General features: G+C 51.9%; 3 long non-coding RNA genes across 5 annotated transcripts; all 3 read left to right on the top strand.

Annotated features, from left to right (window-relative positions):
- Nucleotides 1-9,512: 9,512 nt before the first annotated feature.
- Nucleotides 9,513-22,341, top strand: LOC139437420 (uncharacterized). The gene is made up of 3 exons (XR_011647220.1): nt 9,513-13,367; nt 14,615-19,345; nt 19,491-22,341. It is a non-coding gene; the product is annotated as an uncharacterized lncRNA (long non-coding RNA).
- A 10-nt stretch (nt 22,342-22,351) lies between these two features.
- Nucleotides 22,352-36,128, top strand: LOC101434787 (uncharacterized). Of its 2 annotated transcripts, XR_011647221.1 has the most exons (6): nt 22,352-23,658; nt 24,939-25,049; nt 25,329-29,155; nt 29,263-29,385; nt 33,297-33,416; nt 35,347-36,123. It is a non-coding gene; the product is annotated as an uncharacterized lncRNA (long non-coding RNA). The 2 variants fall into 2 exon arrangements; XR_009183040.2 differs by having other exon boundaries at nt 33,297-36,128.
- A 28,499-nt stretch (nt 36,129-64,627) lies between these two features.
- Nucleotides 64,628-66,357, top strand: LOC131275616 (uncharacterized). Of its 2 annotated transcripts, XR_009183042.1 has the most exons (3): nt 64,628-64,779; nt 65,196-65,354; nt 65,708-66,357. It is a non-coding gene; the product is annotated as an uncharacterized lncRNA (long non-coding RNA). The 2 variants fall into 2 exon arrangements; XR_009183041.1 differs by lacking the exon at nt 64,628-64,779 and having other exon boundaries at nt 65,106-65,354.
- Nucleotides 66,358-70,748: the final 4,391 nt, after the last annotated feature.

Below are 70,748 nucleotides of genomic sequence, written 5' to 3' on the forward strand. Positions count from 1 at the left end.
GAATATCTTTTTCTACAAATCCTGCCATTGTCCCACGTCTGGCATCATGTCACTGCGATGCATTTGTGTGTGTGTGTTTTGAAGACATGCTTATGTTCTCCGTGAACATGTACAGGAAGCCTTGTAACCCGGCTTTGGGAGCTTTTCAGTTTCGGGTGTCCTGGGAGCCTCGGAAGATGGCAGCAGCTGGGTGTTGATGCCTCTTGCCCCTTCCGTTCACCCCCCACCGCAGACACCCAGCTTGAGGACAAGCCACAGGGTGGGGCGAGGCCTGTGCGCCCCCTCTCTGCGGGTCTGGGAGCGGGAGGAGTCCCGCCTTTCCTGGAGGCTCAGGCCAGGCCCCGGCTCCCCAGGGCTCCTTCTGCGCCCCGGGGCCTCTCGCCAGCTCTGGCCTTGGCATTGCTCGGGTAGGAACCTGGGAGGGTGGGGCTTCTTCCTGGGAGAAGGCCAGCGCGGGCCTCCAGGGCTTCCCGCAGCCACGGAGCAGTTGTTTCCCGGGGCCTGGCTGCACTTCCGGTGTTGAGCTGGATCTCAGGCCCGTGCGAGCCTGAGTCACGGGAAGCCGAGCCAGCTGGCCAGGGCAGGCCTCCAAGGCCTCCTGGGGGCATCTCTCGGGGGGCTTTTGAAGTGCAAGAGAAAAGCGGGGTCCCGGCCACGTTCCGGGGGCCTTGTGCGCAGGTCCTGTGGGTCCTACCGAGCCTGCAGTTCCCCTCTGCATCCAGCTGTCCCCACATCCAGGCACAGCCTGATCTAGGGGCGCAGGGGCGAGCCGATGGGGTGGGGTCCCTACCTGAGCCCCCTGAGCCCAGGCTGCGGCAGTGGCGAGCCATTGCAGTCCCCTGAGGGGTCTTGCACACTCCCACCTGCCCTCCCGCTGGCCCTATCCTTCTCTCTCGGGCCTCAGCTATCCCTCCCCCAGGTCACAGCAACAACTGTCTCCTGGACTCTTGCAAAAAAGGCCCCTTCCCTGGTTTTTGGTTGGTTTTCTCATTCGATCCTTTTACCAGCTCTGAGGCAGGTATCATAAGCCCACTCTATAGATGAGGAAACCGAGTCCCAGAGCGGTTAAGCGGTGCCCAGGGGCACCCAGGTGGCGAGAAGCAGCAGGCAGGGATGGTCTCGCTCTCTCCAGCTTGCAGGAGGGGGCAGTGAGGGGGCCAAAGCCCTGATGGGGATGGTGCCTGAGCCAGGGCCGGCAGGGAGGGCCCAGGAAGCACAAGGCGGCCTGGCCTCGGCCTTTCGTGTGCCCTGAGAACTCCTGCGGCCACCTGTCACAATGCCCCTTGACCTAGGTCTCTCCCCAGGAACAAGTCCCTGCTACCATAGTCCCAGCACCAGCTCAGTGCATGACACACAGAGGGCAAAGGAAGTGTCTGTTCAGTGAATAACTGACCTTCTTTCAAGCTCCATCTTCTCATCTAGAAAATGGGGCGAGCTCAGCGGGATACTCCGTGGACTGGGTACATCATCAGTGCTCGGAGAAACGGTGATTAGAGGGGCCTTACCGGACTCACTTTTCCTGCACCCATCCCCCACCCCAAGTTACTATTGGAGAAACCATCCCTCCTCTGGGGTCCCTGGACCCCCACCCACCCTCTCCCCGCCTTCCCAGCCTCTGTTCCAACACTGCCTTCCCGGTTTCTAGAATTAGAAGGAACAGGAGCCATTGGGCCTGTGGGTCAAAGACCTGTGCAGCGGCTGCAAGCCAAGATCCCCCACCCAGCAGGGGGCAGCGGAGGCAGCAGGAGAGGAGGGGGCTGCCTGTCTCCCTCCCCTGGCCGGGGTCCCCAGGGTGCCATCAGGAGGGCCCCTGGTTGGGCGATGTGTTTTCTGCGTGTGACACGCAGCGGCCAACAGAGGACAGCAGATACATTTTTTATGATCCTGGGAGCCTCAGTCCGGTCACGTTCACTGCAGAGAGGCTGGGCTGTCCAGGGGGGCAGGTCATGTCTCAGTTATTTTAGATCCTCTTTGGAAAAGAGGAAAAGCTTCTGAGATGATCTGGGGGTCCCTGGGCAAGGGGTGTGGGCGGGGCAGTTATCACGGAGGGACTGAGCTGGGGGGATGTCCCCATTACTACAGGAACTGGAAAGCAGCTTATGGGGTGGGGAGATAGTAGTGCCAGAGGCCATAGCTTTGCCCTGGGGTGGGGGTGGGCAGCACACCCCTCGGCCTCCTCCCGGCCCCCCAATTTCCAGCACCAGTCAGGTTTTGAAAGCAGCGGCCAAGTGACAACGGATTGGGGCAGGGGAAGCACAACTTTATATTTTGGGCGTAAGGTAGGTTGGCATTTTGAAGAGTTCTTGGGAACAGATGATGTCCCTTCATTGGGGGTGGGGTATCGAGGGGGCTCCTGTCATCCAAAAACGACTTTAAGAGGCTGCCAAAGTGTGCAAGAGAAGTGGGGGCCGGTGTCGGGGCGGCTCCTACTTCAACTGTGTATTGGGGACCGGGGAGGGGTGGCGGTGACAAATTGCACGAAGGGCTGAAAGCGCCCGCTGACAGTAGTACCACGAGGTGTTCCCGAAAAGGGGTGGGAAGTGGGGGGTGGATCTGAGGGCGGATCTGCATCAAAAGTGGATGTGGCCCTATTTCAAGCACCCCCGTGCCTCCCCAGCTCAGGGATCCCGGGATGCCTCGAGCGCCTTTAGGGGAATCCGGCCCGTGCGCCCCGCCCCCATCCCCTCCAGGAAAGAGGCCCAGCCTCGGCTCCCTCCTCCGGGCAATGGGAATACGGGCCGCGGGGACGCGCGCGCTCCCTCCCCCCACCCCGCACCTCCAGTTTGGAGAACCCCAGGAGCTGCCCCCACAGGTCGAGGCTGACGCGCCGCCGCATTTCGAGGAATGCCCCCATCCGCTGCCTGTATTTGGCCAGGGTTTCTAGGAAGGCGCCCCCCCACCCCGCCCGCCGGCCCCCGCCCCCACCCGGGCGGGCGTGCTCCGCTTCCAGGCTCTCGCCCTCGCTCCCGGGCCGGGGAGGAGCCGCCCCGCAGCCTGGGCCGCCGCCGCCGCCGCCTCCCCGGCGCGGCCAACCCCGGGCTGGCCCAGCCCCCGCCCCGGGCCGGCCATAGGGCGCGGAGGGGGGGCGGGGGCCGGGGGGGCGGGGGCCGGGGGGGCCGGGGGCGCGGCTTTGTGGCGGCCGCGGACCGCGGAGGCCGGGTGCAGCCCCGTCGGCTCCGCGCTCTCTGCAGAAAGGGATTTTCTCCGCACTCCCCCCCTCCGCCCATCACTTGGATCTTGTCTGGGGAGGGGTGGCTTTTTTTTTTTTCTGGAAGTACTCCCCCCCCTCCCCTCCCCGCCCAAGGTGAAGGCTTTGAGGCTGGGCTCCAATCGAGGCGGAGGCTGCAGGGCCGCGGGCCGCGGGCCGCCCCCCGCCCCGCGCACGCCTCCCGGGAGCCCTGGAAGGCGTAGCCCCGGGGAGTCCCCTGCACCCCCGGAGGAGGCAGCGGCGGTGAGTCTTCCCCATTTTTCCTGCCTGGCACCCGTCCCCCCGGGCCGGGACAGGGGCCGCGGCAGGTGGGTGCCCAGGCCCCGGGGAGCGGGGGGAGGGGTGGGTGGGGACGCGAGCCGGGAGTGGCGGCGGAGGCAGCGCGCGGCTCTCCCGGGACCCCCGCGCGAGCCGCTGGGCTGGGCCACCTCCCCCCGGCCCCCTCCCTCGCTCCCGAGAGGGGCGTGTTAGCCGCGGAGGTGGGGTGCGGGCGAGGCAGCCCCCCACCTCCGTTCGGCTCGGGGTTGGACCTGAACGAGGCTCGCGGTCACCCCGCCCCCACCCCGGAAAGCCGGGTCGGGAAACTGTCTCGCGGCGTGACCCCCGTCTCCGCGCCGTGCGGGCAGCAGGCCGCCCGCGCACGCCCGCTGGGCCCGCCGCGCCCGGCGCCTCCACGTGCGCCCGCGGCCCGGCGGGCGGGGGTGAGGAGGTCGGCGGGAGCCTCGGGGGGCCAGGCCTCGGGTCGTCGGGAAAAGCAGGGGCGCACAGTCCCCAGCGAGTTACCACCTCTCCCGGATAAAGTTAGCGGCCCCCTCCCCCCTGGGGAGCAGGCGGCCCTGGCACGGTGGCTTTTGGCTTTCGCTCACCGGGAGTTCAAAACCTGGGTTCCGGCGTGCGACTCGGGGTGTCAGGGCCCGGAACGATGCCAGGTTGCTCTGGCAAAAGTTGGGGGGGGGGGCGGAGAAGAAGAAGGGAAAAGATGAAGAAAAAGGCATTTTGATTTGGGAGGGGGGAGCGGGGCTTCTCGCGTCTCCTTCCATCCCCACCAACGGGAGCTTGGAATGCGCCGCTCAGATCCTTTGAGGACACATCCATATTTATAGTTTATTTTGAGGAGAAGTTGTGAAAAAGAGAGAGGGTTTAAATGGAGGGGGGGGGGCAGTATGTGGGAGAAGGGGGGCCCTTCCAGAGCCCAAGGCTAATTGAGCTATTAAAATGGAAATAATTGCCCCCAATCTCGGCAAGCAGCAAATTTGACTTTAATGAGAGACAATTAAGGACACAAATAACTAAACTTTAGCTGGAGACGAAGTGGGGGTCTTGGGACTGTGAGAGGCGCCCCGCTTTGGGCTTTCCTGACGGTCGCTGGAGGCACCCGGGGCCTGCATCCTGGAAGGCAAATACGCCCCCCTCCTACGGTCGTTTCGGTGAGACGGACCGTCACCCCGCAGGAAAACTCAGGAATGATTCCTTTAATTATCCAGGCTTCTCCAAAATCCCACCCCGAAGGCAGCCTGGCCTCCTGCGGTGAGCTGCGGGGTGAGACGCGCCTTGGGAAAGGAGTCTCTGATGGCTGTGGTCCCAGAATCGGGGTTTTGAGGGCGAGATGAGTTTTATGTTTTATCCAACTGGCCCACAAAGTCCCGCTTTTGGGGTCATTCTAAACAGCAGAGGACTCTGGCGCCACCGGCCCCTGGAGGGTGAGGACAGAGAGCTGACACCCCCAGGCTACACAGCTAAAAACCAGCTTGGGGGGAAAGCAGAGGTTTACTACTCTCCGTAAAAGTGAAAGGGCTGTGAAAGGCCATTTGGGGGAATATTCTAGTACCGGGGTGCTTGCTGAACTGCTGTGTTTTCGAGGGCTTCTCTCCTAGGAAGGCTAAAAAGAAATGTGGGAAGGCAAAAGTGCAATTCTTTTGCACTGGTGTTAGATGTTTTAGTGAGCAGGATTTGACGGCAATGAGCGGCACATGTGTAGTTGTGGCGTTTGAAATCCCCCAAATAAAACACCACTGAAATCATGAATCGCAATTTCATTAGATTTGTCCTTACCTCTTGTCAAAGGGGCAACCCTTCTGTGGGCTTCCACCTGGAAGCTCAGTATTCTTTGCAGTTCTTTGCTTTCTGGCTATTTCTTTTTTTAATTTATTTTCTTTAAAGAAAATCTGGGCAATACGTTTGCAGAGAAGTAGGTCTCTAAGGCAAGGGCAGTGGGAGTACAAATGCCCATCCCAGAATATTAATATAAGTTGTATTAATTTACATGCACACGCACACACCAGCACTCTGCTTATAACCTATATAGACATCCACACACCCTAAATTATTTGAAAACCTGGATTTAAATCAAGCGTTCACAACAAAGGAAAAAAAAATCATGTTCACATCAGGGAATAGAAAAGTGAGCTGTACCTGAAAAACTTTTGAACACAAAGTCCTTGATATAAGATTCACTGTTCGATAGACATGGCACATGTACATGCAGGTGACATTTGTACTCCGGGGCCTTGGCAAAAACAGCTCTTTACTTCCAAAGTTCTTTCTCTTTGTTATGGGGCACAGTGAAACAGCACAATTTTCAGCAAACCACGATTCCAAAGTGGCTCGTTGATAGGAAATTATGTTGTGAACTGTGTCTGTCCTTTGTTGAATTGTCACCCCCCTCATTGCCCCAGAGAGAGCTGACTGTCAAATCATATTTGCTTTGCTAAATAAGGATATCTCACCAAATTAGCCTTTAAGGATACTACTACAAATAGCGTGTTATACGTGGATTAACGAGGCCGGAACACTGGATGTTGCGCCAAGATACTGAGCTGTAACTGCAGTGATGAAGCTGAATGTTAAAATTCCTGAATTAAGTGTGGAAAATCAGACAAAATTTAGTGCTAAATGTGAAACGATTTCTGCTTTCATGCAAGCATTTGTAACAGCACAGTCGTTGCTTACATGCAGCCCTCTGAAACGGTGCATGTAATTATGAATACATTTAGCAAACTTTTCCCCCTCCGAGTCTGGAAACAGGCAAAGTAGTATGGTGAAGAGAGTATAAATCAGTACTTTGCAGTGAGAAGTCTTCATTAATTCAGCAAAGAATCACAGCTTCTTTTCATATTCTTACCACCACCCTCCCTCCGCCCCAACCAATAAGAAAAAAATTCAACGTGGAACTGCTGAATACACCGAATACATTTTGGCTTTTCTCCTTTTGCCTCTCCGTGTGAAATTTCATTAAGCAGTTGCTATTTTTCCCCCAAAGAAGTGTGGATTTAGGAAGAAAAAAAAAACAACTTTGAATTTCATTCTTAGCAATACATAAACCATAGCTAATCTCATAGGAAAATAAAAGTGTCAACAGAAAAGCCTGAGATATAGCTGGGGGTAAAATATTTAGAGGTGGTGCTGTGGCGAAAAAAAATATTTCCTTAAAAATATGCATTTATGAGTCAAACCAATGAAAGTTGGAAAAGTCCCTACAAGGGAACATTCCCTCTGCTGCTTCCTTACCAGCTCCCGACCTTGCATTAAGAACTGAAAGAAAATTCTTGCCAGATAAACTTATAGCTTCCTAATAATAGAGCAACTCAGCCTCCTTTTCATTTGGATTATAGAGTAAATACGGCTATTTTAGGCATGTGGATACAAATTCATCTTAGGAAAAGTAAGGCAAACTAGATACTTAGAACCACTTGCCAGAGAATGAGGCACACACATAAAACATTGTTGGTCAGAGTTACTTTAAACTGGAATTTTTTTCCTTGCCCAGATTCCTAAACTCAGGGAAACGCAAAGTCCTTTTTTGCTTCTTATATTTGGAATGAACACCCACAAACATAATTGAAACAACCATTGGCTTTTCAGGACCAGTAGCCAGAATTTTTGGGGAAAGGGGTGAAAGTTGAAGAAACCAAATTTAGACGGAACGGACCATCGGGGCTCGTCACCCTCTCAGCCCACCAGCCCTTCCCGTGGTCTCTTCAAAGTAGAAAGTAGCGTTCTGAAGCTGCTTTCTCAAAACTTCCCAATTGTAGGGGGACGTGGGTACATGTTTACAAAGCTTTCCAAAAAAGTTTCTGATTTTACATCGTTTCCCTTAAATAAAACATCTGAACGTAAGGAACCACAAGGCAAACTGTCTGTGTCCCTGGATGGCTGCGCTTAAAGGGAGACACACCTAGAAAATGAAAACTCCTGATGCCGGCTGGTGTCACAAGAAAGCCATTTAAAAAATGCACTGGGAAGGCAGGAGGGCGGGGGGCAAATCTAGGCACAGGCAGGATGTAGTGGCTTTCGCTGTTCAGTGTGGTGTGACCATTTTCTCAGAAAAGTACAGAAAACGAGACTCGCTTGTTGGAATTGGGCAGGAGCTCGGTGCCTGGGCTGGTTGGCACCTCTGCCCAAGATGGCCTGGACCGCTGCCAGCCGAGGCCTGAACGTGGCCTTGCAGCTTATCCCTGGAGCCCAATCAAGCCCCAGGCAGGTGTCTGGGAGGGGCGGGGGGCAGGGGGCTCTCTTCTCCCGGGACCCAGCCTCCAGCAGTTCTTGGCTGGAAAGTGGGTGCTTGGCTTCTGAGGACAGTCTCCCCCAGAGATTCTGCAGCATTTAACAGCCCAGTTACCACATAGGCTTCTGGTGGGGACCGAACCCCACTTGGCTGAGCTCCGGCTCCTAAATGCTCGAAGGGAAACAGACCAGGATGTTCTCTGGGCGTGGAACAAACACAGCTCTGGGATTTCAGAAGCGGGTCTGGCCTAAAAGCAGCCCTCTCGGCTCCCCCGGCCGCAGGACTCCGGAGCCTGGCGTCCTTCAGGGCTGGGCAGCCCTCCCAGCTACCCGGGAGTTGCCGGGCAGCGTCGGGGTGCAGCCCGGAGGGGCAGGAGGGGGCTTTGGAGGCTGACCGGAGGGCCCGGAGGGAAGGGCCAGCTTCCGAGCCACCCTGGGGATCAGCAGAGAAGGAAAGGCACGGGGAGGAGCCTGCAGCCTGCCGCGCTCAGGGTCAGTATGTACCCGCTGCTGGGTGCCAGGGACGCCGTGCCCAGCCCTGAGTCAGCCAGCCCTGCGGGACTCCCATTTGGCCCCTGTCACAGGACTTGGGGCCACCCAAAGGCCTCGTGGGTTCCCGATTGTATCTTAGGGCAGCACTAAAAGGTGCAATCTGGGCACTGGAGGCCAGGCTGTATTTAGGCCTGGGTTGACCCAGAGAATATTTTAGGTGCTACTTGAAAGATGAGCTCTGGGCGGCGTTTGCGGCTGGCACGGGGCGCGCAGATGGTGCCCCGGCAGGCCTGGCTGAGATAGCCCTGCAGCGCCCAGTTGCAGTTCGTCCAGTGGTGACAGGCCAGTGCAGATGCCTCGAGTCCCTGCCAGACCCTGAGCTCCAGGGTAGTCAGTTCTGTGGATTCCGTGTCCGGGCAGCTTTGCGCCCAGTTTTCACCCTGATGGCGATAAGGCCGCTTCCATTCACAGAACAGAACAGACGCTGTTTTCAGCCTCTCTCGATGGCCCAGTGTGATATGCCAGCTTGCTGAGTGAGCAGCCTCCTTCTCGGGTGTCAGCGACTCTGCAGGGGTTAACCCTTTCGAGGCCTGGGGTGCCGGGGTGGGGGGCGGAGGCATGCCGGCCTGCGGGGACCTCCAAGGTGGGGGTGCGCTGGGGGAGACGCGCCGGATGCCTTAATCCGCAGGCGCTGGTGGCCAAGCTGAGCGGAGGCAGAGAGCGGCCGCAGCACCTAGGCCGTGGCTTCTTCCTTGGCGCCCCGTCAGTGCTGACCACGCGCCTGCCCCGGGCCTCGACCTCCAGCAGCCGCCGGGCCCTGCAATCAGCTGGGGTTTCCAGGTTGCCTGCCTTCCCGGCTCCCAGGAGGCAGGCTGGGTCTGCATCCGTCGTTCAGTCACTGGTTAATGAGGGTTCGCAGGGAGCAGTGCAGGCTCTTGCCGTTGGCTGACTTGAAAGAATTGTCATGATTCCATGACCCTGCTCTAGGATTCCACATCCTTGGTTTTGGGGGGATAGAGGAGGGCGCACCTGTATGGAAACCACGGCATCAAGACACTTTTAGCCAGTTAACGAGGGCACGAGTCCCTCTCTGGAGCCGGAGTGGAGCCGTCGTCCACGATGAAAGTTGTCACTTGTTTAAAGTTTGCTCTTAACTTTGTCCATTTTTTCCTTTTTAGTTTGGGCTCTTGGTGTTCCGAGAGCCGCCGCTTCCTGCCCAGATGGTTCGTTACCGCAGGGAAAATGAGGGACTTTTGGGGGCAGATGTGTTTCCATTCCACTATCATAATGCCCCTAAAAATCCTTATTACTCTTGCAGTATTCCTCGGGGACTCTGGGCCGGGAAGACCGCTGCTCTGAGTTCTTCCAGCAGCTCAAGGAAGAGAGAAAGACGTTCCCCAAACGCCCCAACACAGCTCCCTCCGTTCCTCCGGTAGCTTCCCCCTCGCTGTGCTCCACACTGGTGACCGCTCTGAAAAATAGAAAGACGCCATCCACTGTTGTTGGTGGCTAAGCACGTGCTTTGCCCGCAGGGGCAGAACGGGGAGATCAGGCTGGGAGATGGGACTTGTGTGGCTACTGCCGGCAGCATTTGCTCTGGGGCTGGTGGGGAAAGTAGAAACGAAACAAGTGTTACCTGTTTGACCAGGCGAATTTCACCTTCACCATCAACCTGGCCCTTCCAGCAGGGCCTCTGGGATCTTCACCTTGGCAGGGGACCCTGGGTAGCCCTGGCTCCAGCTCCGGGACACAGGTCACTTTCCTGCTCCCCGCCTCAGTTTCCCCACCTACCAGTGGAGAGGCAACCTTCCCTGCTCTGGCCTGAAAGGGTTCTTGGATGTACCTACTAATTATAAGATCAAGTGAGGTACAAGCTGTGAAGGTGCTTTGGAAATAGGGGAGTGAAAAAATTCACCAGGGAAGCTGTTTTCACTCATTTTTACTAACACACACTCATTAGCCTGAGACAACTCAGGCAGGCAGGGAAACCAGCAGGGCAGAGAGCACGAGTTTCTGGAGCCAACCGTGCCTGCATTCCAGTGTGAGCTCTGCTCCTTGCTTGCTGTGCCCCCACTAGACAGGTGAATCAACCTCTCTGAGCCTCTAGATCTCATCCATGAAACCCACAGCTTGGGCTAGGAACTCCACACATCATATATGCTCATCTACTTGATGATTTTAAGGGGCTAAAGATGTCAATTATTTAATAGGTGTATAGTGAATTTCTAATATGGTAAGAGGTTGGGTTTCCCCATAGACTAGGAATATACGGTACAAGGGTCCTTTTACATCCATTTGTTTAACTAAAAAGGAGTGAGTTGCTTGAAAGAAAAATATTAAGCAAATAATAGTACAGGTGATCCGAGGAGGGGGCAGAAATCAAGATAGTGGTTTGCGGAGGACTACTTCCTGAAGATTTTGGCTTTTTTCCAAGAGATTTTTCTGCACGGTGTAGCTGGGGGAGGATGGGTGAGGGTTCACCAGTTCCAATGTTTGGGGGACTCCACCCATGCTGGCAACCTGGGTGTCACATGTCTCCTTCGGAGGGCAGGTACTGGGGGGACTCATCAACACCCGTGGGACCCCTAGGCCCCCGCCCCCTACACCCACCCATATCTCTAGTTTGTCTTCCTTTGAGGATCAGGATGACCCAGCGTCTTCCTTCCTGGCTGGGGCACCCCTCTGAGCCTCAGTTCCCTCTGTGAAATGGGGAGACTAGTTACCATCACCGCCAGCCGCCCGTCCTGGAGAGGCGTGTCCATCAGACGGGCTCATGAAGCACAGCACAGGTGGCTGCGGCTGTGCACGAGCAGGGCGCCATGGCACCCTCAGCCAGGGGGACGCAGCCCCCGTCCTCCCCCAGGCCACCCCGCACCGGGCCCGGGCACCAGCTCTCCGCCAGCTCCCCCCAGGGATGGTGGTTTTGCAGGGAAGCAGCGGGCGTTCGGGCCCAGCCAGGAGGGGCCATCTCCGGTTTCACTTTGTGCTGTGTCATGGGGTGGGGGTGGCGGTGGCAGCGGGGCCCAGCTGGTCAGCCAGGGCGGGCACTGAGGGACCAGTGGTCAGTTGCCGGCCCAGCCACCCCACCCCTTGCCCCTGCCCTGCTGAGATGGGGGCTGGGCCCACAGGGCACCCCCCCAAAGTGCCCCTCCACTGCTGAGAAGAGAGCGTCCCAAGGGAGAAGAGCCGGGAGTGGGGGAGATGTCGGGGTCTCCAGAACCAAGTTCTCAAGTCACATGGGCTTGAAATTTGGAGAACTGTGGCTGTTGATTTCCAATCAGATTCTCGGGCTGGACACCTGTGTCTGCCCCTCCTTTGCTGGACAAATGTTTGTTGGGAGCCACGTGCTGCGCCAGGTGCTGGGAGACGGCAGGGGGCGAGCCCTGGCCTCTGCCCTCGAGGGGCTGGCGGTGGCTTGGGGGAGACAGACGGGCCAAAGAGCAAGCAAAGAAATCCAGAAGCCTGCGCGACGGGCGAGGCCCCACGCTGAACCTGGATGTTGGGGTCTCAGGGCAGGGGTGTGCGTGCCTCAGTGCATCTGTGTGCCGCAGCCAGTCTGTCCAGATCCAACTTAACTCCAAGACTTTCACTCCTCGTTACTCCCATCCACATACCGAAGAGTCCTCTTCCAGTTCTTCAGCAGGATGGTTGGGAGTGGAGCTCAAGTCCTGGGGAGCACTGTGAACACTCACTCGGGGCGCCTTGCCCGTCGCCCACGTTTCCCTGTTGTCCCAGGTAGAAGGCAGGCAGGGGCAGATGCCGAGGGCAGGGCCAGGACTCATTTGCTGCTGTATTCCCGCGGCCTCGCATGTACTAGTTGCTCAGTTAATGTTTGTGGAATGAACTGGAGGCTGCTGTCTCTATTTAAATGACACCCTCAGGGAAGCAGGTGGTGAGCAGTGCGGCGTCAGCCCTCACCGTCCACACCAGGCTTCTAAACAGCCTCTGCAGCGCGTGGAGACATGGGTCTCTCTCCTCCCCCTGCCCCAGCAAAGGGCGCTCTGTGTGCCAGCCCTCGGTCGCAGATTATTCTTGAACAATCCTGGTGGGGAGCTCGGGGGCAGCACAGGCGTTTAAAGGTGCACAGGCTGGCTTCCTGGGTGCCTGCTATCGGGGAATGTTCAAGTCCCAGCCGGGGGCCAGGGGGCACATGTTCCTGGACTGTTCAGAGAGAGGCTTGGATTAAAAGTCCTTTTTCCTCTGAAATTGGAGTTCATCTACACTGCAAGCTCCAAATGATAACTATTGCTAAGAAGCAATCGTTTCAAAAGCCTTTAGGGTATTTATAACAATAATAAACATTTGTGCGGTTCTTGGCCAGCCATTTTCACAGGCATGATCTCCGCTGCTTCAGACGACAACCCTGTGCCGTGGGGATTCCCTCCCTCGTTTTCAAAATAGCATTACAACCACCTGCAGCACACAGCGAGTGCTGTGTAGATGCCAGGACCTCTACGAGTATACAGTCATTTTGGTTGCACAAGCCCCATGGAGGGGAGGGACTGATACCTCGGAGGCTGAACGAGATGATTTGTCCAAGATCACACACCCAGCTGCGATGCACGGGACTCATGCCCCCGCCTCCCAGCACCTTTTGTCCATAAAGAGCCAGATCATAAATAGTTCAGGTTTGGCCAGCCTCGTGGTCTCTGTCACAGCGGCTCAACTTGCTGGTGGAGCGGGAAGGCAGCCGCAGACAGTATGGAAACTGATGAGTAGGGGCTTGGTTCTAATGGAACTTCATTTATATTACCAGGGAGTGGGCCGCATTTGGCCCGCAGGCCACAGTTTGCCAACCCTTGCCCCAGACTGAAACACCCGCTTTTCCGGTCAGGACCCAGTGTCCTTGGCTCTCGCGGTGTCCTCTGCCACCTGCGAGGTGACTAAGAGTTGCATTTTAGAACAGGCAAGCGTTGTCCCTGGACCGAGAGACTGCCTGGCTCCTCCTTCCTGGGACCTCAGGAGCTCTTGAAGTTACAGCTGTTTGCACTTAGGGGGATTTCTAGAATTGTAATTTTAATAGCTGTCCACTGAGTAACCTCAGTGGGGGTGAGAAAGGTGTTGTAGTTGAGGAAAGGGCTTCAGGGAGGCACTTTGGCTGTGGAAGGGGATTCTCTGAAGACCACGAGGGGGTCTGGAGAATGAAGACATTCGGCATCAAAAGGTAACGGGGGGGGGGGGGGGGGGGGGGGGGGGGCGGCGGTGTGGATGCGACTCAAGCGGTTGAGCACCTGCTTCCCACATGGGAGGTCGGTTCCCAGAGCCTCCTGAAAACAGACTGACAACAAACAAATGAGAAAAACCAACTCAGGGAAGCCGATGTGGCTCAGTGGTTGAGTGCCAACTTCCCACGTGTGAGATCCCGGGTTCAATCCCCGGCCCAGGTGCCTAAAAAAAAAGAAAAAGTAACCAGAAGGGGAGATGGCAGTGGGATGTGTTTGCATGTGCGTGCGCAGAGGGAAAGCGGAGAAGAAGAGGAAACTTCCCAGTACAGCTGGAGGCTGGAACCTAAGGATGTCCAGCCGGGGAGGGGGTGGGAAGAGGGAAGCATCTTTTTCTAAAAATAGCTTTATTGAGATAGAATTCACCTACCCTTTGAAGGTGTCAAGTGCGCTGGTTTTTTGTACATTCACAGAGTGGCGTCAATTTGGTAACTTTTTTCCATCACCTCAAAAAGTAATCCTGTCCCCTTGAGCTATCACCTCCTCCCATTTCCCCCAGCCCCTCCAACCCTGGGCAACCAGGAATCTGCTTTCTCTCTGTGGAGTCGCCGCTTCTGGACGGTTCCTCTCGGTGGACTCGTCCAAGGTGTGGTCCTTTCTGCTGGCTTCTTGCAGCCAGCAGAGTGTTTTTAAGGTTCACCCACGTGGCAGCGTGGACCAGTCCTTCATTCCTTTTCATGGCCGAACATCACGCACATTTTATTTATCCATTTGTCAGCTGATGGCCATTTAAGAACTCTTTGAACATTTGAGAACTTTTTGATGTGCATTTAAGAACTATTAAAATTAATGCTGCTAGGAACGTCCGTATTCCAGTCTTCATCCACTGTGGATGTAGCTTTTTGTGTCTCTTGGGTATAGACCTAGCGGTGGAATTGCTGGGTCATGTGGTAATTTTATGTTTAACGTTTTGAGGAACTGCCAGAGGCACATCTCATATTTCCATTTTCAACTGCGTGTTATGGAAAATTTCCAACCTTCCTGAAAGTGGAGCAAATGCTGTCGCGAGTACCCTGTACCCATCAACCAGGTTCAGCAGTTTTCAACCTAGGGCCAGTCTTGTGTCATCTGCCTCCCCCGTCCCCTCCCTTTATTTTCCATGGAGTCTTTTAAAGCCAATTCAAGCACCGCCCTTTGCGTTGTTTCCTTGGCTGAGGTGTCAACCTTTTCTTTTGTTGCAAATCTCCAGGCGAAGTCTCCCACACCCCCATCCCTGTGTAGATGACTATGGGAAGAATGGCAGACTAGGGGCAGAGCCCAGAGTGGCCCGGTATGGGCTGGAAAAAGAACGGCAGCCCCCAAGCTAGGGCAGGACCTGCTCCAGAATTTGTGAGACCAGGGCAAAGTGAAAATCCTAGCCCGTTGTTCAAAAATTATTCAGAAGCTTGAGACGGCGACAGCAGAGCATTAAAACAAGCATGGGACGCTGTGCCACTGCCCAGGAGGCCAGTGTGCCCAGAGGCTGGCAAGAGGGTAGCCGAGGAGAACGCGTTTCTCGTTGCATAGGACTTGCGAGGCTTGGGTAAGCGCCCCCCGCCCCCAGTCCCTGGAAGGGTTCCGAAGAAAGTTGGGTCTCCTGTGGCATGTAGACCAAAGTTCAGGCCAATCTCAGTTGAATCTCCAAAAATAAGATGACCCCGGCTGACATGTGGGTTTTAAGTACTTAAAAAATAACCGTTGGTCTTGGAGCCCTCTTCCCTAAGAGCCCGCAGTTGTTTTATTTGGCCGCACCATTGTGTCCTGGACTCCGAGTGTCCTCTGATATCACAGCAAATGACAGGGCTGCGGACTTGAGAGCAGGAGCCTGTGGGGTGGCAAACCATCTGGAGCACCAGGACCGGGGGTGCCCGGTGAAGGCAGGTGGCTGTGGAAGACATTGCCAGGCCGTCCTGGCACCGGGTCCCCCAGCTCAGACAGACGAATTCGCCTCCAAGGACAGCCTCCACCCACCGCAGGAGCCCTATTTCCTGCTCTTTCCTAGACTGTCCACCCACAATTCGTAATCTCAAGACACCCAGAGACTCGGACCCCATGTGTGTTGGACCTCTCCCTGGCCCCTAAGGGTAACTTTAAAATAACAGCTTAATCAGGAAGGGGCATGTGTTGTAACACAGTGGGGGGGTGTCGACTCACTGAGGAGGTGACGGGACCTTGCAGCTCCTCCCGTTCTCTGCCCTGCCAGTTGTTCACTTGTTCATTCATTCGTTCAACTCTTGGAGGACCTACTGTGCATAAGGCTCTGTGTGCTGAGCCCAAGCCGGAGAGCAAGCAGCACCGCAGCCGGGTTCCTGCCCGCGTGGAACTCACAGCGAGAGAGGCGGTCGTTGACCCAACCCCGAGAACACTCAAAATTCAATTAAAACAGCGCAATGACAGTTGGGGAAAAAGGAGAAAGAAAAAGAACTATTACCAACAGATCTGAGTAAGTCCCGCTGGCAGCTTTGGGGTGTTTTCCAGCCAGAGTGAGGCCCTAAAGCAAAGCCTGACTGCTTCCGGAGGTGACCCTGAGCAGAGGCAAGGGCAGGAGAAGGCCCTGGGGGCGCGGGGGGCGCGGTGTTTTGGGTTTGCCAGCACTCTCTCTCCCACACCTGACCTCCTGGCCACACAAGCTGAAAGACGGCCGAAGTTGGGCCCCTCGAGGCTCAACCCTCGGCCACCGTCATCAATCCAGGCCTGGACAGGTGACCCGGTGGGCCTGAGCTCCGCCGCAGGTGTGGTCATGTGAAGGAGGCCAGGCCAGGACTCTCGTAACCGGGGGGGGGGGGGGGGGGGGGGTGCTTACCTCTCTCTGGCATCCACTGAGGAGGTGGCTTGGCCTACCTGTGGCCCCAGAGACTGACGCTAAGGAGAGAGAAGGGGAAGTGAGGGGGGCGCGGGGCTGTGGAGAGCCTCGGGTGCTGAATCCTGATCCCTTGGATCCAAGAGCAACTCAGCCTTTTCCCCTCTCCTCCCCTTAGCGACCTGAATGACTAAGTCCCCTGTTCTCCCTCAGGCGGATAAGTGATTTCTGTTGTTTGTGGCTCAAAGGGTCCCCGTTCAGGACTTCATGGAGTGTGTGAAACTTCACAGGCAGAGGTTATCCTCAGAACTCATGTTCTCACCCCAGCGTGCCTGCCGGACCTTAGAATTAGAGTCCCCAGGTCCATCTCCGTGGGCCCCTAATTTCCAGCTGAATCAGAGCGAAAACCTCCTGCCTGGATTTCAAGGCACACCCTCCTGCTTGCCTGCACCTGCCCAATCTCATTAGCTAGCCCCCCCCCAAGCCCCTCCTCTCCACCCTGGCCAGATACCTCTCCCCCAGGGGTGGAAAATGCAGCTTGCCGTGTCCTGTGCACTGATGTCTACCACCTTGTTAACTGTCACTTTATTTAGGACCCGTTCCCCCAGTACGCGGGGACCTCGAAGATGGGAGCCGGGCCCCATTCGTCTCTGCACCCCAGCTCCTGGCACAGAGCAGACAGTAAATGTGGGAGGCAAGGACGCTGGGAAGGACCGGGGAGTGGGGGGAAGGGGAGCTCGTTGCTATTTATTCTGATCCAGCCCATCTGTAGGGCAAGTCCTGTGTTTGTTTCCTCTCCTGGAGCACTCCTCTCAGGTTGATACACAAGCTGGCACCCTCACTGTCTTCAGGGTCACCTCCAGTGTCACCCTCCCCGTCTGCTGCCTTCTCCCAGTTTCCTTCCTCAACCCCCTGCTTTTTTGTTCCTGTGCCACCTTTTACTACTGGACCTCCTCAAGGTTCTATTTATTTCCTGTCTGTCCCTCCCACTAAAATATCAGCTCCAAGCAGGCAAGCAGCTTTGCCCTGTTCTCTCCTGTATCCTCTGCAACCGTTGTCTATCCCTCAGTAGCTGCTCAATAAAACATCTGTGGAGTGACTGCGTGAATCCTTTGTGCACATCACAGTACTTGGCCCCACCAAACAGGTCAAGGGAAGAAAAGTTCATGCACTCTACAGGTGTTCTGGAAGTCGGGTTATTACTGATTTCCTAGGGCTGCTGTATCAAAGGAGCAGAAACTGGGTAGTTGAAACAAAAGTCTGTTCTCTCACAGTAATGGAAGCCAGAGGTCCCAAATCTGGCAGGGTCTGCTCCCTGCAGCCGTCTAGGCCTGTCTTCAGCCTCTTCTGGCCCACAATGCCCCTTGGCTGGTGGCCCACTCGCTCCGGTTTCCCATTGCCTCCTCTCTCGCTGTCTGTGTCTGCTTCTCTCTTCTTAGGATATGTGCGATCACATTTACTGCCCATCCGCATAATTGGGGTCATCTTCTCAAGATCCTCAACTTCTGCCATAGAAGGTAACATCCAAGGTTCTAGGGATTAGGAAGCGGACATGCCTTTATGGGGCACCACTCAGCCCCACTGCCAGGTATTTGCATAAAGATACTAGAAAAACTAAGATTCCCACCACCCCCATATTGTCCTGACAGGCATACAACAAGAGTATTATTTTTATATTAATGCTGCAAGGGTGGAAAATTTTTTTTTTTAATTCTTTGTTTTTAAATTAGCCCCCAATTTAAAAATAACACCAGGCTTATGGTGAAATAAAATTTTAAAAGTACGCTTTTCTTGTAACTCAAGTCTCACTTTCTAAAAGTAACTCTGTGCAGTTTGCATCCTCATAACTTCCCTAAGTATTCAAGAGCATGCACATTTTCCTTTTTTGCTCACAATATTGAAGAAAGTGGGCGTTACAATATATCCTAAAGATGCGAAAACCCCCAGATCTGCTGCCTGATTTCTAGCATCGCAGGGTACTTAACCTACTGCTTCAGGTTTTGGTTAACTCCAGGATTTGCCTTTATAACATGTAGACTGTTTGGCATGTGTCCAAATAAGCCTGTGGGATAAATTCCTAGAAATGGCCTTGCTGGGTTAGAGGGTATGTGCATTTTAAATCTCCACAGCTACTGACCCGTGTGCTTCAGAGGGCTTGTGCCCATGTCCACGCTCTCCAGTGGTGCCTGTGGGGGGCGCTGTTCTGTGCACAGCCTCGCCCCACGGTCAAGAGCACAGTTCAAAGATGTGTTGGGGAAGAATCCGAGCGAGGTAAGAGAACCTCTCTACGTGGACCTGGGTGCGAGTGAGCCCGGCCACCGAGGCTGTGCCCGTAGCTTTCTGAGGAGATCCACTGTCCGTAAGTCTTGTTAACTGGGCTTTTATAAACAGAGGCACAGCTGGAGAGGTGAGCCAGAACTGTGCAGCCAGCAGCATTGTGCAATTCTGTGTTTATATCTTTTGTGGGCTTGGAACTTAAATATGGTCAAAACATATTCTCCTTTTAATTTACACAAACAAATATGTTCCCAGGCTGCCACCTCCAGTGCCAAGTTTCTAGGGGAAACGGAATTCTACTGCGAGATTATAAACCACGAGAGAGAAGAAGAGCATGGAAAAGCTGCCACGAGGTTAGCTCTGAACTCCCAGAACTCGGCTGCTGAGAGGTGTCTCTTTCTGTCTTGGTTGTAGATAAACCTGCCAGTAATTTCCGCGAATGCAACGTGGACCGTGTAAAGGCCAGAGGATGGAAAATGCTCCGGTTTTGATAAAAGGCAGCTCGCTCAACTTGGAATCGTTCCTCCTGCCAGTCAGGAGACGCAGAGATGTTTCCAGTGCGGGGCTGACAAATTGACGGAAAAGAAACGAAGCCAACGTTGAGTCGCTTTTCAGGGGCTGTGCTAATATAAAACCAAACAACTTGAAATTGTTCCAAGAGGGGATTAAAGCAACATGTTATTTTGAGTGATTGCTTAATTTATTGAGCCCGGGCAGATCCGTAATGAAATACAGTCGTTGTAACTGATAACCTCCTGCTGAAATTGAACTTCTACAATTAAGGACTATTTTCTGAGAGTTTCTCTGGCACGGCTCAAAATTTTTACCCTCTGTGGTGGGTGCTTTTGAGCACTCATTTTCCAGGCAAGCTTTTTTTTTTTTTTTTTTAAGAGTGGCAGTTTGCTGTTCTTCAAGAAAATAAGCAGAATTTTATTGCAGCGTTTTTTTAGACTTTACCTCTAATCCCAACAACAATCTAGCAAAGTAACCTTTATTCTCTATTTCACAGATGTAAGGCTTGGAGAGACATTGAGCAACTTTCCAGAGAGACGCTGTCCAAGTTGGTAGCTACTAGCCACTCATGCTCTCTAAATGTAAGTTAGTTAAAATTAAATAAAAATAAAAATTCAGTCACTAGGTTGCAGTAGCCACAGTTCAAGTGCTCAGTCGCCATATGTGGCTGTTAACTACATATGGACCGTTTACATCATCACAGAAAGTTCTGTTGCTTAGCACTGTCCAGAGATTTCACAGCTAGAGACTGGCAATGCCAGAATTTGTACCCAGGCTAGGGGCCTTCAAAGGTGGCACTTATTCTACAACCCCCCCCAACGCTCTTGCTTCTTTCTTCTCATTCTGCTGAGAAATGGGGCTGCAGCAATGGTTCTAAATGCTAACTGCACATTTTCAAAAAATTCTGATGCCAGGGTCCTGGCCTCAGAAATTCTGATTTAATTGGTCCGGCACTGGGAAGGCGTCAGGGGTTTTTATAATTTCCATGCGCAGCCAGGATTGAGAAGAGCTAGATCAGAGGATCCATACACAGGATGGCGGAGGGAGCTGGTTCCTCTGCCATGAAAAAAGTGTCATCCCTTGTGGACCCAGAAGTGGACTTTCCCCTTCTTGATGTTTCCACCTCTTAACAAAGAGCCCGGGTTTATTTCTGACTGAAAGACTTAAATGCTTTCTCACACTTCCTACTTGATGGGAGATGCAATAGGAAGATTTGCTTTTAGAACAGCCTTTGACACATCATCACAAGAGGAGATACAGATGTAAGATCACAGAGACTAAGTGAAAATCCTGTAGTCCTAAATTTGAATTTCACCTTAAAAAATAATGGGGAGCAGATGTGGCTCAAGTGGTTAAGCACCCACCTCCACATGGGAGGTCCTGGGTTCGGTTCCAGTGCCTTCTAAAAAAACAAAGACAAACAACAAGCAAAACAAACGAGATAGCCAACTCAGGGAAGTCAATGTGACTCAGTAGTTGAGCATCAGCTTTCCATATGTGAGGTCACAGGTTCGATCCCTGGCCCCTGGTACCTCAAAAAAATAATAATAATAAAGCATGTGTTTCCTAGCTCTGTCCATAGAAAGGGTTAGAAAGAATAACCAACTCACCTAGTAATCATCACCCCCAGCATGCAGATTATGATCTCTAAAAGCCAGTTCTAATAAAAAGTCAGAGCTCTAAGGAGAAATGGTTGTTTCCAAGTCTGAGGGAGGATATGTACAAAATGAGCCTGGAGCATCTTGCCATTCAGAAATCGAGGAATTGTCAAGGACTTCTGGGGTTATGTTAAAAGGGACGCAGGAGACAACATGAAGAGGCTTCCCTTAGCCTCAAAGATGGGACAATTTGAGCATTAATAAGAATAATAGCGTTAATGGATTGAAACGTCACTTATGTCCAAATCTCGGAGTCCACAGTGGTACTTAAGGAAAAAAAGAATCAAAAAAGATAAACTTGTTTGTCACCTTTGGAGGATGTTGTGGAACCAAATCATTATTTTGAAAATTGTCAAAAAAGGTTAAAAATCAAGCTCTTATCCTTTCTTGTATAAACTATACTTAAAGGTAACTAAATAGTTGGTAAGAAGAAACTTCTCTTTATAGACATATTCCAGCTAATAAACAAAGACAGATGATAGACTTAGTATACCACCATTTTGCAGTCTTTAATGAAAGAATGGACCTAAGCAACGAACATCGATGGCTGCTGACATCACAGAGAGGGACAAGCAGATATTATGTACCTTTGAATGGAAATACAAATCAGCCATGAAGAAGTAGTGATAAAACAAAAAAATCAAACATGAATCCAAGCAAGCTGTGAGATCTAACTACCAATTTACAAGAAGTATAGGGGAAAGAGGAACATGTATTACCGCTATAGGAATGCAATAAGCAAAATCCAGATTTATGGAAAACTCTACAGAACAAACACCCCAGTTTCTTCAACAAATTAATAGCAAGGGAAGAAAATCGGGGAGGGGGGGAGAATAGGAAGGACCTCCAGACTAAGACTTAAGCAACTCATGAACTAACTGCAATGTATGAGCCTTATTTTAACCAACTGTAAAGAAATCATTAGTGACACAACCAGAGAAATCTGAGCACTGATTGGATATTGGCTGATTTTAAGGAATTTCTCTAAATTTTAGTAAGGCTGATGATGGTTTAAAAAAATCTTTTTTTTTTTCTTTTGAGTTATACTGAAATATTTGTCAAAGAAATATCTAGAATTTGTTTCAAAATAATTTGGGGTGGGAGAGAAGGAGGTAGTGAATGTATAGATAGAACAAGATTGGCCAAGAGTTGGTGGTGATTGAAGCTGGGTGATGGGTACTGGGTTGATTATACCATCTGCACTGCTCCTGTGTGTGCCTGACACTTAGAATGAAAAGAAAATAAGAAGTAAAGACCGACCAGCCTTTGCCTTCCCTTGAGATAATGGTCTGCATGTCCCACTGCTGGCATCTCTGGGGCAAGTCCTTATGCATACCTCCTGCCCCACTGCCTTCCTGGCCATCAGTGGGGAGAGAAAGCAGCATCCAAGTCTCCTGCCGGTGAGGGTCAGGCCAGGCTGCCAGGGCTCTGCAGACCCCCCACAGCTTCTCCCTTTGGAGCATCTCTAGGCTGATCTTCACAGGGAGTCGCCTCCCACCAGACCTGCCTCCCTGCACCCCTTCCCCAGTATGCCCACCCTCCCTGTACACACGTATGGAAAGCAAAGGCCACTTAGTGGAGAGAACAGGACCTTGAATTATATTCCAGCTCGAACTCCAACTTCATTACTGGCAAGACCCTTAACCTCCCTGAGCCTGAGTTTTCTCATCTGTAAAATGGGCACAATGTGACCTCTTTATTGTGGGGGGACAGTAGCAAAAAGGACCTAGTCTCCACCTCATGGAACTAGACTTTTGGGGGTTAAAGGCAATAGCAAATAGAGTATAGGTGCAATGATAAGGTACGTTTTGTGAAATTTGACATGTAAGGGTGCTTAATCACATCCCAATTTTTTGGAAAATGACAGTCATTGCTTAAGAGATTATTGTAACTCTCATACTATCTCATGAACCAGAATACCCACACTTAGCTAGTCCAAACAGAACGATTTGACTTAACTTAGTCCTGACATTTCCATGAAGGAATGGGAAAGGGAAGATGGCATGGGTGGTAAAAAGAAGGCAGTTACAAAGACCAGCGTCAACCACGTGACTGGTTGCAGAAACAAGGACAGTGATTTATTATGAGGAATTCTTCCTAATTTTGTTATTAATGTTGGCGTGTGTGTATAAAGCAAATATCTTCTTTTTCCCTCTCTCATCCCCTTATCAGATCACATTAGATGTATTAACTTTACATCGTAGAATTTAGGTTCCAGAATATCAAAGAGAAGAGTAAACATCACCCAAGGACTTCGCATCCTCTTCTGGGGAGGGGGTTAGTGCATTTTCAGTTCAGGCAGGAGAGTTGTATCATGTTAGATGGATGTATGACTTTATTGTCTTGATTTGGCGATTAAGAAAGGGTTTAAGGAGGTGGGTGTCGGTGCCAAGTTGACAAGGGGTGGATTGTGATGGTTAATTTTACGTGTCAACTTGGCTAGGCTGTGGTCCACCAAACTAGTTGTTTGGCCAGACACTAGTCCAGCTGTTGCAGCAAAGGTATTTTGTAGATGGGGTTAATCTCTGCAGTCAGCGTTAAGTAAAGAATCCTATGTTTGATGAAGCGAGTGGGCCTCATCCAGTCTGCTGAAGGCCTTAAGAGCAAAAAGCCGAGGTTTCCCGGAGAAGAAATTCTGCCTCCAGACTACCTCAACTCTTGCCTGAGTGTCCAGCCCGCCGACCTGCCCTATAAATTTTGGACTTGCCAACCCCCTCAAGCACGTGTGCCAATTCCTTAAAAGAGGTCGCTTAAAACACACACACACACAATTTATAATTTGTCTTATTGGTTCTCTTTTCTCTGGAGAACCCTAGCTGATACAGGTTTTCGTACTTGTTATCCCCATTTTATGGAGGAGAAAACCAGGCATGGAGAGGTGAGGAGCCTGTTGTCGGTACAAGGACAGCATCTTCTGTACTCTGCCCTCTGGGGCATTGATCAAGCTTGGAAATGCAGCGGCAGGGCTAGGAAATCCAGAAAACCCGAGAGCTTTCACAGAGGAAGGTCAGTTTGCATTTTATAGAAGAAGAAACTGTGGCCCAGAGAGGCCAAGTAACTTGCCTGAGGCCGCATGGCCAAATTAGCAGCTAAGCCCTCAGCCTGCTCTCCATTCCCAGGGCTTGGGGGAGAAGGTGCAGGACGCCCCCTGTGGTGAGGGAAGCTGACTCTTCCTGCCCCCATTTAACCCTGTCCCAGAATAGGGTGACCAGTTGTCCCAGTTTTGCCTGGGCACCTAGAGGCTTCCTGGGATTGGGGTTTCTTGGTGCTAGGGGGACGAGTTGGTCACCCTATCCTGCAGTGAGTCATCTAAATGATTGTCTTCCAGAAAAACAAGGCCAGGATGGAGCTGGCCATCAGCAAGGCCCCGAACAAGTCCTGGGGGTGGGGGTGGTGGCGGAGAGGACTTGTGCCCGTGTGGTCTGGGGCCCATCACCCTGTGCCCCTCTTGCCCCTCTAATGCATTTTCCCCTACCCGGCTTCCCACCATGTGCTCTTTCTAAAATGTAAATCTAATCTCACAACCCAGTTTATGATCCTAAAAAGTTTCCCATTTTCCCCATTGCTTTAGGACTAACTCTAAACTTCATAGGCCCAGGAGGCTCTTGGTGGCTGACCCCTATCCCACTTACCCAACCTCCCTCTTGGAACCCCCGCGGTCCCCCCCGTGACTGGGGCCAGCATGGGGCCAGACCCTGCAGTACCTGTCCTGGCCGCTCCGTTTGCCTGGCTCATTCTCAGCCCCTCCTCCCTAGGCAACGGGCCATCCAGATCTCATTTGACTGTCATTTCCTTCTAGAAGACCTAACAACATGCCACCCCCCCCCCCCCCATTTTTCCCCTAGCACCCCACCCTTTTCTTCCACAACGCCAGCGCAATAGTAACGACACAGCTGTTTACATTGCAGAGTATGACTGATTATTAATATCAAATCTCCCCTTGCCCCCAACTAGCCCATCAGCCCACAGGGGCAGTGGTGGGCCTGTGTCTTTCACTTCTGTTTTAGAGTCACCAGCTGGTGACTCAGGAATGACAATAAATATCATCAGGTGGACCAACCAACCCACCTCCACCTGTGTCTCCATCTGAAATGGCAAAACCCTTCCCTCAGCCGCCCTGACTGCCAGGCCCCATGTCTCCCCTGGGAGAAAATTACCCTAGAAAAAGACGGGCAGAGGCCTCTTGAGGAAGATCCGGCGGCCAGTGTGGCGCATGTTTTGTCTTAAGTTGCTGTATCTGTTCTGCCCACTCTTCTAAGCACTGTTCACATCTCTACCCCCAGCAGGGCTCAGGAAGGGACGAACCCCAGCGTTTGAGACCAGACAGGATGGCTCACCCGGTCCTCCCTGCTTGTAATTAATACGGGAAATGTTTATCACCTGCCTTGGCCGCAAAGGTAATAAGAATGTAAAACTGCGCTGCTAATTCCCTTCTTGCTCCCTCCCGCCTACCCCCCCCCTTCCTTAAATTAATTCCAGAGTTCTTCCAGATTTCTCGTTGCTAAGCTATGAAGTTCCAGGTTCCGCAGCCTCGATGCCAATTGGCGGCGAGCGCCTGCCTGCTCCAATCAGAAGCCCAGCAGTCGAGAGGAGCGGGGACACCCCCGCTTGCCCGGGGGGCTTGGAATTTTCTCGCTGACGTTATGAACGGCAAATGTCTTTGTCTAACTTTGCAGAACCTGTTCTCTATTCTTGCCGCGGGGAAGCCGGAGGTCCTGGAATTTTCCCTGGGGAATGAGGAGTCCCTGGGCCGCTGGGTTAGGGTCTGCGGCAGAGACACTTATCACAGACCTGCAGCGTGACATCCTCCCCGCCGGGCGGGCCGGTTGCCCCGATGCTTCTAGCCCCCCAGGACCATCTCCTAAGTTGAGGACGACCAGATGTTGAACTTGGGGTTTAAAGCACGTGGTAAGGGCAGCGTGGTCAGCAGTCATGTTCACCTCCAGATCGTAATAAAAACAACCACCTGCTGAGTTCCCACCAGGCGCCAGGACCCTTGTATACGTTTTACTTTCCATCCGGAAATTTGCCCAGGCCCATAGGCGTGGACATCTGCTGGCTTTGCTTGCACTGCTTTCATCTTTCACGAAACGCCCCCTTTTTGCCTGGGAGCAGTCATGTGACAGAGGCCTGGCCAGAGTGATTGGCTCTGGGATGAGCACATGACCAAGCTGGGCCAATCAGAATTTTCCCTGAGCCTTTTTCTTTGCCAAAAATGTAAGAGGAGATCCTCCTCCTGCCTCTGGGTTTGCTGAGCTAGTGGCCATTGCAAACCTGCCCCTGTGGCAGTAGAGGGTACCCTCAGAGAGAGGGTACCCGGGTGACTCTGCTTGGGGCCCAGATGCAGCCACAGCCATAGGGGAAGCCAGATCTACCCAGGCTTGTACAGTTCCGGGCACAGGAAATTCTTGCTTAAGTAGTATAAATGGCAGAGTGCTGAGGAATGTGGCCCCAGGCCCTCCTAAGTTAAGGATCTGCTCTGGGTAGGGCAATCTTCATATATTGCTGCCTGCAGGGCTCACAATTGCCTGCTGAGAGAGCCCATTTTGAAGATGGGGAAACCGAGGCTCCAGGGGAGTGGGAAAGGGGTGAGGGAGGCTATCCAGGTAATCCTGCCAGGTGTCCAGGGTTTCAAGGTCAGAGCTGCTAATTCTCAGAAGTCATGATGGTTCCTCAAACTCAATCTGTCCAAAACTGAGTTCAGGAGCATCCCCCAAACCTGATTCCCCCCCTGCCCCCCCAGGGTCCTTGTCCCTGGGATGGCACCTCCCTCAGTCTAGTGCTCCCCAGAAATCAGGTGTCTTCCCTGAGGCCAGTCTGCCCTCTCCCACACCCAGGTGTCACTTACCCTGCCCCATTTACTTCCTCGGCAGCCCTGGGGATGGTTTCCTTCCCGCCTCTACCCACCCCCTGCCGTCTCACCTCTCCCTATACGTTCAAGAATTGCTGCTGCCTTCGAGAATTGGTCCTCCGAGCCATTCTTGCTCCTCTCCTTCAATCTAGCTCCCCTTGGCATCTAGAGGAGTCGTCTCAAAATGCAAGTGTGGGCCCTTGCCTTGCTGGCAGAGGCGGGGCTTTGTGACAGTGATGGCACACATTTGCCTCTGGGGACGTTTTGAGAATCATTCAACCCCCTCAGTCACACATGGCTTCCAGGCACAGCGTCTGCAAACCTGAGAGCTGGGAGGGCACAGCTCTCAGCAGCGGCGAGTTCCCCTCGCTCAGTCCCCCACGTATTTGCTAGTGCTTTCTAGCTACTCTTCCCTGTGCTGGGGCTGTGACGATGGCCAGTAGTGGCGAGGACATGCTCTGCTCCAGCCATGCCAGGCCCTGTGCTGTGTGCTCTGTGCACAGTAACCCCTTCGCTACCCCAGCGGTCCTATAAGGAAGCACTGTTATTAATCTTGTTTTACAGATGCAAGGGAGAAGGTCCCTCTTGTCATGAAGCTTATAATCTAGCAAAGGAGACAGACAAAAAGAAACTCAAAAAAAAGAAAAGAAAAACAAAACCATAGAAATGAAGTAATTGGTTGGGACCAAGGGCAATTCTCAGACTGTGCCCAGAAGCTTCTAGATGCCTCCATCTCAAGTCAGATCCCATAATGTTGTGAGGCCCAGGACAAGCATTCAGATGGAGGCCCATATACTGTATGTCTTTGTATTTAAAACTTATAAATCAAGCGAACAAACCATGTAGATGAAAGATGTCATTTCCTCTCTCTTTCGCTATAACCTGTGAAGCCAGGTTTGAGTGTGGAATTCTCCCAGACTCCTTGGAGGTCCAGAGAGACTGCCCCCTTCTTTTCCCACTATTGTTTGTTCTGCACCTTGAGGGGCTCCTACACACGTATGGACACTGCACCCTAAAAGTTCAAGTTCTGCCCATAACCCCACAAATGCCCCCGGGCTTAGGAGTGCACCTTCTGGTAACCATCTGCCTTCAGCAAGGCAGGTACCCGAAGAGAACCCCACAAGCTTTGGAAATGGGGCAGGGCCTTTGGGGCCCCAGGTCCCTGGAAGGTGGTCAGGAAGTGGGGAGAGTGAGGGCACCAGGTGGACACATCCCCTTGTCTGCACAGCTCACACAGTGGGCAGGGACCTGGCTGGAGAAGGACCAAGAGGGACCCCCTCTAAATTGTGGGACTCGCGTTGCCCGAGTCTAAAGGCAGTACTGCTGGGGCCTGCCGGTTGGTAAATCCTCAAGATCTTCCCCTGGTTTGCCCTCCCCCACCCACCTGCATCTGCTTCACCTCCCCAGTGACCCCCACCTTTCCCCTACCTTACCCGTTACCCAATGTCAGGCTGGTGTGGAAAATGTGTATCTAACAAGGGACAACATTCTCCACCCCCTCACAGCTCACCTGGCCAACCCAGAGCCACATGCTCTCCACAGCCAGCTTCTCCAAGAAGGTCACACCCACCTCACCCGCAACAACCCTGCTCCAGGCTCGGGCTCTGGGAGGAAAGCAGGGCTGTGTTCTGAAGGGACCAGCCGAGGAGCCCCTCACGGCTGCCCATGAGCAGCACATTTAACTTGCCAGTGGGAAGCCTGACTGTTTGGGTCATAATTTTTAGTGCTTGGTTATGTTTAAGCAAGACTATGGAGATGAGCATGCAAGAGAGGGTGCACTTGTGTATAATCTCTTCAACTCAAAGCCTGCAGTAGAATCACCTGACCCACTTCTCTTCCCAGACAAATAAGGATGATGAAAGACTAAACTGAGCAAGAGGTCAGGTCTCTTTAGAAATCAGGGTGTTTGAACTCAACAGCAAAGAGCTGCTGTTTGTTCTAAGTACCATGAAAAGAGGTGACTTATCATCAGATAAATCAGAGAGACTTTACCCTCTTTGAACTTTAAAAGTTGTTTGTCCATCTGTCCTTCCATCCATCCATCCAATATTTTCTAAGTTCTCTCTATGATTACTGTAATACTGCTAACTGTAATTATAGCAAGAGTTCCTATTTACTGACAGTCTGCATGCTAAGTGCTTTACGTATCCTCTATTCTCAGAAACAATTCTAAGAATTAGATGCCAGAAGACCCAAAGGGGACAGGTAAGGTACAGAGAAGTTAGGTTGCTAGTCCAAGACTTGACAGCCTCCTTGTGGTAGGTTAAATATGGCCAGAAATTGTTGTTTCCTCTATTAAGAAGTAGAGTTTATTTCCTCACCTCCTGAATGTGGGCTGGTCTCAAGAGTTGATTTGAATGATAGAATGTGCCAGAAGTCACATGTGCCAGTCCAAGCCCAGGTCTCATGAAGCCTTGGGGCTTCTGTTTTGCTGACTTGGAATACTGACTTGAAACCACCATGTAAGGACGCCCGTCTCACCTGCTGAAAGATGAAAGGCCACATGCAGAACTGAGGCCACCAGTCATCAGCTGCCACCACGTGCACACATGTGAGCGGGGCTGCCTTGGACCTTACGGCCACCTTCCAGCTGAATGCAGCCACATGAACAAGCCCATGTGAGAGCAGCAGGACCAGGAAAAATAATAAATGGTTTGAAGCCACTAAGTTTTGGGGGGATGATTCCCATGCAGCAAAAGCTAATAGAAACACATTACAAGAGGCCAAGTAAGATTCTAACCCAGGTCTCTCTTTTCCAGAATCTGGGTCTCTCAGAGACAGTGACGATAGCCACAAAGCAGAAGAGGACACAGCCTCTGAGCTTGGGAAGCTCAGGGGGAACAGATGTGCCAACAAATACAGTGCTGGCCATTCGTGTGAAGGTGTGTCCAAGGAGGTGGGGTCCCAAAACATTCACTGAAGTTATTCACTTATACAGCAGTCGATTGTTGCACGTCTACCATGTGCCAGCTGCTACCCGATCCTGGGCATGGGACTGAGAGCAAAACAGACATGGCCTCTGATCTTGTGAAGCTTGAAATTTAGGGAAGAAGACAGATGAGAGTAAATCAACAAGCAAGCAACTACAAATGGTGAAGAGTGTTGTGAAAGAAACGTTTGGGCGCTGAGGGCGAGGGAACACTGGGAACACTGGAGTGGAAGAAATCTAGATAAGATGATCAGGAAAGCTTTCTCTAGGATGGTGATGTTTTAGCGAGTTCCACAAGAATGACAGCGAGGTGCACAAAGAGCTACAGGACAAATAATACAGGTGGCAGGAACCACAAAGGCCCTGAGGAGGAGCGGAGATTGAGATTTTGTGAGAAACCACCAAAGCTAGGTGTGGCCAGAGCAGCGTGGGCGAGGAGGAGAGTGGGTGAGGACAAGGATGGGAGGAAGGGCCTGGCCAGATCATGCCAGGTCCTGTAGGCTGTGGGAAAGAGTTGGGAGTTTTCTCCAAGTATATTGGGAAAGCCCTGGGAAGTTTTGAGCAGCAGAGAACCTGCTTTGATTTTGATTTAGTAGATTTTGCATGGAGAACAGAAGCAGGGAGATTAATCATGGTGTTGCTGTAGGTGTCCCAGGCAGAGATGATGGTGGCTTGGGTCAGGGTGGCAGCTATGGAGTTGAGAAATGGATGGACTTGAGGTCTGCTTTGGAGGAAGAAGTGATGGGATTTGGAGATCAGATTGGGGGGCTGAAAAGTAATCAGGTCTTAGCTTAAGTTTAGACTCTGAGACCAGGATTTGAGTCGTGCCAGTGGTTTATGTGAGAAGAGATTCCAGGAAGCAGTGGTGGGGGCAGGAACTGAGAGAGGGCAGAAAGAGTCAGTAGGGGCATGCTATAAAGCAAGTTACCTCGTGGGCAACTGGGGCCCAGTCCCACCGAGGAATGTCAAGAGATAGTGTTGAACACCTACTGCAGAATTATCCCATCTGAGAATCCAGGGAGCTGGGGTATTTATACTCCAGGGCTTATCAGTCCCAGTGTGAGAGGGCAGAGCAGGCTCCAGGAGCGACAGGATGTCCTCAAGCAAAGAATGCAGGCACGGCAGGTGGGAAATGGCTAGGGGCACTGAGGCAGAGTGTCCTGCTCCTGTCCGCAATGGCTCGTGCTTTCCTGGCTGGAGCAAATGGAACTGAGTTCCAGCTTCACATAGGCCTAAACAAACGGTTTCTTGACTTCTCTCCCCCACTTCTGTGCTTCCCTCTTCTCTCCATACAGTCCTGCTGTTACCAGGCTCATGGGTTATGTCATTTCTGACCCTCCCACCCTTACCTGCCTCTCCCCCAGGCTTCTGCGTCCCAGTCAGTGGCTTCACAGTCCACCCAACTGCTGGGGCCAAAAAGCAAGTTGTCCGAGACGTTCTCTTTCTCTCAGCCCTACATCCAATCCTAGGATCCAACCTCCAAAATAGCCCAAATTCAACCAAGTTTCTCTGCCTTCCTTGCCACGACTTTGGTCTAAGCCACTGCCACCTCTTGCCTGGACAGCTGCAGCAATCTAACTCATCTCTGTGCTTCCCTCCTCGGGCCCCTCAATCCAGTCTCGCCCAGCAGCCAGAGTGGTCTTTCAGAGTCCATCAGACCACATTCACCCTCTACTTCCCCCCTCAGTGGCTCCTCATTGTAGTTATACTACAGTCTAAGCTCTTACCCTGGCTTCCAAGCTCACACGACCTGACCCAGGCCCAGGCCCACCTCTACTCCCTTCCCCTGCCCCTCCTCTCTAGCTCAACCTGCCGGATCCCAACCACACTGGCGCCAGGTCTGTTCCTCAACTACATCAAGCTTGTTCCTGCCTCTGGGCCTTTGCGCTGGCTCTTCCTTCAGCCTGAAGTACCATTTCTCCCAGACCTTGGTAGGGTTAATGCCACCTTATCATTTATGTCTTAACTCAACTACCAACTTACTCATTCCTTTGTCCACATGGTGGTCTTTGTCTTCCCCCATCAGCACACAAGCTCCGTGAGGCAGAAGCTGTTCTCATTCACCACCGTCCTTGCAGGGTCTACACATGCCTGGTGCGTAGTCGGCACTCACAAAATATTTGTTGGATGCATTTTTGCAGTAGTGATGAAACCCCTTATTTCCCTATGTGGTTTCTAACCATTGCTGGGTGCTGCCAGCCACTCTCAACATTAGCCACGTTCTGCTTTTGCCCCACGTGCAGGCCAGCCTGTGCTACAGTTTGCACGTGCAACCCCAGCCCCGAGTGCTCTACATGTCCAGGACCCTTTGCAGAGGCTCTGGCAAGACACTGAATGCAATAGCCATCAACCCAGTGGAGCCCACCTCACTGTCTGCCAGGAGCTGCCCACCTGTTGACAGGATTCTCCCTGGCCAGACCTTGAGTCCTGTGACCCTGTGGCCATGAGAGGATGGGGAAGAGGGGGAAGCACGGCCTTCCAGACCCACACGGCTTCTGGCCAAGTCCCAGGTCTGAAAGTTCCTCCCTGGAGCAGGGGTAAGGAAAGAGGGGGGATTGCACAATGTGGCTTTCCTCGCACTGGCCTGATTTGTGCTAAGAGATGCTAAATCGAGTGGGAAGGCTGGGGAGATTAAGCCTCGACCTAGCGTCCCTGGCCGTTCCCTTCAGTCCACACATGGGACAGCCTCGCTGCTCAGCGGGTGGTGTGCATGGAGGCATTCGCACCTGCTCCTCCTCAGCCCAGGCGGTTCCTTCACCTCTAACCTTTTGCCGCCCGCTACCTGGTAACCGAGAGATGTGACATAAGACCCACCTTGCCTCTTTCTGTCCCCGAGCACCAACTCTGACACTTGGCCGCTGTGTCTCCGTGGGCATCACCCAGCCTCTCTGAGTCCCAGTTTCCTCATGAGAAAAGTCAGGGTGATAAAAGCTCCTACCCCGTTCACAGCAGCAAACGGTGGAAGCCACCCAAGTGCTCATGAAGAACGGACAGACGAAATATGTCCATCATGCACAGCAATGTTATTCAGCCGTAAAAGGAAGGAAGTGCTGATACACGCAACAGCGTGGCTGACCCTTGAAAACATTATTCTAACTGAAAGAAGCCACTCACAAAGGACAGATGTGGCACGAGTGCGCTTACATGTGATAACTGGACTAAGCAAATTCATAGAGACTGAAAGTAGATTAGAGGTTACCAGGGGCCGGGAGGAGGAGGGAACGGGCAGTTATTGCTTAATGGGTGCAGAGTTTCTGTTTGGGGTGATGAAAAGTCTTGGTAATGGATGGTGCTGACAATAGCTCAGCATTGTCACTGTGATTAACACCAGTCAAGTGCACACTTAGAAATGGTTAAAATGACAAATTATATATTTATATCTCTAACACCACAATCAAAGTTTTTTCAAAAGGCACCCACCCACAGTGCTTATAAATGGCCATAAGTGCTAAGGCACAGACAGTGCACTCGACAAATGCAGCCACTATCACCGTTAGCACAGAGCATAGCTCAGGGAATTTCTAAAAATATGCTTTATTGGATTTTCCTTTCCAGCCACAGAGGCAATATAGGTTCCTTGGAAGACAAAAAAAAAAAAAAGAAAAAAGAAAAAGCCAAACAGCAGAGAGGTTAACAAAAAAAAAAAAATCCAAATCTCTCTCTTCCCCTCCCCTCTACTCTCACAGTCCCCGTGGCCGCTCTCCCCACCCACCCCCACCCCCAAATGGACAAGGTGATAGTTCATACATTCTTCCATACATTTCTTTCTGCACAGTCATCCACTTGTGTCCATCCAAAGGCATAGATGTCGTTTGTTTGCTTCATTTTTAGAAATATGGGCTAATTTCATATGTATTTTTCCAGGTGAATACAATACACAGAGATCAGCCTTGGTCTTCGTGGCAGCATCCTGGGTCCCCTTGGCTAACGGCCCCGCCCCCTACTGAAGAATACTGATGAATATTCAGGCAGTTTTGAGTCCAGGTAATCAGCCATGCTGCCCTGGCCTCCTTGAACCCACCTCCTCATCTCTCTAGGACAGTGTTGGGGACTGAGCCACGGCCCCGCAAAAAGACATATTCAAGTTTTAACCACCATCTCTGTGGATGTGAAGTCATCTCTAAATAGTATCTTTAAATGTATTATGGGGAATCAGGGTTTGGACTAAGTGTGGAAAGCATCTTCGAAGATCCTATTTAGATGAGGCCAAGTTGAATCCCACTTGATGTAGTGTCTCTTAGCACAAAATCAGGATGAATTTGCCTTCATCCATGGCTGGAGTCCTTCTAAGACGGGAAATTCTGACATAGTCATAGAAAGCAGAAGCCAGTGGCAATTAGAGGAAAAGGCACGAGAGAGAGATCACCAGGTGACCGAGGCAGGGGGGCAAACCAAGGAAGCCCCAGGATCGCAGCAAGCCAGCCTCGGAACGCTGTAGACTCTGGGGGAAAGCGTGCCCTTTCCAGACCTCGACTGGGGCTTCTAGTCTCCCAGACCATAAGACAATAGAGTCCTGTTGTCTGAGCTAACCAGGTGTGTGGTTTGGTCACAACCGTCCTGGCAGACTAAGACAGATAGACTCTCTAAACTGATTATTGGATCAAAGAATACAGTTTTGTTTTGTTTTAGTAAAAATGCACCGTGAGTGAGTGTGTGTTGAGTGACTGAGGGATCCTGAGTGGCCCCGAATTCATTCTTATGACCCAGCAGCCCCCCAGGGTCATGCTGGTCCTAGCAGCAGGCAGGATGTCCACTCTAGCCAACAACAGGAGGATTCTGCAAATCAAAACTAAAGGAGGTACTACGTCACACCCACTAGGATGGCTATTCTTTTTCAAAAGGAAAATAACAAGTGTTGACAAGGATTTGTGGTGGTTTGAGACTGAATGTACCCCAGAAAAGCATGTTCTTGAAGCTGGCCGCTTCCTGTGGGTGTGACCCTGGTGCAGGCGGGACCTTTGGATGAGGTTACTCAGTAGGTGCAGCCCTCGGGGGTCTTAATCCTCTGGAGTCCTTTATAAATGGGATGGCCATGGAGAGAGAAAGCCAATGGAAGCCAGAAGCTGGAGGAACGAAACCCAGGAAAGAAGGGAGAGACCAGCATACAATGCCCCAGACCCATGGCGGAGCAGTCCAGGGTCACCGGCAGCCAGTCTCTGGGGAGAAAGCATGGCCTGATGATGCCTTGATTTGGACATTTTTATGGCCTCAGAACTGCAAGCTTGCAAGCAAATAAATCCCCATTGTAAAAGCCAACCCATTTCTGGTATATTGCATTTTGGCAGCCTAGCAAACTAAAACAGATGTGGTGGTGGGCATGTAAAATGGTGCAGCCACTGTGGAAAACAGCCAAAGGGTTAAGCAGAGAACTACTCTCTGTTCTGGCAATTCCTCTCCTAAGTAAGTACATGCCCAAAAGAACTGAAAACAGGGACTCAGATGGATACTTGTACACCAAAGTGCATAGCAGCATTATTCACAAGAGCTGCAAGGTGGAAACTCCACAAGTGTTTATCAATTGATGATGGATAAATAAAATGTGGTATATACATGCAATGGGATATAATTCAGCCATAAAAAGGGATGAAGCTCTGATACGACATGGATGAAACGTGAAGACATTATGCAAGTGAAATAAACCAGTCTGTAGCAGTTCAATATAGTTATGAATTCCAAAAATCGATATTGGATTATGTTTGTAATCTGGCCTGTACCTGGGCGTGATTAAATTATGATTAGGGCTTTTTTGGGCCACGTCATTAGGGTGTTGAGTCCCCACCCTTTGGTGGGTGGGGACTTACAGATAAAAGGCATGGCAAAGGACAGAGCTGAGGGTTTTTGATGTTGGGGTTGGGTTTTTTTTTTAAGATTTATTTATTTTTATTTTATTTCTCTCCTCTTCCCCGCCCCCCAGTTGTCTGCTTTCTGTGTCCATTTGCTGTGTGTTCTTCTGTGTCTGCTTCTATTCTTGTCAGTGGCATGGGGAATCTGTGTCTTTCTGTTGCATCATCTTGCTGCCTCAGCTCTCTGTGTGTCTGGCACCACTCCTGGGCAGCCTGCGCTTTTTTCACACTGAGCGACTCTCCTTACAGGGCACGCTCTTTATGCATGGGGCTCCCCTACGCAGGGGACACCCCTGCGTGGCACGGCACTCCTTGCACGCATCAGCACTGCGTGTGGGCCAGCTCATTACACAGGTCAGGAGGCCCTGGGTTTGAACCCTGGACCTCCCATGTGGTAGGTGGGTGCTCTATCCATTGAGCCAAATCTGCTTCCCTTATGTTGGAGTTTGATGTTTGATGCTGAAGCCTTAAGCTGGAGCCCCAGGAAGTAAGCTCACAGAGGAAAGAGAAGCCAGACCCAGGAAGAGAGGAACCCTGAGCCCAGGAAGAAGCAAGCCCTGGGAAGAAAGGCAGCTTGAACCCAGAGAGAAGCAAGAACCTGGACGGGAGGAACCCAGGAAGCCTGAACCCTCGCAGCCGTCGGCAGCCGTCTTGCTCCAACACGTGAAAATAAGACTTTGGTGAGGGAAGTAACCTATGCTTTATGGCCTCATATCTGTCAGCTCCTACCCCAAATAAATACCCTTTATAAAAACCAACCAATTTCTGGCATTTTGCATCAGCACCCCTTTGGCTGACTAATACATAGTCACAAAGGACAAATATTGTATGATTCCATGTATGTGACTGAAAGTAGATTAGAGGTTACCAGGGACTGTGGGGAGGGATCAACGGGGAGTAATTGCTTAATGGGGACAGAGTTTCTGCTTGGGGTGATGGAAAAGCTTTACTGATGGGAGGTGATGATGGTAACACAACATTGTAAAAATAATTAATGCCACTTATTTGTACACTTAGAATGGTTTAAATGGCAAGCTATATTGTACATATGTTACCATAATTTTTTAAAAAAGAAATATGGTTGACCTGATGGGAGGGAAACAAAAGCCCAATACCCTACTGTTGGCTCTTGAGAAAGACCTGGAAAAACAGGTGGGACCTGGGAGTACAGGCAAGCACTGAAGATGACCGCAGGTGCAAATTTCCGTGGGACATTCACTTCCCAGGATAAGGCTGGTCACTTTGTTGCTCTGGAGCATATTAATGAAGACAGATGTCACTCATGTCCTTTTGCCACTACCCCAGGGGACAGGGGGTGGCTCCAGCAGCAATACAGACAACATCAGGAGATGGTATGGAGACAGAGGCGAGGCGGGAGGCCAGGGTGTAAGGGGCTGCCTGCCCTGATGAGCAGGGTTGTCAGAGAAGCTGCTGGACAAGCATTCCTTGACCTGAGATCCTGGGGAGATCTGGACAAGGGCCAAGCATTTGTAGGGTGATGGTGCACGAGGCAGCCCGGCACCTTGGCATGGAGGAGCCCACACCCCTCATGTTACAAAGTGAGAAACTGAGGCCCTGGCCTGCAGGACTTCGGGCAGCTTGCTGAATCTCTCTGCCTCTCGGTCTCCACATTTGTAGAATGGGGCTATGCCAATGGCTCAGTAACCCCTGACGCCATCTATGAGCAGTCAGTTCTCTACAAGTGGGCCCTTCAGACACCAGCTAGAGTCCAGTGTCCCTGGCCACCCACACTTCTGACTAACTGGCTTCTGACCAAATACGGGGTCCCGAATTTGTCAAACTACATATTTGATAATTTCCTGGAACAACTCACAGAACTCGCTGGAACGCTCTACTTATGGTGGTAGTTTTTATCATAGCAAAAAGAGATAAATAAGAAGGGACGCCTGACGTGGGGCTGGGAGGGTCCCCCTGGCAGCTTCCGCGTTCTCTCCCCGTGGGGTCTGAACGCGGCAGCACCCCAGCACGTCAGTGGGTGTTTTCCACCACAGAAGCTCCCTAAGCTTTGGGTGTCCAGAGTTTTTCCTGGGGTTTCATTATGTAGGCCCGATGGATGGAATCGATGCCCACGAGGTTGAACTCAGTTTCTAGCACCCCTCCCCTCCCGGAAGTCTGGCTCCAAGCTCCCAAACCCTGAGTCCTCTCGTTAGCGTGACCCATCAGGTGTGTGTGTGGGGGCAGGCAACATGAAAAACAAATTTCTCCTATCATGGGAAATTCCAAAGATATAGAAAATCCCTCCCTCTCGCCCACCCCGGAGCCAGGGCCTAGGCTAGCCCTCTTTCTAGAGACCCCGGTTATGACTGCACGGGGTAACGGGGGCATGACCTGAAGTTTGCTACAAGAATTAGCGAGAGGCAGGCGGTGGGTGCTGTCTCGTGCCCTGGCAGGTCTGCGGCTCGTGCTAGGGGCGCCTGCCCACCACGCTCCACTCCTCCCCTTGCCATCACCCTTGTGGACCATCCAGGAAGCTCCGGGACCCTCGACCAGCTTGGCCCCGGCTTCACCCCATCTCACCACCACACCCCCAGGGGTATGTCCTAGATGTTATTTTCGCCAACTGCATCCCCCCCCAAACCCACCTCTGAGCTCACTGTTGCTGACGGCCCCTCCCTTCCTTTCTAGCCCACTTCCCTCGGCCCTAGAAGAGCGTTTGCAAATGTAGGCCCACCGTAATCCGGTGTTGGATGAATGGATCCCATGTATGAATGGAGGAAGTCTTGGTTACAGTGCTGAGAAATAATCTCTACCTTACAGTATTCTTGGGGCACATGCTCCTGTAGGAATTCGGGGGGCGGAGGGGGAGAGAGGCTCATTCAGGGAGAAGGTTTCCAGAGTGCAGTGATGTAGGAAAAGCCCCCAGCCCAGAGCAGGTGTTTTGGGACCTGTTAGTGGCTTTAATTCCTTAACTCATTCAAAATGCAGGGGCACTAGCAGGCAGAGTAGAACCCCGATCCTGCCAGGGAGCAGAGAAGACGAAGAAAGAGCCGGGGAGCCAGGGCGGCCGGCTACCAGGTGGGCACTGGGGGATGGAGACCAGCTGGGCCATGGGGCATGCAGGCCAGGGGACGGGCCGCAGGGGTGAGATCAAGGCATTTCACCTTGATAGCACGGATGCCCTTCAGAGCTTATGCCATTGTCCTGGAGCCCCCGGCCGTGCCAAGCGCTAGCCCTGCAGGTGCTGGGCCGTGGGGACCACCGGAGGGGTGGCGGGGGGCACCCAGGCAGCTCACGGGACCCCAGCAGTGTGCCAGCGGTCTGGAAGTGTTTCATGAAGGAGCGTTTTAACAACAGGTGTCCCCAGGAAAACAGTGTGGCAGAGGGAGCCAGAGGAAGGACGGCTGCGTGCCCGGGACGTCCGGCGAGCCGGCAAGCGGGGCCCGGGGGGACAGCCAGACCACCCAGCTCTGGCCCCCAGGCTGCGTTGTCTCCATGGGCAGGGCTTGGTGCTGACCACTGAGCCGCCTCCCTGGCCCCACCCGGGCAGGGCCAGCTGCGCCTAGCCGGGAAGGTTTATTTGGGGGGCGATGAACAGATGGGCCTCTGGGGCCCTCCAGAAAGGGGAGGTTGCTCTGGGAGCCTCCAGGACTCTCAGGGGCTTGGAAGGCCCCGAGGGGTCCCTGGAGGGAGGGCCGTGCTCCGCGGATGGCCCCTGGTTCTCCGTCAATCCAAGGCTGGGCAGGCAGGAACCTCAGTGTCCCCGAGGCTTGCTTGCTTTTTTTTAAAACAATTTCTCTTGAGTGTAATTTTTTTATTTTTATTTTTATTTTATTTATCCCCCCCTGGGGGCTTGCTTGCTGTCTGCTCTCTCTGTGTCCTTTCGTTACGCATTCTTCTGTGCCTGCTTGACTCCCTTTCTTGCGTCATCTTGCTGTGCCAGCTCTCCACGGGCGCAGGCCGTCCACTCTCCGCAGGTACAGGCCAGCTTGTCATCATGAGGAGGCTCTGGGACGCGAACCCAGGGCCTCCCATAAGGTAGGCGGGAGCCCAATCGATTGAGCTACAGCTGCTTCCCTCGAGGCTTGCTTTCTTTTTTAAAAATTTTTTAAACAAAATTTATTTCTCTCCCTTCCCCATCCCTCACCCCCCCCGCCAGTTGTCTGCTCTCTGTGTCCATTCGCTGTGTGTTCTTTTGTGTCTATTTGTATTCTTGTCAGCGGCACGGGGAATCTGTGTCTCTTTTTGTTGCATCATCTTGCTCTCTGTGTGGGCTGCACCATTCCTGGGCAGGCTGCACTTTTCTTGCACTGGGCGGCTCTCCTTACGGGACACACTCCTTGTGTGTGGGGCTCCCCTATGTGGGGGACACCCCTGCGTGGCACGGCACTCCTTGCGCGCATCAGCACTGCACGTGGGCCAGCTCATCACATGGGTCAGGAGGCTGGGGGTTTGAACCTTGAACCTTCCATGTGGTAGGTGGACGCCCTATCTGTTGGGCGAAATCCACTTCCCGAGTCTTTCTTTTTAAAGGGACAAATGGTGTTGGCAGGAGGAAAGGTGGGAGGTGGAGGTATTGGAAGGAGGAGGAGGGGGATGGAGGAGACCTGACCTTCTGCCCCCACTTCAGAATGAATGACTGACATTTCCACAGGTGCCAATCTTCGCTGGGGATGGAGAGGGAGGAGCCTGGAGCTGGGGTTGGGGCCCCTGCCTGGCTGGGGGAGGTGGACTGAATGGCAGACTCCAGTTTGGACACATTCTGGGTCTTGGCCAGTATTCTGGTAGGTGTGGACCCGTTGTCAATAGGATTGATCTCCTGAAGGCGCTCCTTCAGTTAAGGTGTGGCCCAACTGAGTCAGCGTGGGTTTCCACCCAGATTACCAGAGTCCTTGATAAGCAAGGTGAAAGTCAGACAGAGAGAATGAGAGAGAGAGAGACAGCATGGAGGAGCAGAAGCTGGAAGTCAACAGAACCTGGAGAGAAAGGAGAAGACGCTACCCTGTGCGCTGGTCGGTGATGGAAACACCAAGGACCAAGGATGGGGAGCAGCCCAGATGCTGCAGGCTTTGGGGAGAGAGCCTCGCCTTGCTGACACCTTGATTTTGGACTGCTCACCTTCACACCATGAGCCAATAAATTCCCGTTGTTGAGGCCAACCCATCGTACGGTACTTGTTTTAGCAGCCAGGAAACTGAGGCACTGGGGGCCCTACAGGACGGCTTGGCTGGGCAGTGGGGTTCTCCCACCAACAGCCTCAGGGAATTTGCCTCAAGTTTCTTCCAAACAGACCTGCTTCTCCCACCCTCCATTCCCTGCTTCCCCCTGTTCCCCGGCCTCCAGGCCATCCCCTGCCCCCTTCGAGCCCTCCCCCGTCCCTTCCCCTCTCACTGCCTGCTCCCTGCCGTCAAGCCTGTGCTGTTACTGTCCCCTCTGCCTGGGGCCCCGCCGCGTGCTGGTCTCGTGGGGCTCCCCTCAGAAGGGACCTGCTCAGGGTGCTGTGACCAGGGACCCACGGCAGGGGCCCCCACCCAGATGATGTGCGTGTCTTGTAGCTGCTTTCGAGTTGTTGTTTTTTCCCAGCATTCAGGTCTCTCCAGAATGATCAATACTCCTTTTATTACCTCTGATGCTCCATCTGGACGTGCTGAGGGTGTCCCTCCACCCCAGGAGACCTGGGCTTCAGGAGGACGGGGACCTGGCTCCCCACTTGCTGTGGCTGAAAGGGGCACCGCCCCACAGCCCATGGGAGGAAAGGCCAGGCAAGGAGCGGAACGTCTGGGCCACTGGGCGCAGGCCCCTGCTGCGGCGACATGGCCTGCTTCCTGGTACCTCTCGGAGCCGGCCGTGGTGAGATCCCTCCCCCCACCGAGGCAGAGGAGGCAGGACCCTGGGGGAAAGGAGGTGACCCTTTGGGAGCAGGAAGGCAGGCGAGCCGCTCCACCGGGCAGCCTGAAGCCGTTTAGGAAGGCTGGGGGCTTGGAAAGGCAGAGGAGAAGCAAGGTCACCCTCTCTGGGCTCTGTCACCTAAGGCCAGCTTCTCAGGGACCACGGCCCATCCCCCGCGGGTGGAGTCCAGCCGGGACAGTCCAGGCCCTGCTCCAGCCGGTCAACACGCTCACGAAGCAACTCCCCGCTTAGTAGGCACTTGCTGTGTGCAGGGCGTATGTGTCATCTCATGGAAGTTCTCGTGAAGGTGGTCCCTGTGTCACAAAAGAGGAAAGAGGCTCCTAGATGTTACGTGGCATGCCCAGCGACACACAGCAGGACGTGGGATCTGGGCAGTTCCACTACCTTCTAACCACCTCTCCCATCTGCTGCCTCAGGTCTCCACCCGCGGGAACGGGAGCAGGATGCCGGACTGTCAGTTCCCGTCTGTTGAGCGCTCACCCCTGCTGGCACCTTACACACCTGTCGCATCTAGTCTTGGGACCACCCTCAGAGTAAGGGATGAGCGTTTCCCCTAGTTCACAAAATAGGCAACTGGGCACAGAGAGGTAAGGTATCTCGCCCAAGGGCACACAGGCAGAAAGTGGTGGGGCGGGACTCCACTCCTGACCAGCTGGACCCCCTGAGCAAGAGGTCTTAGCCACACACCTGGAGAGCGTGGGACTGACGGAAGCTCAGGATGTTCTCAAAAGAACTTTGGGGAAGAGCTTTGCTTATGACCCAAGAGCATGAAGCACAAGCAGCTTTAGGCAAATCAAAATAGGAAAATGTATCTTCCCTCCAAAGGTAAATGCCTTACAGAAGCATGCATAGAGGAGCAGGTGTCCAATATCTGATTTTCTTTTTAGTCCACTCCCAGTCTCTGGGGAGAAGTAGGACAGGCTGGGCAGCGGGAAAGCTTTCTGGGATTTTACAAAAGGTTTTGGCATGCAAAGGCCTACACCAGGGGCCAGCAAACTATAGCCTGTTGGCCAAATCCGGCCCACTGTCTGTTCTGGCAAATAAAGTTTTTTGGGACACAGCCATGCCCATTCTTTATGTATCGTCTTTGGCTGGTTTTGCCCTCCACTGGCAGAGTTGAGGCATTGTGATAGTAACTATATGGACTGCAAAACCGTACTCTCCAGCCCTTTACAGAAAAAGTTTGCTGACCCATGTCCTGGGCCCTTTGCGGCCTCCAGGAAATTGAGGGGAGGCCACCCTATCTGGGCCTGGAACATATTGAAAGGAATAAGATAAAGATCACACTGATTAGGGCAAAGAGTGGGAGGAAGGGGATACCCATGGGGCCACAGAGAGACCGCAAGAGGGAACAGGGGCCTATCCCAAGAAGGGCTGTGGCCCCAAACTCTCAACAAGCCCTGAACCTCCAGCTCTCAAGGAGCCTCCGGCAACCTCCGTTCCAGCTGTCAGGGCCAGTGGGCCACAACGTCAACTCCATGAAAGGAGTTAGCCCTGAAAATCCCAGGCTAGAGTTTTCCATGAGTCTGTCAAGTGGAGGCTTAAACAGAAATTAAGTGAATTTATAGAAAACCCTAATTCCCACATACCCTAGTGCACCTAGCCACACTAGTTTCCCGTTTTTTGTCTTTAAGATTTATTTATTTATTCCCTACCCCCCACCCTCCATTGTCTTCTCTGTGTCCATTCACTGTACATTCTTCTGTGACTGCTTGTCTTCTCTTTAGGTGGTACCAGGAGCTGATCCTGGGACCTTCTGGTATGGGAGAGGGGTGCTCAATCCCTTACACCACCTCAGCTCCCTGGTCCACTGTGTCTCTTATTGTCTTTCATCTGTGTCTCTTTTGGTTGTGTCATCTTGCTGCACAAGCTCTCCTAGCAGGACAGCTTGCCACATGGGCCAGCTTGCCTTCACCAGGAGGCCCCAGGAATTGAACCCTGGACCTCCCATATGGCAAACAGGAGCCCAATCGCTTGAGCCACATCCGCTTCCCACTTGCTTCCTTTTAAAGAGCAGCCATGTGATGGGAATTATATTGGCTCTTATTTCAGGAACATCTCCACTGGGTAACAACGGACTCACGTAACAGACCAAAGTGACTGCCGGCCTGACCTTGTCTCCACACAGGAGGAGCCAGGTGAACAAACTGAGGCTCAGAGGGCTGTTTATTCAGTGAAACCATCCCTCAAAGCCTGGTAGAATCTTCTGGAAAAAAAACCTTGCTAGGCGAGAAGTGAGATGGCCTCAGAGCTGGATGCTGTGGCCTGGCGTGCTGTACATTTGTTGCTTGACTTAGGGCAGGCCAAGACCCTCTCTGCTGTTGTCCTCATCAGTGATGTCTCAGGGCTTGACACAATGGAACTATACCCTAGGTTGCTCACTTTTAGGGTATTCAGGAAGTACTGCCAAAGGGTCAGGCAGGACCAGAGGCTGGACCTGGCTCCTGGGGGGACTCACTATTCTGTGTCTTCATACATCTGGCAACCTAACTGATGTTCACATGCTATAACTCCACCCCTTTGTCTCCAGTACCTGGCTAGCGATTACTCAGGCCTCCAAGCCTGTGGGGTCTCCCCACCTGTCCATGCATTGCAAGGGGAAGAAGAGGAGGAAATCCCACTCTCACTTAATGAGCAGCTCCCATCAGGCCAGAGTCTCTGAGGCACAGAGAAGACACAGATAAGAAAAGTGCTGGGTGGCTGAAGAGCAGAAGAGGGCTTACAGTGGCTCTGGGGGCCACATCCTGCTGTCTGGGCCTCTTCCAAGCTTTCAGGAAGCCCACTGCTGCCTCCACCGCCACCACCACCACCCCTATCACTACCGTCAACAGCAGCACCATAACCACCATCTTCACCATCACCATCACCACCATCACCAACGTCACCATCACCATCACCGAGGTCACCATCAGCATCACCATCACTACCATCACCATCACGGATCATCACCATCACCATCACCACCGTCGTCACCACCGCCACCATCATCATCATCACCATAACCACCATCTTCACCATCACCATCTTCACCATCACCATTGTCACCATCACCAACGTCACCACCACCATCATCATCACCACCATCATCCTCACTATCACCATCACCACCATCACCATCATCCACGTCACCATCACCATCACCACCACCATCATCCTCACTATCACCATCACCATCATCGTCACCACCGCCACCATCATCATCATCACCATAACCACCATCTTCACCATCACCATCTTCACCATCACCAACGTCACCACCACCATCATCACCATCACCACCATCATCCTCACTATCACCATCACCACCATCACCATCATCCACGTCACCATCACCATCACCACCACCATCATCACCATCACCACCACCACCATCATCCACGTCACCATCACCATCACCACCACCATCATCCTCACTATCACCATCACCATCACCATCATCGTCACCACCGCCACCATCATCATCATCACCATAACCACCATCTTCACCATCACCATTGTCACCATCACCAACGTCATCCTCACTATCACCATCACCACCATCACCATCATCCACGTCACCATCACCATCACCACCACCATCATCACCATCACCACCACCACCATCATCACCATCACCACCACCATCATCCTCACTATCACCATCACCATCACCACCATCACCAACGTCACCATCACCATCACCAAGGTCACCATCAGCATCACCATCACTACCACCACCATCACGGATCATCACCATCACCACCATCTTCACCATCACCACCATCATCATCATCACCATAACCACCATCTTCACCATCACCATTGTCACCATCACCAACGTCACCACCACCATCATCACCATCACCACCATCATCCTCACTATCATCATCATCACCATTACCACCACCACCACCACCATCATCATCACCATCACCATCACCATCACCAGCACCAGCACCACCACCATCATCATCATCACCATCACCATCACCAATGTCACCATCACCAGTGTCAACATCACCACCACCATCATTATCATCATCACCATCATCATCATCACCATTACCACCACCACCACCACCACTTGCTGCAAATCATTCTTGCTGTCTGTCTAGTGCCTGCTAGGCCTTGGGCATAGATTTTCTCATTTAATCATCCCAACAGCCCAAGGCTGAAACTGCTATTGTCCCCATTTCATAAATGGAGGAACTGAGGCATAGAGACATTGAGTGACCTGCCCAAGTCCACACAGCTCTGAGGTTGAATAAGATTCAAATCATGTGACAATCAAGCCCAACCCGTTGCTTCTTTAATACATAACATGCTTTGTTGTAAAGACACCACATTGTTTTCAATTTGAAAATTTGAAAAGTAGTAAATTCACATTGGTCAAAAATAGAAAGGCAGTGAACAGATTCCCTCCCCAGTCATGTCCCCTAACCAGCAATTTTTACTCCCACCCCACGAGCAACATTCAGGCATTTAGCAGCTTCTTTATGCAAAATAAGGTAATACAAATGTATCCTTATCCCCATTTTTATGCAAAGATAGTCTGTTTTGTACCTTGCTTTGCTCATATAATAAAGCTTAGAGATGGCTCCTTACTCCTTTTTATCAGGGGCATATATTTAACCATGATTAAGTGTACAATTCAGTGGTATTAATTACTTTTACAAACTTGTGCTATAATCACCATCTTCCATTACAAAAACTTTTTCATCACCAAAACAGAAACCCTGGACCCACTGAACACTAACTCCCCTTTTCCCCCTCCCCCAGCCCCTGGTAACTTCTGCTCTACCTTCTGTCTCTATGAACTTCCTCCTCACTCATTTTTATCAGGTGCATAGTATCCATTGTAAGGGCTGCAGGTATTTATTTACTCAGCCCCTTAAGGAGGGGAGTTTAGCTTGCTTTCAACTTTTGTTTTTATACACAATGTTGCAAAGAATACCTTGTACATAAATGACATCCTGATTCCAAGTTCCCCTGCAGAATTACTGCTGGGAAGCAGGCCAGCAGGGAAAGAGGGTTTATGCACTTGTAATTTGGGCAGCTATTGCCAAAGGAGACCAGGTTTCAAACACAGCACAGCTCTAAACCCCAAGGCCCTGGGACGGTGGGGCTGAGAGCCCGGTAGAAGCAGAGAGCTGGCCTAAGTGCAGCCTCAAAGGACGTGGCCTATGCCATCGACTGGTTGTGCCTACCCAGGAGGGTGGAAAGAGCACCTCTGCCCTCTGACTATCTGCTCTAGTCCTTCCATCTACCTCTACCCGCTTCCTTTAAGTCTTCCTATTAGAGCCTCACCGTCGTGGCAGCACATTGCCTTAAATACACACAGTGAAAGAGTATACAGTTGTGAAAAATGAGGGAGACCAGCAGGGAATGATCTCCAAGGAGCAACATGGGAAACAGGCCAGGGAAACGAAACCCCCCCACCCCAGTGCCCTGTCCCTCCCCCAGGGGTGACTGGGCAGGGCAGCATTTCCTGGGCTTTCTCTGACAAGCTGGGCCAGTACCCTGGGACCTTGAGGCACCCGCCACGTAACCCGGGCATTGTCTAATCAGGAGGGTATTCGTGGCAGCATGTCCCCTGTGCCAGGTCCCTGTGCAAAAGGCTTCATGGGCATTAGCCTGGTGACCCCTCCCAGCAGCCATGAGGTCGTTTCTATTATTACCCTTGACCTCTGGAAGGGGACGCAGGTGAGGGAACCACCCAAGCCACACAGCTCGTGCCACAGCACGTCTGTTCTGATAACCAGGGCCCCCATTCCTTAGCAGGACATCTGAAGGGGGGCAGATCACGGGGCTAAAAATATTTATTTGGAACAGAGTCTAAGGACAGACCAAATTCCGATTCTAATCTCCGCCGCCTGTTACAATGGCTTTGGGGATAGAAAAGGATTGGTGAGTGATGGCCCCAGGCCAGCCCTTTTGTTGTTAATTTTTTGTGCTAACATACATAGCATTTTGACCATTTTTATGTGTACAGTTCAGTGGCATGAATTATCATTCGGATGTCATGCCACCATTACTAGACCTTTTCATCCCCCAAACAGAAGCTCTGTGCCCGTTAAGTAATAACTCTCCTTTCTCCCGTTGCCCCAGCCCCAGGTGTCTATGCATTTGTTCATTCTAGTTATTTCATATAAGTGAGCTCATATAATATGTCCTTTTATGCCTGGCTTATTTCACTTACCCAGCCCTTCTTTTACGGTACGCATTTATTTATTGTTCGATAAAGTTGGTGCATGTTTATTGCAAAAAATTGGGGAACATATGGGGAAGAAAAGGAAACGAATCCATAAACCACCACCCATCGTGGTGCATCAGCTGCTGGCCTTTGATCTCAGCACGTGTGCATGTATTTTAAAATACTTTAACTGAAACGTAGCATATGCAGAAGAGTGCATGGTTCCTAAATGTACAGCCTGATGAATTTTCAGAGTGAAAGACCCCTTGTAACCAGCATCCAGATAAAGAAGCAGCACATGTCCATGCACGTGTTTTTCAAACCAAATTGGCATGCTGTGGTGCACGCAGTCCAAAGTTTTTTCCGGCTATGAAAGTCATATGCGTTCACCTCTCATCTGGACATGTGCACCAGCTCCTGGCCTGATCTAAGAATGTCCCCATCTGCAGCCCGGGTGACTGCTGCAAACACATCGGCCCTGCTGAAAGCCCTTCAGTGGCACCCCAGGGCCATCTATCTCCTGCATCCTCCACCCTCATCTCGTACTTCACTCTCCGTGCAGCCGTGCAGGCCTCCCCTTCCAGCCCCTTCTCTTCTCTGCCTCTGCTGCCACAGGACCTTAGCTCATTCTGTGCTCGCTGCCATCCCTGCTCCCCAGCTCATCCTCATTCTTCAGATCTAAGCGCTTCTCTGGCCACGCCGCCTCTCCTGCACCCTCTTAGCACCGGCGACCTCTCCCTCTGATGGCTGGGGGACAGCAGCGGTGGCTTCAGGGAACCATTCCCAAGCAAACGTTGCTATGGTCCTTGACTCCATTTCCCCAGGACCTGGCCCAGGGATGACACCACCCCAACCTCCCAGATCAGAAAACTCCTGTGTCCATTCATAGACCATCGGCCCCCAGGGCCATTTCTAAATGTCCCCCTCATCTCACCCATCGCCATCACCCCACGGCCACCCCTTGGCTTTGCAATAGCGCCCCCCCCATCCCTCTATTCTCCCCTGCCCGTCACTCCCTTACTGACAATCCTTCTGTAGTTCCCATTGCCAACATGGTACATTTCTAACTTCCTGGCTTCCCCTGCTCTGGCCACAAGGCCATGTCAATCGAGCTTCATTGCCCACTCCCTCAACGCCTTCTCTCCTTGTACCTTCTGTGCCCTTTGCCTGAATTCCCCACAAGTAGGTCCACAGGGAATGTCTATCAGATAAACTATAACCCAAGCAACAAGAATCCTGTGACATTACATCCAAATTATAGTTGCTCTACCCTCACCAGGATCAAGACGTCGACCAAGGGAGCAGATGTGGCTTAAGCAGTTGGGTGCCTGCCTCCCACATGGGTGGTCTTGGGTTTGGTTTCCAGTACCTCCTAAAGAAGACAAGTGATTCAGCGAGCTGATGCTGTGAGCTGATGCAACAAGGAAACACAATGAGGAGACACAACAAGAGAAAAAGCATGGAGCAGATGTGGCTCGAGCGATTGGGTGCCTTCCTCCTACTTGGGAGGCCCTGGGTTTGGTTTCTGGTGCTTCCTAAAAGAGTGGACGAGCAGACTCAGAGAGCACCCAGTGACACAGAGAACATACAACGAACAGACACAGAGAGCAAACAGCAAGTGCAAACAACGAGGGAGTTGTGGAGAGAAACAAATAAATAAATCTTTTAAAAAAGAAAAAAAGGTGTCATCCAAGATGCCTGAGTCAGGCTTCCCCGCATGTGCCAGAGACACAATGACCTGGACCAGCCTCTACCTGTCGCAGTCAGGAGCCCCCAGGCCCAACGTGGAGTAGCTTTGAAGCCCACCTGCCCACCTCCATTAAAGGCGATGCAGCGTTTCCACCCTCTGTCCCCACCCGAGGTCCCTCACGGGAGGGCAGGCCTCAGTGCCTGAGATGCCCCCAGAGTGTAAGGACGTTGTCTCTCGCCCCATCTGAGGCTCCCGGCCTGGGGTGGACTTATTTCACAAGCAAGGGCCGGGCCCTACGGCCCAACAAAGCCCGATGCATTCTGGGTCCAACCATTGGTGGCCCCTCGGGGTCCCTCGGGTGGGGAGAAGAGGGCCTGTGGGAGGCGGCAGCTGTCCCTTCTCTCTTTACCGTTACCAAGCCCAGGGCAGCTTCCTTCCACGCTTTTCTCCACCAGGAAGTAGGGCACTGGGGAGCCCGTGCTCTGCCCACGTGGGCAGCCGTGCCCGCCCCAGCCCGCCCCTAACGGGCAGGCATCGATCGTGGCATCGGCAGATGTCTAAGTGCGGGGCAGGGGCCCACGACGGGGACCTCCCGTGAAGGGATCCCCGTGAGGTTAGTGATGGCCTCGGCTTTCCCAGGAAACACTGCAGGGACCGGCTTTAAGCCACGTGTCTAAAGGGCCCCCGTGGGCCCGGGGCCCCGCGGGCACGGGCCGCCCAGAGCTCCCTGAGGAGTGTGGAACCCTGAAGGCCTGGGGCGGGGAGGAAAAGCTGAATGCAGCATCGGCAGCGACTAGGCGTGCCCGAGTTCACGTCCCTAGGCAGGCGGCAGGGGGCGGCATCCCTGGGGCAGCGTGGCCGTCTGTGGCCCCGGCTGATCTCACCCTCTGCCGTGCTCTGGAGCGCGGCGTTAGGGGCAGTTTCCCAGGCTGAGAGGTGAGAGCCACCTCCCTCCTGACAAGACCAGGCAGCCCAGGCGGGGGCGGAGCTGCAGGGGCAAGTCTGTGCCCATCTTGGGCAGGGCCCCAGCATGGCATGAGGTAAAGCTCAGCACACGTCAGCTCATTATGTGCCCTGGGCTCCCCAGGGAAGGCCCTGCTCAGCGGGCAAGGTCAGCTGACAGCGCTGACATGTACTCAGCACCCAATAAATATTTGTTGACTGGCTGGACAAATGTATGTACGGATACATGGATGGATGGATGGATGGATGGATGGGTGGATGGATGGGTGGGTGGATGGGTGGGTGGATGGACGGATGGATGGATGAGTGGGTAGGTGGATGGGTGGGTGGATGGATGGATGGATGGGTGGGTGCATGCATGGGTGGGTGGACAGATGATACATGGATGGATGGATGGGTGGATGGATGGATGGATGGTTGTGTGGGTGGATGGGTTGGTGGGTGGGTGGGTGGTTAGGTGGATGGAAGGATGGACAGGTGGACGGGTGAATGGGTGGATGGACAGACAGACAAACAGATGGACGGATGGGTGGGTGGTTGTGTAGATGGATAAATGAGTAGGTGGTGGGGTGGCTGACTGGCCGGGTGGGTGGGTAGATGATGGACTTGGAATCCTGTAAGGATCGGGTAGAACACTTTGCAGGCCCAAGTTATGGTAGAAACGACCCAGTCTTAAGCAAACATATATCCAGCAGAGAGACCACTGTGGAGGGTGATTTGGGCAAGTAGCACACCTGGGACACTGGGAGATGAGGGAGAGATGTGTTATTGGACTTTCATACTCCAGGCCTTCACCTGCGCTGGCTCTTCTGCCTGTAACACCCTTTTCCATTTCTGTGCCTGCCCAACTCCCACTCTCTGTATGTGATGTATATGGTGTGTAGGAGGGAGGATGGTAAAATATACATAACAGAAAATGTACCAAATTAACCATCCATCTGAAAGCATACGGTTAAGGGGCATTTAGTACATTCACGAGGTTGTACAGTCATCACCATTATCTAGTCCAGAACTTTCCATCACCCCAAAAGGAAGCCCTATATTCATTAGGGCAGTCACTCCCTGTCCCTTTCCCACCCCCACCCCCACCCTGCCCAGTCCCTGGCAACCGCTGATCTGCTCTCTGTGACTGTGGATTTACCTACTCTGGGCATTTCATACAGATGGAGTCATGCAGTGTGTAGCCATTTGTGTCTGGCTTCTTTCATTCAACACAATGTCTTCAAGGCTCATCCAGGCGGTTGCATGTATCAGAACTTCATTCCTTTTTACAGCCAAATAATATTCCATTGCATATATAGACCACATTTTGCTTATCTGTTTACCTGTAAGAGGATACTTGGGTATTTTCCACCTCTCGGCGTTCTGAATAACGCCGCTATGAACATCAGCGTGTAAGGTCCTGCTGGAGCAGCCTCTCACCTGTTAGTACCCCTCTTGGGCTTCCCACCTGAGAGAGGCCCACGACTGGCCCTCCAGGGCGGGGCCTGTCCCACAGTGCCCCCCGTCACTGCACAGACCCTGTGGACTCCCCAGAGGACAGGGGCCCCCTCGAGGGCAAGGGCCACGCCTGGCTCCCTCTGTTCCCAGCCCTGGGCCTGGCTCACCTGTTCAGGAAATGCTAGTGACCCAAACCCAGCCCCCAGAGGTCAGGATTCTGTTCTCCACTCCCCTGGCCGTACGAAATGTAATTTGATCAGAAACATGTTTGTCCAACCGAACTTTATAAAACAAAATCAGAGGCAGGGAAGAGAAGAAGGCTAAAAGTAAAAGTGCAGAGCCCCCGTTTTAGTTTGCCGAAGGCTGGCAATGCAATATATCAAAAATGGGTTGGCCTTTTTTTTTTAACAGATCAATTTTATTGATCCATGTTATTGAAGTATACAATCCATCCAAAGTGTACAATCAATGGTATTTGGTATAATCACATGTTGTATATTCATCACTTCAATCGATATTAGAGGATTTTCATTATTTCCATAATTATAATAATAAATAAAAAACAAACAAGAATATTTTTTTCACATCTCAGTCTCTCTATGTTTCGCCTGCTGTACATAACTGCTATTTCTGATGATTTTTGCACAATTATTTATTTATTAAGCAGTTTTATTGAGATATATTCACATACCCTATGGTCTATCTAAAGTGAATAATCAGTGGCTTTTAGTATAATCACAATGTTGTGCATTCATCATCACAAGACTTTAGAATATTTATTCCAAAAAGAAAAACTGCACACTCTTCAGCATGCCTTCCCTAGCCCTACATAACCACTAACCTAATTTCACCTTTATAAATTGATTTATATTTACATTTTATATAAATGGAATAATACAATATGTTACACAATATATTTAGTTCATAGTAATGCAATCATACAGTATTTGTCCTTTTGAGAGTGACTTGCTGCATTCAACACAATATCCTTCAGGTTCATCCAAGTTGTCATATGCTTTATGATTTCATTTCTTCCTACTGCTACATAATATTCCATTGTGTGAATACACCACAGTTTATTTATCCATTCATCAGTTGATGGACACCTGGTTTGTTTCCAACTTTTGAAATCATGAATAATTTTGCTATGAACAACAGTGTGCAAATGTCTATTCGTGTCACTGCTCTCAGTTCCTCTGTATATATATACCCACTAGTAGTATTGCTGGGTCACATGGCAATTCTATATTCAAACTCTTCAGGAACTGCAAAGCAGACCTCCACAGTGGCTGTACCATTCTGCATTCCCACCAACAGTGAATAAGTGTTCCTATCTCTTCACATCCTCTCTAACACTTACAGTTCTTTTTTTTTTTTTATTGCCCCCCTTGTGGCTTTTTTTTGCATGCTGTCCACTTTCTGTGTCATTCACTGTGTGTTCCTCTGTGTCTGTATTTATTTCTTTTATTTCCCCTCCCCCCTTGTGGCTTGCTTGGTGTCCATTCTCTGTGTCCACTAGCTGTGCACTCTTCTGTGTTTTTCTTGTCTCCCTTTTTTGTTGTGTAACCTTGCTGAGTTGGCTCTCCGCGGCACTTGCGGGCCGGGCAGCACTCTGCAGTGTGCAGGCAAGCCTGCCTTCACAAGGAGGCCCCAGGATGCAAACCCAGGGCCTCCCATATGGTAGACAGGAGCCCAACTGTGAGCCACAGCCCCTTCCCTCTCTATCTTTTTAATAGTGGCCATTCTCCTAGGTGTGAAATGATATCTCATTGCCCTTTTGATCTGCATTTCTCTAATCATGAGTGACGTTGAACATTTATTCAGGTGTGTTTTTTTTGGCATTTGTATTTCTTCTTTGGACAAATGTCTGTTCAAGTCTTCTGCCCCATTTTTAAGTAGGTCATTTGTCTTTTTATTGTTGAGTTGTAACATCTCTATATATCCTGGATATTAAACTCTTATCTGACATGTGATTGCCAGATATTTTCTCCCATTGAATCAGCTGTCTTTTCATTCTTTGGCCAAACTCTTGTGAGGTACAAAAGTGTTTAATTTTGAGGTCATTTATCTATTTTTTCTTTCATTGCATGTGCTTTGGGTGTAAGGTCTAAGAAACCACCACCTACCACAAGGTCTTTAAGATGTTTCCCTACATTTTTTTCTAGTAGCTTTATGGTCCTAGCTTTTATGTTTAGATCTTTGGTCCATTTTGAGTTGATTCTTGTATAGGGATTGAGATAGGGGTCCTCTTTCAATCTTATCATTATAGATATCCAGTTCTCCCTTAACCATTTGTTGAAGAGACTGTTTTTCCCATTAACATGGGCTTGGTAGGTTTGTTGAAAACCAGTTGACTGTAGAGGTGAGGGTTTATTTCTAGACTCTCAATTCTATTCCACTGATCAGTGTGTCTATCTTTATGACAATACCAGGCTGTTTTGACCACTGTAGGTTTGTAATATGTTTCAAGGTCATGCAGTGAAATCCTTCCATGTTGCTCTTCTTTTTTGGAATTCTTTTGGCTATTTGGGTGCAGTTTCCCTTCCAAATGAATTTGGTAATTGCCTTTTCTAATTCTGTAAAGTAGGCTGTTGGAATTTTGATTGGTATTGCATTGAATCTATAAATCATTTGGGTAGGACCAACATCTTCATAATATTTAGTCTTCCAATCCATGAACATGGAATGCCTTTCCATTTGTTTAGGTCTTTTAAATATTCTTTTAGCATTGTTTTGTAGTTTTCTGTATACAGGTTCTGCATTTCTTTGGTTAAATTGATTCCTAGGTATTTGAGTATTTTTATTGCTATTGTAAATGGAATTTTTTGTTCTCAATTTCATTTATTTCTGCTCTAATCTTTATTATTTCTTTCCTTCTGCTTGCTTTGGGATTGGTTTGCTGTTCTTTTTCTAGTTTCTCTAATTGTTTGGTTAAATCTTTGAATTTAGCTCTTCTTTTTAATATAGGCATTTAGAGCTATAAATTTCCCTCTCAAGACTACCTTTTTGTTCTTTTTTTTTTTTTTTTAAGATTTATTTATTTATTTAATTTCCCCCCCTCCCCTGGTTGTCTGTTCTCTGTGTCTGTTTGCTGCGTCTTGTTTCTCCGTCCGCCCCTGCCGTAGTCAGCGGCACGGGAAGTGTGGGCGGCGCCATTCCTGGGCAGGCTGCTCTTTCCTTTCACGCTGGGCGGCCCTCCTCACAGGCGCGCTCCTTGCGCGTGGGGCTCCCCCACGCGGGGGACACCCTTGCGTGGCACGGCACTCCTTGCACGCATCAGCGCTGCGCATGGCCAGCTCCACACGGGTCAAGGAGGCCCGGGGCCTGAACCGCGGACCTCCCATATGGCAGACGGACGCCCCAACCACTGGGCCAAAGTCCGTCTCCCAAGACTACCTTTTTGTATCCCATAAGCTTTCTATTTATTTATTTTTTTTTTTTGAGGTACCAGAATGGGGAATTGAACCCAGGACCTCATATGTGGGAAGGTGGCACTCAACCACTGAACCACATTGGCTCCCCTGAGTTGGTTTTTTCATTTGTTTGCTTGTTGTTATTCATTTTTGTCTTTTGTTTTAAAGATTTATTTTTTATTTATTTCCCTCCCCTTTCCCCCCAGCCCCATTGTCTACTTTCTGTTTCCATTCACTGTGTGTTCTTCTGTGTCTGCTTGCATTCTTGTCTGTGGCACCGGAAATCTGTGTCTTTTTTGTTGTGTCATCTTGCTGCATCAGCTCTCCATGTGTGCGGCACCACTCCTGGGCAGGCTGCACTTCTTCTGCATGGGGCGACTCTCCTTGCAGGGTGCACTCCTTGCACATGTGGCTCCCCTACATGGGGAACACCCTTGCATGGCACAGCACTCCTTGCACATGTCAGCACTGTGGGTGGGCCAGCTCACCACACTGGTCAGGAGGCCCTGGGTTTGAGCCCTGGACCTCCCATATGGTAGGCAGATGCTCTATCAGTTGAGCCAAATCTGCTTCCCTTGTTTTTGTTTTTAGGAGACAACAGGGACTAAACCTGGGACCTCCTATGTGGGCAGGGGGTGCTCAATGCCTTGAGCTACATCTGCTCCTCCCACAAGTTTTGATGTTAGGTTCTCGATTTCATTTGTCTCAATATATTTACTGATTTCACTTGCAATTTCTTCTTTGACCCAATGATTATTTAGGAATGTGTTGTTTAACTTCCATACATTTGCAAATTTACCTTTTTCCTGTCTATTGTTGATTTCCAGTTTCATTCCATTATGATCTGAGAAGGTGCTTTGTATACTTTCAGTCTTTTTATATTTATTGATACCTGGCTTGTGACCTAACATGTGGTCTATCCTGAAGAAAGACCCATGAGCACTTGAGAAGAATGTATAACTGGCTGAGTTTGGATGCAACATTCTGTATATGTTTGTTAGTCTAACTCATTTATCATATTTTTCAAGTTCTCTGTTTCCTTGTTGATCTTCTGTCTAGCTGTTCTATCTAATGATGTGAGTGGGGTGTTGACATCTCCAGCAATTATTGTAGAGATGTCTGTTTCTCCGTTCAGTTTTGCCAGAGTTTGTCTAATGTATTTTGGGGTTCCCTGGTTAGGTACATAGATATTTATGACTGTTATATCTTCCTAGTGGATTGTCCCTTTTGTTTATCATACTCTTTTGCATTTAAAGTCTGTCTTGTCTGATATTAGTATAGCTACTCCTGCTCCTTTGTGCTTACTATTTTCTTGGAGTATCTTCCAACCTTTCATTTTTAGCCTGTTTGTATCCCTGGGTCTAAGGTGAGTCTCTTGTAAGCAGCATATGGATGGCTCATGGTTTTGTTTGTTTGTTTATGTTTTTTTAATCCATTCTGTCAGGCTACATGTTTTGATTCAGGAGTTTAGTCCATTCACATTTAATAATATTACTGTAAATGCATTATTTACTTCCATCATTTTATTCTTTGGTTTTCATATGTGATATAATATTTTCATCTGTCTTTTTACTCTTTTGGTTATCCTTTCTGCTATTCTTTTTTCTCTACTCTCCTCCAAGCCTCTCTCTTCTGTATTTTTCTTTCAGGTTCTAACACCTCCTTCAGTATTTCCTGTGAAGGTGGATTCTTTGTTATGAACTCTCTTAGTTTCTGTTTGTTTGTAAATATCTTATACTCACCTTTATATTTGAAGGACAATTTTGCTGGATAAAGAATACTTGGTTGGCAGTTTTTTCTTTCATTATCCTTTTTGTATTACAGCACTGTCTTCTTGCCTCCAAGATTTCTGATGAGAAATCCACGCTAAGTCTTAGTGGGCGTTCCTTGCATATGATGGTATGCTTCTCCCTTGTTGCTCTCAGAATTACCTTTTTATCTTTGACATTTGACATTCTGAGTAGTATGTGTCTTGGAGTAGGTCTATATGGATTTATTCCAATTGGAGTACTGTGTACTTTTTGAACACATAAATTCATTTCTTTCATGAGAGTTGGGAAGTTTTCAGCTATCATTTCCTCAAATACTCTTTCTGCCCCTTTTCCCTTCTCTTCTCCTTCTGGAACTCCCATGACACGTGTGTTGTTGTGTTTCATGCTGCCATCCAACTCCCTGAGCCCCTGCCCAATTTTTTCCATTCTTTCCTCTCTTCAATTTCAGATGGTCTCTGATCAGTATTACTTATTCTTTCTTCTATCATTTCAAGTCTGCTGTTGTATGCCTCTGATGTGTTTTTTTTTTTAAGATTTATTTTATTTATTTCTCTCCCCTTCCCTCCCACCCCAGTTGTCTGTTCTCTGTGTCTATTTGCTGTGTGTTCTTCTTTGTCCACTTCTGTTGTTGTCAGCGGCATGGGAATCTGTGTTTCTTTTTGTTGTGTCATCTTGTTGCGTCAGCTTTCCGTGTGGGTGCCACCATTCTTAGGCAGGCTGCACTTTCTTTCGCGCTGGGCGGCTCTCCTTACGGAACACACTCCTTGCTCATGGGGCTCCCCTACGTGGGGGACACCCCTGTGTGGCATGGCACTCCTTGCGCGCATCAGCACTGCGCATGGGCCAGCTCCACACGGGTCAAGGAGGCCCGCAGTTTAAACCGCAGACCTCCCATGTGGTAGACGGATGCCCTATCCATTGGGCCAAGTCCTCTTCCCTGATGTGTTTTTTAATCTCACTTATTTTGTCTTTCATGCCCATGAGCTCTATTACTTTTCTATTCAGGATTTTTTTTTTTTAGACGGACGCCCTATTCATCGGGCCAAGTCCTCTTCCCTGATGTGTTTTTTATCTCACTTATTTTGTCTTTCATTCCCATAAGCTCTATTACTTTTCTATTCAGGATTTCAAATTCTTCTTGTGCTCAACTTAATGACTTCTTGATGTCATTTATCTCTTTAGCCATATTTTTTTTTCAAATCATTAGTCTGTTTTTGGAAATTTGTGTGCATCTCATTAATTAGTTCTCTCAAATCCTTGTCTCTTCTGGGGCTTTGATATATTCCTTTTCTTGGACCATGTCTTGCATTTTCTTAATATGGCTCATAATTTTTTGCTGATACCTAGGCATCTGACTGGATGGTAGTTTATCCACACTCAATTCTTTCTCTTTTGTAGGGATTTAGTGGTGGGAGGCTGTGTGTTATTGCTGCTCTTTGATTTTTTGTTTAATCTGGATCATTAGGATTGTCACTGTTTGTTAGTTGCTCAAACTGGGCTCTTGACCCAGTAATGGGTTGCAGGCCCACTTCCTAGGGCCTCCGGGAGGGAGGTTGTAAAGGCCAGAAAAAGCTTCTCATTTATTTTCTCACATGCACTTCCTTCGTCCGCCAGCAGATGGAACTCTTTGGCAGCCCTCTCAGTTCAATGCCTGGTTGGAGTGTGTTTGCCACAACACTAACCAGATCAGTGTGATAGAGGATCCAACCTGGAGGCTAAGATCCTTGTAATTCAAACTTTCTCAAAAGCAGTTCTTGAGCCTTTGCTGGAAGCCCCATCCCTTTCCAGTAGGAAATAATTCCACTCCCCTCTGCATCCTCAACAATCAGTCCCTGTTAGTAGAGAAGGAGATTGGGAGGGTTGTATATCTTTAGTCCCAAGGCAAAGAATGGTGCAGCCCCAGCAGGCCAAATTTGTGAGTCAAAAGCTGAGTTAGCCTTAGCCTTTGTCCCTCTCTCTCCCCTTTCCAGTGGAGGTACATCCTCAACAATCAGTCCTGGCTAGAAGAGAGGGAGATTGCAAGGGTTGGATTTCTCCTGTCCTTCCCTGGCTCCCAGGACAAACAATGGTGTGGGCTCGCCCAGTCTGGAAGGGCTCCTGGGATACAGCAGACCAAATTTGTGGATCAGAAACTGCGTCAGCCTTAGGCTGTGTCCTCTCCCCTTTCCTGGGGCAGTAGATCCCTGGAGCCCCCTTTATCTGCAGCCAGCTCAGAGACTTGAGAATTCTAAAGTGTCTTTAGTGTGGGGGAGGGTGCTGGCAGCAGCAGCTGCTGGTTTCAAATCACAGCTTTGCCATCCTCACGATTCCCCTCCTTTGTTCCTCTCTCTTCTGGGCGGTGTCCAATATTCACCTGGTGTCCTAAACCCTAGAAGATCTTTTTCAAGGTCATTTTAGCCTATCTTCTAGCTATTTTTCTAGCAGAGAAGAGAGTTCCATGTCTTTCTAGTCTGCCATCTCCCAGAAGTCTGGGTTGGCTTTTACAATGGAAATTTATAGGTTAAAAGCTTACCATTTTGAGGCTGTGAAAATGTCTGCATCAAGGCATCATCAGAGATGCAGTCTCACCAAAGGTCAGCTGCTGGTGATCCTGGACACCTGCCGTATGGCAAGGCACAATGGTGGCTCTGCCAGTCTCTACCACCTCTACCAGGTTTCCTGTCTCCCCAAGTTCAGCTGTGGGCTATCAGGCACATGGCAAGGCATAATTGCTGGTCAGCTCGTCTCTCCTGGCTTCTCTCTCCTGGCTTCTGTCTCTGCAGTTTTTCCTCCTGTGTCTGCAGCTTTTGCTCATCCATTTATAAAGGATGCCAGTAAGAGGATCAAGACCCACCCCAGCCCATGCCCTGCTGGAGCAATTTAATCAAATGGCCCTTAAACTGATCTGATCTAATTAAAGCTTCACAGTAGTTTGAACTTAAGATCATAGCTTTCTGGGGTCTACAAAAGACTCAAACCAACACAGCTTCCACAGAGAACCTGCCCCAGGCAGACAGGAAACTCCATGCCCGAGTCTAGGTATCCCAGCGCCTTGGGCTGCCCAAACCAGGCACAAGAGATAAGCCTCCTTTAGTGGAGTTAGCAAGAGACCCTCCTTACTGGTTCAGCCCAGGGATGGGCCAGGCGTCAGTGTCAAATCCCAGCTCTGCCACTGACAAGCTGGGTAAGCCTCACCCCACTGAGCCTGCGGTCCTAAGACCGGCTTGCAAAGTGGTCATGCCAATCTCGCGCCATCATACATTCAAGCACCAGCCACACTACCCAGTAAATGGTAGGCATGACCATCCTTCACCACGACAAAGGGGACAGGCTTAGCACCTGCCACAATGGAAGGGGTGAATAATAAAGAATGAGTTTTCCGTGTGTTGCCCACAGTTCCTCAAGCTGTTTGGAGGTGGGGTGGGGGTCCCCAGTTTCCAGGGTACAAATGGGACTGAGATGCCAGGACAGGCAGGGCCATTCCTCAGACCCAAGGGGACCCAAACAGCAATAGGATAACGCTTTCATGAATGATGGCTTGGCCAGGCAGGCAGAGGGGAGGTATCTGGGGCAAAAAGGACAGGAAATAGGACTGGGGGAAGGCCCCCTGTTTCCTATTTTCTACTGACTTGGGCCTAGGTTCCTTCTTTCCCTGACAGTCTCAACCCCCTTCGTCTGCTCACTGCACACTCCCCTACCCTCCAGGCATTCAACATCAGTTTCCAACACCCAAAAAGGTAGTGCCTAAACCCCTCAGGCTTTGGAGTCAGGGAGGGCTGGATTCAAATCCTGCCACTCCCACTTGCAATTGTGGTCTTGGGCAAGTCACTCAGCTCTCTGAGCTTCAGTTTCCCCTTCTGTGAAGTGGGAACTAAACACCCTATTTGTGGAAGATCCCAGCACAGCTCCCGGCTCACAGCAAGTACCTGGTCAGTGTGAGCAGAGCACAGGCCATTAGGGGGCCATGGCCAGCTTGTTGGGCCCCTGGCGAGATCTGCTTCTCTTTGATATGGCCTGTTCCAACCATTCTGGAAGGAACTTGGCAGTTTCTTACAAACTGAACATACACTTAGACACTTTGTCTCACTCCTGGGCATTTATCCCAGAGAAATGAAAAACATGTCTGTATAAAAACCTGTACATGAAGGCTCAGAGCAGCTTTAACTGTAATGCCAGAGAACTGGAAACAGCCAGATGCCCCTCTATAGGTGAATGGTTAAACTAACTGTGGCATGTCCACACTGTGGAATACTACTCAGCTAAAAAAAAGGAATTGCTGACACTTTTTTCAACAAGTTGCAAGGTTCTTCAGAGAGTTATGTTGAGTGAAAAAAACCCAACGTCTATAGATAGACAGAGATAGGCAGACAGAGATAAGTGGAAAATAGAGCTAGATGATAATAGGTAGATGGATAGAATGCTACAGCAAATGTGCAACATGCTAAAATTGGTGGATCTGGGTGTCTGGGTGGGGCGAGTATGTTGAAGTTCTCTGTAAGAGTTTCGTATTATTTTTGCAACTGTCCTGTACATTTGAAATTACTGATAGTACACTTCAGATAGATCATATGGCATGTGACTATATCTCAATAAAACTGCTTAATAAATAAATAAATAAATAATTGTGCAAGAATAACCAGAAATTGCAGCTATGTATAGCAGGGGAAACAGAGATTGAGGGATGAAGAAGTTTCTTGTCTATTTTTTGTTTATTAGTAGTAGTAGTACTGAGATAATGAAAATGCACTACCAACGAGTGAAGGGATAAATGCACAACTATGTCATTATACTAAATACCATTGATTGTACACTTTGGGTGAATTGTATGCTTTATTAATTTGTATCAATAAAATCGATTTGGAAAAAAACAAAAAACTTTTGAAATTATTTCAAAATACAAAGTTTAAAGGGGGAAAAAAAAAGAGAGCCAATCTTGAAAGATATATACTGTACAATTCCACTTTATAAAATTCTGGAAATGATGAAATTCTCCATCTGGAGAAGAGCTTGGTGGTTGCCAGAGATCAGGGGACAGAGCGGGGAGGGGAGGAGGTGCTCTGTAAAGGGGAGGGCTCGGCAGTGAGCAAAGCCTGCTGTATCTTGAGCGCCGTGCTGGTTACCCAGATCGATGCCTGTGATGAAAGGACACAGAAGGCTGCACACACATTGCACCCATGTCAATGTTGGGGTGCCATAATCATATACGATGTAACTACTGGGGAGACTGGGTGGGGGCACGCAGGAATTCTCTGTACTATTTCTGCAACTTCCTGTGAGTCTGAATCTATAATTATTTCCAAATAAAAATTTTAAAAATACGATCTGCATGGTATGATGCCTGCATTTTGCTTGAACGGATTGCAGCCAAGAGGAAAACAGCAGAAGAGTGCGCTCACAAGAAAGTGAAAAAAATGCTGGGCAAAAGGTGGCCGCTGACGGCCCTGAGGGGTGAGGATGTGGGAATCACTGTCCGGTCTGCTCTGCTGCTGTCAGTTTTGGAATTTTCCAAAATAAAAAAGTTAAATTTAAAAAGTCCAAACACTTCACACCCGCTGGGATGACTGTTATTGAAAAAAAGGGAAATAACAAGTGCTGGCAAGGATGTGGAGAAACTGAAATGCTTGTTATGTTGTTGGTAGGAATGTAGAATGGTGCTGGCGCTGCGGAAAAGAGTTTCCTCAAAAAATTAAACATAGAATCACCATCTGATCCGGTGTGTAGAAGGAATCTTGCCCCCTATGAAGATATGTTCAAGTCCTGGACCCCGGTTCTGAGGGTGGGAACTCATTTGCAAATGGAGTGAGAACTGAATCAGGGTGGGCCTTCAACTGACAGGGCTGGGGTTCTATAAGCAAAGGAAATTTGGATGCGGAAACACAAGCCCCAGGAGGAGACAAACTGATGGCCGTGTGACGGAGGCGGAGACTGCCTGCCAGCAAGCTGCCACCACAGCGCGCAGGCGTCGGAGAAGCCACGGCCTGCCAGCCCCACGACTGAGGCCTTCCAGCCTCCAGAACGTGAGCCGATACAGTCCTGCTGTTCAAGCCAACCAGTGCGTGGTATTTGTCATAGCAGCCCTGGCAAACTGAGACCCTGAGCATTTCCACTCTTAGGTCTGCCCTGAAGAACTGAGAACAGGGAGTCAGATGCTTGCACACCAGCGCTCATAGCAGCATATTCACAGTAGCCCAAAGGTGCCCATCGAAGGGTGCATGGATAAACAAAATGTGCCACAGCCACACTGGAATATCATTCAGCCATAAAAAGGAAGTGAGGTTGCGATACATGTAACAACAGGGCTGGACCTTGGAGAAACTGTTGTTGACTGAAATAAGTCAGACGCAAGAGGATAAATATTGCCGATTCCACTTAGGTGAATTATTTTGAGCAAGCAAATTCATAGAGACAGAAAGTAGATGAGAGGGTACGAGGGGCAGGGGCGGGAGGAAGGGAGTCATGGCTTAATGGGCAAGAGGCTTCTGTTCTGGATGGTGAAAAAGGCTTGGCAGTGGATGGTGGTGATGGTAGCACAGTGCTGTGGCTGGAATTAATACCACTGAGCTGCACATTAAAAGGTGATTAAGATGGAAATTCCGTGTTTTACATTTGCCACCACAGTTTTTAAAACAGCCGAGATGCATGGGGGTTGGGCCACGGACACACAGACACGCCGACACAGGTGTGCACAGGGTGCACTGACTCTGCCCAGGAATTCTCCCAGGCGGCTGTGTGTGCGCATGCGTGTTAAAGTAAAGAATGCTTGAAACACCACGGTGGCGTCCAGCCAGGCCGGGCGGCAGGTTTGTCTGGCCATCTGCAGGGTGGGGCCGAGGACTTTCTGGGAACTGGGTGGGGGCTGGGCAGCTGAGATGGTTCCACATGGTGGGGGGGAGGGACAGTCCCCCCATAAGAGGTGGGATCTCAGCAGTTTCCCTGGGGAGGCAGGGGCTGGCTGCTAGGCGAGGCAGGCTAGGGGAGGCCCATCATTTCATGGGGGGGCCCCCTCAGGGAGCCTTGGGTGGGGGACACAGTGCCAGCCCACCCTGCCAGATCACCTGGATGGCATTATGATGTCACAATTTTTACATGAAGGCTTGACTTAGGAGGACACAATTGCTCGAGCCTCAGTTTCCTCAATGAGAAAATAGGTCCAGTTGCAACGTGAATCTCACGGGGTTGTAAAGGTCAGGCACACACGGTGATGACTCAGCACCTGCACTAAGGCCCTACAGTTAAATCCTTCAATGTATGGCACGGTTATGAGAAAGTGAGGCCCAGAGAGGTTGAGGATCTTGCCCAAGGTCACACAGGAATAGAGGAGTGAGGAGACGTGATTCAAACCTGTAGGAAAAACACTTAGTTCAAGGCCCTTTCGTGGTAATTGCTCTCATCATTATTATTTTAAGTGTTAAAGCGTGTTCACAGCTGAATCACTAGCTGAGAGGGAAATGCAGGGTAAAAAACGTCCGGCTGTTCCCACTTGGAGATCGCCACCAGCTTGGCTCTGGCTCGGGAGATGGTGACTGGAAAAGCCTGGGAAGTCACTGCCTGGCCCCCAGCCCCCGTCCCTGCTGAGGACCACCCCTCCCACAAGAGGCCTCCAGTCCAGCCTGCTGGGGCAGGGGGCAGGAAGGGGACCCCTAACTGGCCAAGCCCAGAGCCCCCCAGCCCAGCCCCGCGCTGGCTTCTCACACACGACGCAGGAGCCACACGTGAGGCGCAGGCTGCCGGGTCTTCAGGCCGCAGGGGTGTCTCCTTGCTGCGTGACTGAGCCTCAGTTTCCCCCTCTGGAACGGGGCCGGCCAGGTCTGTCGCTCAGGAGGCTGTGAGAATTGGCGGGGGGAGCCGGCGCCCACCAACCTCCCACGGTCGCCCTTGACCTTCAGTCCCTGCTGAAGCCCAGTTTCCTCACGGAGGAGGGAGAACGTCCCGGCGTGGGGAGAGCGGCACGGCGCCGCGCAGGCGCAGGAGCGGCCGCGCGGGCTGCGGGCGCCGGGGCTCGGGGCAGGGGCTGCGGGGCAGGGGCTGCGGGGCAGGGGTGTCCTGTGGAGCCGTCAGGGAACCCCGGGCCCCACAGTGGTGCTGGGGCACAGACGCCGGGCTGGAAGTGACCTCCGGGGCCCCACAGGCTCCTTCCGGAAAGTTCTGAGCAGCTCTGGATCCCGCCGCCGCGGGCGCCACGGGCTGCTGAGTCACCGAGGACCTTGGTGAGCCCGTGATGACTAAGGGAGCGGGGCCTGCGGGAGGGGAAACACGAGGACGGCGGCGCCCCGGGACCAAGGCCTCCCGCCACCCACACGGCCGCTTCCGGCCGGAGGGAGCCCCGGGGGTGGGGGTGGGAAGCCCTCGGTTAGGGCTGGTGACAGCTTCTGGCGTTCGGTGGCGTAATTTATGGGGAGCCCGATCCACACCTGAGCAGGCCCCTTGTGGGATGGAAGGTCATCTGAGGGGGTGATGGGGGGCTGAGGGGGGAGGAGCAGAGGGAAGGAAGGTGGGGGAAGGAGACACCCCAAGGCAGGGAGACGAGCCCAGACTGTGTCCTCTGGAGAAACTGAGCCAGGCCCGTCTGGGCTGGAGGCTGCAGTGGCCCCCGCTTCTGCCCCTCACCCACAGCTGGGATCAGACCTTGTCAGGTGGCCACAATGCCCTGGGCTCCCAGCTGGCCTCGCCCCCTCAGAGACGCCACCACAGCCTCGACAGTCCATCTTGACCCACCACCCAGCGCCGCTGCCCGTCACCCCCGGCAGGATGACAGCCTCCAGTGCCCCCAAGGCCAGGCATGGTGATGGGGGCTGGGCAGGGGACAGCAGGGAGAGGTGGGGCCCGAGGGCAGTAGGCGCTCACAGCCTCACGCAGCTCCAACTGGTGCTTGGCCTGCGGGAATGTGAGGCTGGGGCGGGGGTGGAGGGGGTCCGTTATTCAGGCAAGTCCGAAACCTGGATTTTCTTTTCTTAATCCTTATTTCTAAATAAGGATTAAATTTAGATTTGAATTTTGCAATTTCAAAAACATCTCAGGACTGTGCAAGGCACACAGAGCCTGTCTGTGGCCGGCTCTGCCTCACATGGAGGGCAGCCCTGTGGCCTGGCCCCTGGCCAACCCCAGGCCCCGTCCCCCCTTCCGCTGCCCCCTCAGGAATCCTGAAGTGGCAGCCGCTGCCCAGACTTACAGCCAGCGGTTTCCCGCCTCCCGGCCTCTGCCCGCCGCCCCTCGCCTCCGGGGCTTTGCCTCATGGTGCAGCACCCCTGAGCTGCCCGGGGTGAGGAGGCCCAGGTCCCTGGGACCCCCCACCGGGCCACCACTGACAGCGACAGCCCCTAGGACTGAGCTTGCTTCATTTCCTCCACTCTCAGCCACCCCTGATCTATTAGCAGCAAGCGGAGAGGTGAAAACATGGAAACAGGTTGTATTCGTCTTCTGTGACTGCGGTAACTAGTTACCACACACTTGGTGGCTTAAAACAACGGGTTTATTCTCGCACCGTCCCGAGTGCCAGAGGCCTGCGATCCAGCTGCTGGGGAGCCCGCGCTACCCCCGCGGCCCTGGGAGAGCAGCCTTCCCGGCCTCCTCCAGTCCTCGGCTTGTGGCCGCACCCCTCCAATCTCTGCCCCAAAGCCGCATGGCTTCCTTCTCTTCTCTCCATGTGTCTCTCATAAGGACACCCGTCAGTGGCTCTAGAGCCCACCTGGCTCATCCAGGAGGATCTCATCTCAAAATCCTTAATCACATCTGCAAAGGCCATGTTTCTAAATAAAGTTAACTTGGCACGAGTTTGGAGATTAGAACGTGGGTACATCTTTTTGGGGGGTTGGGCACCATTTAATTCCTTACACTGGTTCAAATCCCAATTCACCCCCAAGGCCTACAGGTGATATGATGAGGCCCCTGCCAAACTCGTTGTAACAGCTACCCTGGCCTCCTCTAGGCTCCTGAGCGTACCAAGCTCACTCCTGCCTCAGGACCTTTGCATGTGCCATCCCCTCTACCTAGAATGCTTTCCTTGCAGGTTGTGCTGTGGCTTGAGCTGGGTGTGTGTGGCGGGGAGAAGGGCACACATCTCTCAGCAGACCCCAACCTCCTTCGTGAAGTGGCAGCTTCGCCAGCTCCAAGCCCTCTGACCCAGCCAACACCGCAGGTTATTTCACACCTCAGGGCCTTTGTCCAGGAGGTGCCCTGAGCCAGGTATGCCTTTTCCCACTTTGTCCCAAGACCAGTTTCTTCTCAGACATTTATTCCTTCCCTTTTACACCTTCCCAGCTGATAGAATGAACCTTTTAATCCCGTAGCAAATTTTACCCTTCAGGGTTCAGCACAAACATCATCTCCTCAGAGAGGCTGAACTGGGTTGAACTGTGTTCCCCCAAAGACATGTCCAAATCCTCACCCCCAGTACCTTATTTGGAAATAGAGTCTGCAAAGATGAGGCCAAGCTGGGTCAGGGTGGGCTAAGGGCTGGGGTCCTTACAAGAGGGAAATTTGGACATGCAGACACGCAGGGAGAACGGGGGCAGAGACTGGAGTGGCGATTCCGCAAACCAAGGAACGCCAGAGGTTGCTGGCAGCTGCCGGGAGCTGGAAAGGGCAAGGAAGGACCCTCCCTAGAGCCTTCGGAGGGCAGACGGCAGCCGCCGGCTTGATTTCAGACTTCTGGCCTCCAAACTGTGAGACGAGGCCTTTCTGGTGCTTTAAGGCCCCGCAGGTTGTGGTCCTCTGTGCCCGAGGCCTAGAACACCGCGATGGAGGCTTCCCAGGAAGAGTGGCCAGACGAGGCTCTCCAAGACCTTGCCCGGTCACTCTTGACCCTTTATTTTTGTCCTCCCAGAAATCATGGCTCCCTGAAATTGTCTTGATGATGGTTCATTTCCTCAGCCTCGTATCCCCCCACAGGTGCCAGCTCCCCCCCCGCCCCCCCATGCTTCCTCAGGGGCCCCTCAAGCTTCTGGCGCTTAGCAGGAGCCACTGAGCATGTTACAGCCACAGGCACATATCAGACACATCGGCTTTCAGAACTGTCGAGTGTGAGGGGAAAGAGACGCCCTACAGGCAAGGACAGGCCGTGTCTGAAATGGGGGCCTCCTCGGCGGCTCGGGTGCCCCCGGGGACGTGGCCTGGCTACTTGCTGCTGTGGCCAGGCCTGGCGAGGAGGCGTGCTCGTGGGTGTCGGCGCTCGTGGGCTGCAGGAGCCTTCCGCGCTGGGACCCGCGTTTCCAGGCCAGTCCCTGCTGCAGGCGAGCCAAAGGCAGCGAGAGGTCAAGGCACGGACCCCAGAGCCGGGCAGCCTGGCCTCACGTGCAGCCGCGTGTGACCTTGGGCGCTGCTGCCCTGGGCAGCCCGGCGGACACCAGCCGAACACTTGCAGCAGGCTTCGGAGCCAGGCCCCGCTGTCCCCATTTCTCAGATGAGCAACTGGAGGCTCGGCGGGCTGAGGGTGCCACATGCAAAGGCACGCAGCTTCCAAGGGCAGAGCTGGGGTTCAAGCACTCTGGCCACCAATCCGCTCGGCGTTGGCTGCAGCAAAGGCTCAAGGTCCAGGTCCCACGTCCGCCCCCTGGGCTGTCCCGAGCACAGGAGAAGGGGAGGGGGAGAGAGCCAGGCTGGAGGCTTCAGGGCCTTTGGTCCTGTGCCCAGGAGCCCTGGCACCGCAGCGCAAGCCACACGCTCGGGAGCAGCATCTGCACCACCCTGCGGGGTGGGCCCAGGGGCGGGCCTGCCGGAACGTCCTGGCTCCGTCCCCACAGGGCACACGCACGGGCCTGGCACAGGGACAGCTTGCTCCCAGGGGCCAGTCATGAGGCGACAGGACCTTCCCCTTCAGTCTTGAGGAGGAGCTGCCCTCTGGCAGGTTTCCTAACACAAGAAGCGTTTATTTTTTGTTTTGTTTTGTTTCCCCTTATTCTTTAGACTTCAGATAATAAAGTTCCTCAGAGATAAAGAAAGTCACTAAGAAACTCTATAGAAACCAGAGATCTTTGGGGCTTGAGGTGGGCGTGGGGAGATGCCAAGGTTCTGGAAGCCTCTGGAAGGTTCTGGAAAGGTAGCCCACCCCACCTCTCGGCTAACTCCAGCCTTACATCTGTAAGCAGCAGCATGATGGCCTGCAAGCCACTCAACCGGACCAGCATCACGGGCTATTTCATACCACAGGGCCTTTGCCCGGGCGGTCCCTCACCTGGAACTCTTTCTCTTCCACTTTGCCTCCAGACCAACTCCTTTTCCGACATTTCCTCCCTGATGTTCTCCCTGGTGCCTTCCCACCTCTCCCCACTGGTAGAATGAGTCCCTACGGGGCCAGGGGCAGTTCTGTCATGGAGCCTCTACAGTGGGACTCCATTCGTTTGGCAGTGTAGACGTCTACACCCGTTTGCTATGCTCCTGACACTTGAAAGGGGGTCAAGAGCACGTCCATTGTCAAGGAGCAGCCTCCATGACCGAAGCACCACCCCTCGCCCAGAGTCCGGAGGACGGTGCACGAGCCCTTCTCTCGCCCAGGCTCTCCCCTGTGACCTTTCCCCTCAGCTGTCCCTAGAAGGGCCCCAGACCCCCAGCGGGAAGCACTGGCCCCCCTGCCCACGGCGCTTTATCCCGTTCATCAGTCTCCCCGACACCCTGTTCGGTCACCCTGGCTAGGCCCAGGCCTCGGCAAGGGAGGAGCGGGGGTCGGGGAAGGTGCCACCTGGCCTGTCTGTCCCCCCTCCCCCGGGGCAGTTCTCTGCACACACCCAGAGCCTGGGCCTAATGACTGAGGGAGGGAGCAGGAAAGAGCAACAAGAAAACAGGAACGGGCCCTTATGTGGCACTTACTGGATGCCAGGCCCTGCTCGAGACGGGTCTCTAGTTGACGTTGTGAAATCCTCACGTGGTCTCCGAGACACTCGGTGCAGAGGTGGTGAGGCTGGGATCACGTCAAATGGGCGACAGCCCCCTGGCCGGCTCCAGTGCTGCCAAGAGGATGATGAGAGAATGTTCCCCAAGCAGGCCAGGCTCAGGCCGGGCGAGCAGCAGGGGGCCCCGGGGGAGTCGGCCCTGGCCCTGCCGGGCTCCCCACATGTCAGCCTGGGGGTCTGCTCCATGAGCCTCTGGCCCAGAGCCCAGGCGCTCACAGCTAGCGGTCTTGGCCCCGAGATGGCGAGTTCCAGGCCCCTGACCCATGGTTGGTGGCTCAGCACACGGTCACCCTGACCCCCCTGCGACCGGTAGCGCAGAGTGGAGGAGACGACTGGCTTTGCTTCCAGCTGCTTCCACAGAGACCCTGTTTGCCAGTCTTTGCTGGCTCCCCCACGCCCGGAGGTCTCATCTCCACCATCACTTATCTAATGCACAGCTCACAACAGATCCATTTAAAATAAACATTTCCTTATTCATTATTCATTTGAAATGGAAATTTTCTGTTACTACCTAGTAAAATCATCTTTGGAGGGTTTTTCTATGTTCTCCAATGGCTTTATGACAATGCCTAACTCTGCAAGTAAGACATGAGCTCTCCACGTACCACCTAAAGCCATCATGTGCTCCACACACGCGCTGTACACCCTCCTGGAGGGCGGTCTCCATCCCTCCCTCCTCGACCCCAGACCTAGGAAGCCCCTACCCCTTCCCAGATTTTCAAAAGAGGGGGCAGTTCCGGCACATTCCTTCTGCTCTGAGCACAACCAGCAGGCAGCAGGGATTGCAATGCTGGGTTCCTCCACATCTTTCCTGGGAGGAGACCTTGAAATTCAACTTCAGCAGGCTGTTGAGGGGAAAGAAACCTACCTGGATTGGAAGCCAGGAGCCCCAGCTCCGCTAAGTCACCATGTGACCAGGGCCGGTCATGTCCCCAGTCTGAGCTACCATGGCAACAGGAATAACCGTCCCACTGCTCCCCTAAAGCTCCCAGGAGCGCTGCCGGCACATCTTGAGTCCCCAGCTGCGCCCTCCCCATTCTGAGAGAGAAAGGGCAGGTGGCCTTCCTCGGGGAACTGAGGGGCATGAAAGCGCCAAAGCAGCCCAGTGAAAATCTCAGACACCAACAGACAAGAGCTGCCTCATCAGCGCCACTCAGCAGCTGAGCTGCTCCAGGTCCTCATCAACCCCTGGCCGCCTCCCTTCCCAAGCCCTGGCCTCCGTCCCTCTGCCTGTGAAACGGGGGCGATGATTCCGAAACAAGGAGAGACTGCCTGCACGTGGGGATTTGCTC

The sequence above is a fragment of the Dasypus novemcinctus genome, chromosome 23 (assembly GCF_030445035.2).
Source record: "Dasypus novemcinctus isolate mDasNov1 chromosome 23, mDasNov1.1.hap2, whole genome shotgun sequence".
Taxonomy (NCBI): domain Eukaryota; kingdom Metazoa; phylum Chordata; class Mammalia; order Cingulata; family Dasypodidae; genus Dasypus; species Dasypus novemcinctus.